The sequence below is a fragment of the Asparagus officinalis genome, chromosome 1 (assembly GCF_001876935.1).
Source record: "Asparagus officinalis chromosome 1, Aspof.V1, whole genome shotgun sequence".
NCBI lineage: Eukaryota > Viridiplantae > Streptophyta > Magnoliopsida > Asparagales > Asparagaceae > Asparagus > Asparagus officinalis.
Window position 1 is genome coordinate 56218204 of NC_033794.1, and position 72089 is coordinate 56290292.

Below are 72089 nucleotides of genomic sequence, written 5' to 3' on the forward strand. Positions count from 1 at the left end.
CTCATGCACCTAAGAGACAATATGATTTTTTTCGTTGAAAGTAGCATGTTAGATCACGTCATAGATGATGACGAACCTTTGAGTTATCAGCAAGCCTCTCAGAGTAAGGACTCTGTTGCTTGGCATAATGCAATGAAATCTGAAATAGACTCTATGTACACCAACAAAGTATGGATCTTAGACAATGCTCCTAAAGGGGTGATACACATAGGTTACAAATAGTTGTTTAAGAAAAAGTTGGGTGTAGATGGGAATTTAGAGACTTTTAAAGCTAGATTGGTAGCTAAAGGTTTTCGTCAAAGACCTAGTTTGGACTATGATGAAACCTTTTCTCCAGTGACTATGCTAAAGTCTATTCGGATCCTACTTGCTATAGCTGCTCACTATGACTATGAGATCTGACAAATGGACGTCAAAACTATATTTCTAAATGATGATTTAGAAGAGTACATATATATGTCTCAACCAGAGGGATTTGTAGTCAGTGGAAGCAGTGGAAAAGCTTGTAGGTTGCTTAAAGTCATTTATGGACTGAAGCAAGCATCACGGAGATGGAACATCTGTTTTGATGATGCTATCAAAGAGTTTAGTTTTATCAAAAATCTAGATGAACTATATGTATATAAAAAGATAATTAGGAGTATGGTATTGTTTCTTATTTTGTATGTAGACGATATACTCTTAATCAGTAATGACATACCTTCATTACAAACGGTTAAAATTTGGCTATCAAAAAGATTTTCCATGAAAGATTTGGGTGAAGCATCTTGTATATTGGGTATTCAGATCTATAGAGATAGATCTAAAAGGATATTAGGATTATTCTAATCTAGATATATTGGCAAAGTGCTAAAGCAGTTTAGCATGAAAAATTCCAAGAAAGGTTTCGTACCTGCATCTCCTCGAATCTCCCTCTCTAAAAAGATTTCTCCCTAGACTGATGAAGAGAGGAAATGTATGAGTCTAATTCCTTATGCCTCAGCAGTAGGATTGATCATGTATGCCATGTTATGTACTAGACCGGATATCACTTATTCACTCAGTTTGGTAAGTAGATACCAGATCATGTATGCCATGTTATGTACTAGACCGGATATCACTTATTCACTCAGTTTGGTAAGTAGATACCAATCTAATCATGGAGAAGAGCACTGGAAAGCGGTCAAAAATATACTTAAGTACATAAAAAGGACTAAAGAGTTATGTTTTATATACGGTAAAAGTGACCTCCATATGGAGGCTTTTTCCAACTCTAGCTTTCAGAGCGATATCGATGATAGTAAATCTGTTTCAGGATATATTTTTACCCTCAATAGAAGGGCGGTCAGTTGGAAAAGTTCCAAGCAGGATACAGTAGCAGACTCTACTATGGAAGCCGAATACATTGTGGAAAATGATGTAGCCAAAGAACCTGTCTGGATGAGGAAGTTCCTTTCAGAGCTGGAAGTTATTCCCACCATTAAAGATCTAGTACCTTTATACTATAATAGTAATGCTGCAATAGCTCAGACAAAGGAACCTTAGTCTCACCATAAGTCCAGACACATTCTGAGGAAGTATCACTTGATCAGGGAGATAGTTGATCACCAAGAGATCAAGATTGAAAGGGTAGACACAAAAGATAATATAGCAGATCCATTCACAAAGGCAATTGCTCGTACACAATTTGAAAAACTTATTGAGCTATTGTGTATTAGATACTATAATGATTGGACTTAGTGCAGATAGGAGTTTGTTAGATATAGGTGCCCTGCAGGCGATAATTGTATATTGTAACATGACCTATATGAATATAACATCCTTGTTCAAAATGATAGTATGCTATTTTCGTCAGATTTATCTGGTATTTTAATACAGATAAAGTCCTTAGAATGATACTAAACTATCAGACATTCCGGATATGATCTTAATGAAGTGATCTGATTTGTTGCTAACGTATATTCTAAAATGTTCCTAGTCGATGAAGTGTAGAAATAAGACATTATCACTTTGGAAAGACTAGTGTATACTCTATTTCTTCTTTGGTAGGATGATGATCCATCTCTTGGATCATTGATGTGAGACATCAAGATATAGTATACAGGTAACTCATTAGTGAATGAGTTGACTGAACGACTTACTGAGGATGTCTAGTAAGTAATTATACTTAACTGTCAAATAGAAATTCTAAAGTGATATAGTACAAAGTAGTCTCTTGACCTGAGGCATGAGTGCGATATTTGATATGTCAGTATAGGTGTACTTAGACTTTTATCTAACCACAATTCTGATTAAGTTGTGCATAACAGTTCTTGTTGGGTGCATCCCGAGGTATAAGTAGATGTTGAGATGCCAAGATTAGATTCGTCTCTCCCAGTATAGGGGGTTGATGTCATAAAATTGTTTGATACAACTATAGCCTGAAAATCCTTGGCTAAGGTAAATAAGATAAATTGAGTGTCAGTTTGATCTTAAAGTTTATGAGTTTAATATCAACAAACACTAATCAAGCTATTAGGGTTTGGCAGTTTACCATACTCTAGGCTCGATAGTTTGACATTGTTTGACGAAGAGACCAGAATATACAATATTATCACTGAGTGGTCCTGATAAAATTATATAAGCATCTTGCAAACATTTATCATAACTTATACCCGGGTAGTCTTCATGTATAGATAGCATATCTGTTGTACTTGTGGATATGATCTACTACAGAGTCTTAAGTTGGGTCATAGAGTCACACCAAGCGCGTACTTGAATCCTATGAAATACAATGTATAGAGTTAAATGTTTATGATTGATACGCACATATAATTTTCACCGGATACCCATAAAGGGTTATATGTATCGGTAAAATCAGAATGCTATATGCTTAAGAAATAAATTCTAATAATTTCCCATAAAGTTAACTTTTAGTCAACTGGTTGACTTTTTTATCAACAGTTGACTTTTGGTCAACTCATTGATTTTTTTGGTCATGTGATGACTTATTAGTTAATGATTGGAAAAATTACGTAATACCATATTTATGAAACACCGTATGGATGTGGTATTTTCATTTATAAAATACATACTTCATTATACCTTAATTAATGAGTCATGAGATGAGTCATTAAGGTGGTATGGTTTGGGCACATGGTTTTTGCACATAGTTTTGATTATTCACGACTCTTTGTATGACTCATGAGATGAGTCATTGCATGACTCGTGAAAGAAATCATTGCATTTAGATAACTCATGGCATGACTCGTGAGATGAGTCATGACATATCTCACTCTATATATAGGAGCTCTCTCTCTTATGAAAATGTTAATGAAAAATTGGCTAAGTGGTTTTTTCCATAAGAGAATAAAAGAAAGCTCTACATCTTACCAAACTCTAGCAACTTTGAGTAAGAGGAAGTAGTAGGATTTTAAAGTACCCCGGGGTGGATATCTTGCCTTGTGTCTCAAGAAGACTCCTATTTTATCAAGCTCACTTGAATACTTGGAGATCCACTACAAAGAGGTTTACAACAACAAAGAGAGTGAGCTAGGGGTTGTTCGATCTACCATCGAATCATGCTATGAAAGTAAGCCTTCAAAGCTCTTGGTTGTTCTCGTTTTTATAGGGATCATGTGAGATTTAATTAGTATGGTCCTAGATTGTATTTCATACTCTCTACATGCTTAGTATTATTATACATATAGTATTCCATTGCATATTTTGCATGTATTTAGCATGAATTTCCAACACGATGATTGAGGCAAACTTCTGGTCAAAGAATGCATGGGTCCAGTGAATGAACCTCGAACAACTCACCAGACTAGGGGTCGTATACGACCTTCCAACAAGACCATTCATGTAACTACCCACATGGGGGTGCGTGTAGAAAACCAAGAGCCTGTTAAGGATGCACCCTCACGAGGGCGTGGTCCCAAACACGCAACTCCTATGAATGCCAACAAGGCATTACCCATTCAGAAGAAAACATGTCTGTCGAACGACAATGTTACACCTGGAGACTCAAACCAACAGCCGACAGGTTGCTCCGACCATAACGTTAATGAGTTTTACTATCGGGTTGGGAGTACGAAGAAATCTCAAAAGAGAAGTATCCCAGAATCAGACTCTCACTGTCCTTGTGAAAGTTTTATCAGGACAGTATTATCAGAGTGTAGTTGCCCCAATACCGCTCCACAGAGGGTCTCGGTATTTGAAAGACTCTCCACCGAAACGTCAAAGCACAATCCAAGGTGTTTCCACAAGAGAAGACCGGCTGTTCAAGAAGATGAACTCCCGGAAGTCACCATCAACGTGGCCGATAAAGAGAAGTAAACGCGAAGTTTCAGTCTCAATCCTTTTCAAGAGGTGTCCCAGCGTATAACTCGGCTACGATCTGGAACTATCAGACCAAGGGATTATCAACGGATGAATAGAGGGTTATCCTTGGAGGATGAAATGTCTGACGCCAACTTCACGATCGCTTTCAACAATACAGTGTCCAGCACAGGACAAACTCGTGAGGTGTTCATGATCAACGCTGAACAAATGACCAAAATTCTCGAAGATGCTCTGGCCAAGCAGAAAGAGAATTTCAAATTCAAAATAGATATGACTGTACAATGGATAAGGGAATTGCATGATCAACGGATTCAAGCTTTATCAAATCAGATTGGTGAATCTAGTCATTGCAACGCTACTAATCAGGTAGATAGTGATTCAGACATGGATGAGAATCTCAACGTTAATACCCATCCTGTTGACTAAAATGCTGGGGGTGGTCCCATCGAGGATGACAACGCTGGGGTAGTCCAGTTATTACTCCTCGAAATTGCTCAAAGGAAAATGCTGGCGGGGATAAGAAAATGAAAGACCTAGAGAGCAAGGTCAATGCACTAATGTCCACTCAAGAGGTAAAGAAGACTGGTATTCCATGTCCTTACCCAAGGGAGTGGGAGTCAATCCTATATCTGATGAAGTTCAATCTAATTAACTTCACGTCGTTCGACAAAAAGGGCTCATCCACTCAACACCTAATTTACTTCAAGTCCCACCTAGGTGTGATCTCCAGCAACGAACCTTTAATGGTCCGATCATTCGTTGGTACCCTTCACAGAGCGGCCTTCGATTGGTACTATTGTCTTAAGTCAGGAAGTATCAATAGCTAGAATGACATGAAAAATTTGTTCCTCAACAACTTCTTCGACGATGATACCAAAGTGTCGATTGGAGCCCTTTTGGATGAGAAGCAAAAGGATGGGGAGTCAGGTGATAGCTTAGTTAAATGTTTTCGCAACAAGGCAATGAATTGTAGGGATCCTGTCATAGAGGAATTCATCTTGCAGACATACCACAACAATCTCTCTATTGATGTGCTAGAAACCTTGGGGGTCGTGTCATCCACAACATGGAAAGAATTAAAATTATGTGGGGAATAGGCCGAACGATTTCTTTAAAAAAAACTTGAAAGAGGCCAACCAACGACTAACCCCCCAAACTCGAATTTTTCTTCTCGTAATAAGGGAAAGGTACCTACAGCGGCTATTGACGCTAATCAGACATCACAACAGCAACCTCAGAAGCAGCGAAGGACTCCGGATCCGAGACGCTAAAAAAAGTACTCCTTCAAGGATGAAGAGGTTCCAGCTATCTTTAAATACCTCCTTGAAAATAACAAAATCAATCTATCATCTATTACGAATAAGGAGCAAGCTGATAACACTTCGGATCCAAAGTACTATGCGTACCATAAGAGGATTCTTCATCCCAGCAAGGCTTACTTCACTCTCAAGAATAGCATTCAAGCCTTGGTTGACGCAGTCATCATAACGCTGAAATGAGCCGAATAAGAACCCTCCTCCGATGAGTATAAGACGTTAAACTGCTTCTCCCATACCTCTAACTGGTATATGAGGCTAAACTATTCCCTAACTTTGACAGGAAGTTTCTAGAAAGTATTACACATAATATTCTTAAGGATAACCCGACGACCTCCAATAGGTATACGAGGTTAAACTGCTTCCTTTATTTTCAATAACGGAAAGTCCCTGAAGAATATTACTCTTAATATTCTTAAGAATAACCCGACAGTGTGGCCAAGTACAATTGGATTCAGGTTCGCCAAAGAGTTGGGAGTGGAATACCTCAATGCATTCCCATGGGAAGTTCCTGAAGAATGCTATACATGGTAGTCTTAAGGATAACCCAAAACTGATTATTCAAGATGAAAACCAATTATTAGAATAATTCATTCTTAATCATGATTAAGAACCTCCCACTGTGGCTACTTAATCATTTCCAAGATGATTAAAACCCTCCCACTGTGACTTTCCGAGCACTCTTTTGTTGAGATGAGATTTAATGACCTCATTCGGTCAATCTTTTCTCATGAAACTCCCGTGATGTAAATGTTGAGTGTTTGATGATTCACTGTCCTCCATCACAAAGTCCCTCACTGATTAAATTAACTGACAGTGGATCCACCAAAATTCTTTCACCGGAGTCTATTCAAACTCTCACTGTGTTTGTGCACTTAACACTCCTAATGTGGAAATCTCAACATGGTATTTATGGTGATTTTCAAACCCATTCGTGTTAAGTCCTAGCCACTTGACACCAAAAACCCCACCGAGTGATTAGTACAAGTCAACATTCCCAGTGTTAGTTGTATCTTCACTCCCACTATTTTTTGGTCAAACCTTCCTATAGTTAGGACCAAAGCCAAAATCCCCTATCGATTCCATTCATTGTAAGCATCAAAAAAATGTTCATAGATATCCAAATACAACTCAAGACTGAGAAGAGAACAATGTGCATGCATGTGACAAAATACACTGACAGGCGACACGTATAAGCGCGGCAGCCCATGGTGACGCGCGTAAGGCGCGGCAGCCCATGGTGACACGCATAAGGCGCGGGAGTTTATGGTGACGCGCCAAAGGCGCGGCAGCAAAGTGTGACGCGTAAATGGTAAAGTAGCCTCTTATGTAAATTATTGATAGTTTTTAACATCTCTTGAAGGTCCACGTGGCGGCATATCAGAAAGAGAACATGTGCTGACGTGGACAAGCAGTTAAACCACGAAAAAAGTGATTAAAAGTCGTGGGAGGGCGGTTTCAAACATGATGGAACATAGCTGGAACTATCTCTTTGGCCGCACCAGTCCACACTGACGCGCCAATAGCCGCGGCAGCATAGACTGACGCACCTAAAGAACCTATACTCAATTAGTTATTTTGCCTCAATTTCCACTATTGTGCACCTCTATCCCTATAAATACTTCCCTAGACACGAAGCAAAGGACAGAGAGCATATTGGAGCAAAGAAGATTAAGCTTTTTGTTGAATTAGAGAGAGTCTTTATTCCTCAAAACTGGTTCTAGTGATTCCTAGAGATCTAAGCTCTGACTTGATCTTTGGAAGAGTGAACATCTTACATCGATAAGATATTCGCTTTAAATCCTTACTTCAATAAACGAAGAAAGAATCTCTAAATCCCTTCACAATCTCTGATTTGGTGGTCCACGAGCCAAAGCACTCCCGGCACAGGCAAAGTCCCACAAAACAGGAGTCGATAAACGATTTCTGTGTTATTTTCCAAAAAAAGTTCTCATTTGCTTATTTTTTTATTGTAATTCACTGTAAACGATTTAAGTTTTAATGGAATCGATAATGAAAATAACTTTCGACGAAAAGAAACTGGCAACAACAGTGGGAGCCAACGGTCTCGCTGCTGAGGCCGTAGTGTCGTAGCCGATCAAGATTGTGATCAATGAAGAGATCGAATACGAGTTCGATCAAGCGAAATTCGAGGAGTATCTGTCATACTCATCCTCAAAATCTTCTTCACCTCGTAAGTGCAAGAAGATTTCGTCTTCTAGAAAGGTTACCCAGTCTTTTACTTCGGTGAAAGACACATGTGAAGACTCTTGCCCAGTTGTTGCTAAGGACTCTAATTACAACATATCTGCTCCAAATGACCCTTCACCAATTCAGGGGTCTTTAAACCAAAATTTTCCGGCACAGACGAAGAGGGCTCGTCAGAGACAACGTCAACGCCGTGCTCGTCAATTGGACAAGGCCTTACAACAAACCGACGGAGTCCATTACTATACGGACTTAGAGTCGAGGAAGTATAAAGTGAACTAGTTGCCCCAACGGCAGAACACTCACATCTCTGCACAACTTACGACAGAGGAATGGACCCTCGTCAAAAGAGCACGTTCAACCCTCAAAGAACGTATACAAAAGCGTTGTATAAACGCCGCTCGTAATCGTGCCCTTCGTCAACAAAAGTAAGAAGGGAAGAAAGAAATGGTGTCTAAAAAATCATCAAAAAACTGTAAGGTTTGGATTCCCAAAACCAAAAATGATTGGAAATTGAATCAGGGAGATTCCTCATTCAACCGCGGTAATCCATATTACCGCGGCAAAACATTCAACCATGGCAAACCAAGGCGAGAACTCAATTAAGCACAACTCTTAGTCACAAACCCATAACCCCAAATTATACTATGAATGTAAATACAATAAGCTCAATAGGTTGTGTGTGATCAAAGAGATAAAACAATATAAACTCAATATGAAACCTAGCTTATTAAATTAAGAACAAACTTATAAAATGCTAGAATTGAGTTTAAGAAAACTTCTCTATAGATGAAAAGAGAGAGGGAGAAGAATGAATGCTCAAACACCAAGGATGATCTCCACTTGCTCTTGTGAAATTTGCTCCACAAATCAAACTCTTGTAAATGCTTAAAAGCTTTTTAAACAAACACTAAACCAACTTAAACCCTTGTTTAAAACTCTTTAAACTTGTTTAAAATATTTCTTGAGTTACCTTAGAGGTATGAGGGCATGGGGTATATATAGGCTCATGAAACAACCCCAAAAAAAAATATCAAATAAATTCTAAAAAATGTAAAACTTTGGGGAATGATTGTAGACATGATAATAAACATGCTACAATGACTGGTTATCAAAAAAGGATTTCCCAAATGAAAAATATCAGTATTTTACAAAATAGTCCAAAACATGAAAATGTAAACACATGAGTTTGATGTTTTGACCTAAACCAACTTTTGAAACTTTACAAGATGATTTTATAGCCTTGAAGAAAGATGTAAACTATTGTTATGAAGTCTATAAACAATGAATGTAGTATTTTATCAAAATACACATATAATGCACTAAAACATGATTTCATTGAACTAACTAAAATTGATATTGATGAAATCATATATATGCATATAACTATGAAACAAAAATATGTTTTCTAATTATATTCAATTGTTTCATAGTAAAACTAGAAAACCAAACCGTGTATGTGTGTATATGATTGAGCTTAAAGTACTAACACACATAATATAAAACCTATACTATGTTACCCAAGCTAGATCTTGATCTTCAATGAGCTCGACTTGGTAATCTCGCGGATGAAGCTAGAACTTGGATCTTGAACTTTGAATAGCAAGGCTTCACCGACATTCCGCCAACCTCCTTTGGATATGATCGTTGAAGCTCTATTCCATCCATCCTCCAACTACGTTGTTTGTCTACAAAACATAGGAACTAGACAAACAACATTAGTTGTAAATTGTTTGTTAAACATCATCAAAACAAGAAGGCCAACAATCTCCCCCTTTTTGATGATGACAAACAATTTACAAAAAGAAATATATGCATGAAGGAAAATAATATATAATTTATAATTCACATGCATATAAACAAGAAAGACTATACTCACAATATTTCTCCCCCTTTGACAACATCAAAAAGGGGACAAAGGAATTAAGAGAGCGAAAGCTCCCCCTATCAATAAGCATAGGTGAGTATAACATATAGAAAGATATAGGGATTGCTCCCCCTATCAAAATGCCATATAGAATATATGAAATGAGGATCAAGGCAAACATATGTGAGCAATCATAGATGGAAAATATGCTAAACACAACTCACATACAAAAAGACAATGAGAACACACATATAAAATGTCAATATGAAAAAGAAGTGCCTCATATCAAAGAACATAAAAATATGTATAAAAGTAGATTTATGAAATCAAAAGAAAGAACATGAGAATCACGCAAAAAGTTTTCAAATAAAAACAAATCAACCAAATGAAATCATAAATCAAAGTTTATAACCAAAAACAATGTTTGATTAATAAATAAAATTTCTTTATAGGACTTGATCAAAACACATATAAAATGCATTATAAGGCACGAATAGATGATCCATGAGCGCAAACATATAAATATCATCATATAAGTGAAATATAATGAATTCAAAGCAAAAATTCAAAACAAAATCTTTGACAAAAGAATTTTAAGAGATTTAGGGACATGACCCCTATCATTCAAGCTCAAAGCCCTAGGGTTATGAACCCATTTGGGCGCATTTAGTGCACGGGTCCGGTCATAGCAATAATTATGCAAATGACCCATTCGATTGCAATAAGTGCAATGAAGAGGATGCATTTGGTTATGTTGACCATGTGGATGTGCACGAGGAACATTTGCAAATAAAGATGGTCTTTTAAGATTATTTTGCAAATGAGAAACATTTTGAAATAATGTTGGTCTACTTGAAATATTTTGCGATTTAGAAACTTTTCGCAAATCAAAACAAAACTTGGCTAAGTGACCAATTCTACCACAAAAATCATAATGATACACATTAGTATGCTTATGATGAACAATGGGTGCATGTGTGTGTACATGTGATGAAGAAGAAGCCTTATGAGATGCACAAGAAGAATTAATATTCTTATGTTTTTGTGCATCATAGCAAAACTTAGCTAAATGGCCTTTACGACCGCAAATAGAACATTTATAAGCTTTGCTATACAAGTGTGCAAAGTGTACGGGTTTAGAAGTTGTAGTACTAGACTTTGCACCCAAGTCCATAAGTTTCTTATTATCTACAATGCATGTTTTAAGGGTTGAATCTAAAGATGATATGTGATCCTTAACATGATTCAACTCATCATTATGCATACAAGTATTGTTATTAGAAGTAGAACATATATTGTTATTTATAAAAGAAGCGGTATCATTTTGTATGTTCTCTACTTCTAACATGGCATTATTTTTAACATGAGATAAGCTAGTGATGGATGAGGTTAATTTTTTATTTTTCAAATTTAACATATCATTGTTTTCTTTAAGCATTATATTTTCATTTTCAATGATGTCAAATTTGGACACTAGCTTCTCATGATCGGATTTCAATTCTACATGCTTGCTTTTAAGATCAATAAAATTATTTTGTAATTTTGTATAGGCATGCAATAATTTCTCATATGCACAAGCGAGTTCATTGATGGATATATCACTTTCGGATTCCGAATCGCTTACCACACTAGGGCTATCGCCTAGTGGCCGTGTGCATGATGATGCTCCACACTCACTTGAAGAACAATCCTCCAAACTACGTCGGATTTCCTCCAAGTTGCCTTGATGTGCTTCTATGAATTTCCATAAATTGTAAGCACTATCAAAATGAACAAATTTGTTAGAAAATGATGAGTCAAAAGCATTAAGCAAAAATTCTAACAAACGCTTGTTCATTGAAAACATTTTCTCATCATGATGGCTCCACTTGGATTTCTCCAATGTGGGCACAATATAAGCACAATTAATAACTTCTCATAAGTCGATATTTCTAGATTCAACAAATAGTTTAAATCTAGAAGCCCATTGTGCATAGGGAAAATTAATGAATTTAGGAGCAACATTTGATTCATAACCTAAACGAAATACATTTATATTCATGATATATATATGAAAATATGCAAGCAAAACAAAAGTAATCATAACTAGATTAGCACAAATAAGATAACTTGGATCTTTAACTCAAGGTGGTTAGACCTTAAATCAAAGAGCACCAAGCTCTGATACCAATTGTTAGACCCTAGAGGTGGTGATTAGGGTCTTATGCTAATCTAATCCGATTAAATGCCAATTAAAACTTATTAACAAATATATATGCAAGGATATATGAGCTAACACAAGATGATATATCCTATCAAAGAGATATACAATATGATATATGTATAGGATATGTAAACTAACACAAGGGGTAAACAATCTAAACAAGATAGTGGATGATATAGATAATGAGCTAATGACAATGGCGATATAAGATATGAACATAAATATGAATGAACGCCAAAGCACACTCAAACAAGCAATATGATCACGGAGTTCGGACCTTCCGTCCTACGTCTCCGCTCCCCACTCCCGGGGAGAAATCCACTAACACAATCCGGTTTGGAAGCCGGAACTTCTTCTACAGACTCGGTTTACAAGTTCACCGAAAACTCTCACACAACAAACACTATGCAATCACACTCTACACCCACTAAGTGTTGGACCTAGCCGTGTCTCCCTCAAGTACTCGGTTACAACCTCTCTCTAGGCACGTCAACCGACACTACTCCTCTTGGGACGATCCCCGACTCTTACCACACACTCCTCACTCGGTGTACAAATGTATTACAAAGTGATTCTCACAATAAGCACAAATATAACAAATGATTGTTCTCAAAACAAGGTGAGAACTCAATTAAGCACAACTCTTAGTCACAAACCCACAACCCCAAATTATACTATGAATGTAAATACAATAAGCTCAATAGGTTGTGTGTGATCAAAGAGATAAAACAATATAAACTCAATATGAAATCTAGCTTATTAAATTAAGAACAAACTTATAAAATGCTAGAATTGAGTTTAAGAAAACTTCTCTATAGATGACAAGAGAGAGGGAGAAGAATGAATGCTCAAACACTAAGGATGATCTCCACTTGCTCTTGTGAAATTTGCTCCACAAATCAAACTCTTGTAAATGCTTAAAAGCTTTTTAAACAAACACTAAACCCTTAAACAAAACTTGTAAACCTCTTAAAAACTTTTCTCTTGTTAGAGAGGAAGAGGTAAATGCAATGAGGTATTTATAACAACCCAAAACATCAGCCAAAACCCCTAACAAAAGATAAAAACAGCCCCAAGCAACGGTAAGAAACTAGCCGTTGGAAGCTGAAAAAGCTCTCGTCGGTCGATCGGAAAATTCATCGGTCGATCGGAAAATTCATCGGTCGACCGGAAATTTTATTGGTCGTCCGGACTGGTTGACCGACAGACTCTCTGTTGCCCAGTGAGCGTATGAACTCAGGTTCGGTCGACCGGTGCGGTCAACCGAAATCTGATACACTCAAAACATGTTTTGCTGATTTTAAAACCCTGTTTAAAAATATCAAATAAATTCCAAAAAATGTAAAACTTTGGGGAATGATTGTAGACATGATAAGAAACATGCTACAATGACTGGTTATCAAAAAAGGACTTCCCAAATAAAAAATATCATCATTTTACAAAATAGTCCAAAACATAAAAATGTAAACACATGAGTTTGATGTTTTGACCTAAACCAACTTTTGAAACTTTACAAGATGATTTTATAGACTTGAAGAAAGATGTAAACTATTGTTATGAAGTCTATAAACAATAAAAATGTAGTATTTTATCAAAATACACATATAATGCACTAAAACATGATTTTATTGAACTAACTAAAATTGATATTGATGAAATCATATATATGCATATAAGTATGAAACAAAAATATATTTTCTAATTATATTCAATTGTTTCATAGTAAAACTAGAAAACCAAAAACCAAACCGTGTATGTGTGTATATGATTGAGCTTAAAGTACTAACACACATAATATAAAACTTATACTATGTTACCCAAGCTAGATCTTGATCTTCAATGAGCTCGACTTGGTAATCTCGCGGATGGATCTTGAACTTGGATCTTGAACTTTGAATAGCAAGGCTTCACCGATATTCCGCCAACCTCCTTTGGATATGATCGTTAAAGCTCTATTCCATCCATCCTCCAACTACGTTGTTTGTCTATAATAAATAAGAAAATACAAATACTAGACAAACAACATTAGTGGTAAATTGTTTGTTAAACATCATCAAAACAAGAAGGCCAACAATCTCCCCCTTTTTGATGATGACAAACAATTTACAAAAAGAAGTATATGCATGAAGTAAATGAATAATATATAATTTATAATTCATATGCATATAAACAAGAAAGACTATACTCACAATATTTCTCCCCCTTTGACAACATCAAAAAGGGGACAAAGGAATTAAGAGAGCGAAAGCTCCCCCTATCAATAAGCATAGGTGAGTATAACATATAGAAAGATATAGGGATTGCTCCCCCTATCAAAAAGCCATATAGAATATATGCAATAAAGATCAAGGCAAATATGTGTGAGCAATCATAGATGGAAAATATGCTAAACACAACTCACATACAAAAAGACAATGAGAACACACATATAAAATGTCAATATGAAAAAGAAGTGTCTCATATCAAAGAACATAAAAATATGTATAAAATTAGATTTATGAAATCAAAAGAAAGAACATCAGAATCACGCAAAAAGTTTTCAAATAAAAACAAATCAACCAAATGAAATCATAAATCAAAGTTTATAACCAAAAACAATGTTTGATTAATAAATAAAATTTCTTTATAGGACTTGATCAAAACACATATAAAATGCATTATAAGGCACGAATAGATGATCCATGAGCGCAAACATATAAATATCATCATATAAGTGAAATATAATGAATTCAAAGCAAAAATTCAAAACAAAATCTTTGACAAAAGAATTTTAAGAGAGGCAACAATATATCAAGCTCTTAAGCTTGTTCCAACCCATATAATCATTCTAGCATCCGGTAAACAATATTTGGGAATAAACACCCAATAACTCCGAAGGGTTATATAAACATAGTCCTCTCACCAAGATCGAAACAAATAATCATGAAAACAGAAGATTTGATCGATTTAAGAAGTGTTTTCATAAAAAGTTTCAAAGCATAATTTTCAAAACCAAGAAAAAGAAAGATAAAAACATTAAAATTCTTGGTTTAAAATTCAAAATTGTTTTGGTACCCAAGAACTCTTGGTACCAAACGATTTAGGGACATGACCCCTATCATTCAAGCTCAAAGCCCTAGGGTTATGAACCCATTTGGGCGCATTTAGTGCACGGGTCCGGTCATAGCAATAATTATGCAAATGACCCATTCGATTGCAATAAGTGCAATGAAGAGGATGCATTTGGTTATGTTGACCATGTGGATGTGCACGAGGAACATTTGCAAATAAAGATGGTCTTTTAAGATTATTTTGCAAATGAGAAACATTTTGAAATAATGTTGGTCTACTTGAAATATTTTGCGATTTAGAAACTTTTCGCAAATCAAAACAAAACTTGGCTAAGTGACCAACTCTACCACAAAAATCACAATGATACACATTAGCATGCTTATGATGAACAATGGGTGCATGTGTGTGTACATGTGATGAAGAAGAAGCCTTATGAGATGCACAAGAAGAATTAATATTCTTATGTTTTTGTGCATCATAGCAAAACTTAGCTAAATGGCCTTTTCGACCACAAATGGAGCACTTATAAGTTTTACTATACAAGTGTGCAAAGTGTACGGGTTTAGAAGTTGTAGTACTAGACTTTGCACCCAAGTCCATAAGTTTCTTATTATCTACAATGCATGTTTTAAGGGTTGAATCTAAAGATGATATTCGGTTTTTCACAAGATTCAATTCATCATTATGCATACAAGCATTGGAAATAGAAGTAGATGAAACATGATCATTTCTAAAAGAATTAAACTCATTTCTAATAGTTTCTACTTTTATCATGGCATCATTATTAGCATGAGTTAAGCTAGCAATAGATGAAGACATGTTATTATTTTCCAAACTTAATAACTCATTGTTTTCTTTCAAAATAGCATTCTCTTTAACAACAATATCAAGTTTGGAAGCTAGCGACTCATGATCGGATTTTAAACTAATATGCTTGCTTTTAAGATCAATAAAATTATTTTGTAATTGTGTATAGGCATGAGATAATCTTTCATATGCACAAGCGAGTTCATCAATATATTAATCATTATCGGAATCAGAATCGATTACTACACAAGAGTTATCCTCTTGTGGCCGTGTGCTTGATGCTCCACATGAACTTGAAGAAGAATCCTCCAAAGCTAGTCGGATTGCCTCCAAATCCCCTTGATGTGCTTCAATAAATTTCCAAAGTTTGTAAGGACTATCAAAATGAACAAATTTGTTAGAAAATGATGAGTCAAAAGTATTGAGCAAAAATTCTAACAAAAGCTTATTCATTGAAAACATTTTCTCATCATGATGGCTCCACTTGGATTTCTCCAATGTGGGCACAATATAAGCACAATTAATAACTTCTCATAAGTCGATATTTCTAGATTCAACAAATAGTTTAAATCTAGAAGCCCATTGTGCATAGGGAAAATTAATGAATTTAGGAGCAACATTTGATTCATAGCCTAAACGAAATACATTTATATTCATGATATATATATGAAAATATGTAAGCAAGACAAAAGTAATCATAACTAGATTAGCACAAATAAGATAACTTGGATCTTTAACTCAAGGTGGGGCAATATAATCAACAAGCAATATACAAAGGCGATATAAGATATGAACATAAAAGTAAGTGCGCCAATGCAATCACAAACAAGCAATATGATTACGGAGTTCGGTCCCCACGACCTACGTCTCCGCTCCTCACCTCGAGGAGATCTCCACTATCACAACCGGGTTTTCTACGTTCACCCGAACAACGTTTACACCTCACAATACAATCACTATGTAATCACACCTCACACACTAAGTGTTGGTCCTAGCCCGTGTCCTCCTCCTCAAGTGCTCGGTTACAACCTCTCCCTAGGCACGTCAACCGACGCCACTCCTCTTGGATTCGACCCCGTCTCTCACCACACACTTCTCTCGGTGTACAAGTGTATTACAAGTGAATCCTCACAATAAGCACAATATAAATCAAATGAATTGTTCTCTAAACAATGTGAGAACTCAATTAAGCTCACTCTCAATGTCACAAACCCACAATCCTAAATTATACTATGAATGTAAATACAATAAGCTCAATAGGTTGTGTGTGAACAAAGAGATAAAACAATATGAACTCAATATGAAATCTAGCTTATGAAATTAAGAACAAACTTATAAAATGCTAGAATTGAGTTTAAGGAAACTTCTCTATAGATGACAAGAGAGAGGGAGAAGAATGAATGCTCAAACACCAAGGATGATCTCCACTTGCTCTTGTGAAATTTGCTCCACAAATCAAACTCTTGTAAATGCTTAAAAGCTTTTTAAACAAACACTAAACCCTTAAACAAAACTTGTAAACCTCTTAAAAACTTTTCTCTTGTTAGAGAGGAAGAGGTAAATGCAATGAGGTATTTATAAAAACCCAAGACATCAGCCAAAACCCCTAACAAAAGACAAAAACAGCCCCAAGCAATGGTAAGAAAACTAGCCGTTGAAAGCTGAAAAAGCTCTCGTCGGTCGACCGGAAAATTCATCGGTCGACCGGAAATTTTATCGATCGACCGGACCGGTCGACCGGACCGGTCGACCGGACCAGTCGACCGACAGACTCTCTGTCGCCCAGGGAGCGTATGAACTCAGGTTCGGTCGACCGGTGCGGTCGACCGAAATCTGATACACTCAAAACATGTTTTCTTCCCAAATGAAAAATATCATCATTTTGCAAAATAGTCCAATAGACATGATAATAAACACATGAGTTTGATGATTTTGGCTAAACCAACTTTTGAAACTTTACAAGATGATTTTATAGACTTGAAGAAAGATGTAAACTATTGTTATGAAGTCTATAAACAATGAATGTAGTATTTTATCAAAATACACATATAATGCACTAAAACATGATTTCATTGAACTAACTAGAATTGATATTGATGAAATCATATATATGCATATAAGTATGAAACAAAAATATGTTTTCTAATTATATTCAATTGTTTCATAGTAAAACTAGAAAACCAAAAACCAAACCTTGTATGTGTGTATATGATTGAGCTTAAAGTACTAACACACATAATATAAAACCTATACTATGTTACCTAAGCTAGATCTTGATCTTCAATGAGCTCGACCTGGTAATCTCGCGGATGAAGCTTGAACTTGGATCTTGAACTTTGAATAGCAAGGCTTCACCGATATTCCGCCAACCTCCTTTGGATATGATCGTTGAAGCTCTATTCCATCCATCCTCCAACTACGTTGTTTGTCTATAATAAATAAGAAAACACAAATACTAGACAAACAACATTAGTGGTAAATTGTTTGTTAAACATCATCAAAACAAGAAGGCCAACAATAGAAGGGTCCACCATCCCACTAAGGCGTGTTATGTCTTAAAAGACAAAATACAAACCTTAATCGATGTTGGTATCGTGACGCCGAAACCAAAAGAGAAGAAAGTAGGTGCAAATGCAGTATCTATTAGCTTCGGTTCAGTCCCTTTATCCTAGTTTCAAGCTGAGCCAGTATCAAAGGTCAAAATGCAAACCATCAACGATGACCCTTATGGACAGCGCCAAAAATGGCTTGTGTCACACATGACCCCCAACGGCAAAATCCTTTGGGTTCATCTGGATTTGCTTGAAGATGAACAATGGACGACATCCACGTCAAAGAAGAAATTTAAAGGCAAGGGAAAAGAGAAGTCCTGTTATGGAGCCTCGGCAATTCCTGAGAAGAATGATGAAGAAATTCCAGCTTTACCATTTTCTGAGGAAGAGAAAGAATCGTTGGCTATAAGGGGTAGGAACGAATACCATTATAAGTATCCTGAAACCTCTAACCTAAACGCTAAAACCCTTGCAGAACTGGGGATAGTTGCAACTCCTACTGTGGCTGCTGGAAAACCTCAACAACCAGCTAAATAGAAAGAAAAAGAACCCCAATATAAAGAGGTTCAAATTCCGAAGCAGTTTCATTTCAATCGACCGATCGGACGAGATAAACCAGAAAGCTTGAATACTCCATACCGCTTTGATGTCATGACTCAGTTGGCTAATATCCTGACGAGGATCACGTTGTATGAGTTATTACGCCTCTCGAAAGATACCAGAGAAGCTTTACAAGAAGCCTTGGCTGATTCTGAGGTATTCCTTACTCAGATTAAGCCAACTCCCGAAGAGCCAGAGTCATCAGTTCAACATTGCAATTTGGCAGCCACGAAATTCCCTTGCATCGCTTTCACCAAAGAAGATATGCAAGTCAAGAATTCGAAACATGATAGGCCTCTATATTTCACCAGATATATTGGCTCGAGCGTTGTCAACCAGATTCAAGTTGATCCGGGGTCCGCTGTCAGCATTATCCCGCTACGGTTGATGTACCACCTCGGGATTCCCGCCAACAAGCTAGCCTCTACAGGAACTGTTATCTATGGGTTCAATACTAGTGGGTCAAGGCTGTTGGGAAAAATCCGGGTGAAGTGTCAACTCGGAGGCTTGAAGTCGGAAGTCACTTGCTATGTGATCAATGCGGAGACTTCCTATAACTTACTATTAAGTTGCCCATGGATCCACAGTAATCTTATAGTTCCCTCCACCCTCCATCAGTGTCTGAAATATGTTGACACTAACAAAGAGGTCAAGACGGTGGTCACGGATAAGCAACCATTTAAGGGGTTAGAAAATTATTTTACTGACTCCCTTCTTTATGGTACTGAATCTGATACTGAACCATCGGCCCATGGTACGGACAGCGGAGAAGAAGCTGATACCGAAGTTGGGCTTGATTATAGTAAAGGTCTAGCAACTTGCCAATGAAATAATAAATGATGATTTAGAGTACTCACGTTGTCTCGATAAGGTAATGTAGGAATTGTATGATGACCTTAGTCTACACATGCCACTTCGTTCGTCTTGTACGACAACGAAACACATCCAAAATTCATTCGAAACGACTGTAATCCTACCTGCAAAGACAGGGGGTAAAAAAAATAATCTTTAGAAAAGGGAAACCATCCCCAACCCTTGATCTCTTCTTGGACACCAACTCAGATGATGAAGGACATGGACAACATTTCTCTAGGTATAGTTCACAAGCAAACGATTACATGAAGAAGCAAGGATATAACCTAGCACTCGGTGAAGGTCTCCATTTTGGTCAAGGAGCCAGGGTTCCACCCCGTCCTACCTATGTACCGAAAGGGATACCTGATAATTATTACAGCTATAGAAGGGGTTTAGGTTACGTCTCATCATCTGATGATGAATATTATAGGCAAATTATTAATCAGCTAACAAATAAAAGTGAGTATTCATCCGATACTTCAACCTGGGATTCTGACACGAGCATTGGAGAAACGTTCAAAAGATTAATGTCGAACATGACCGTAGTCGATCCATCTACTACAGAAGAAGGAGAAACGTTCAAAAGATTAATGTCGAACATGACCGTAGTCGATCCATCTACTACAGAAGAAGATGATCAATTATCCACTTGGGAAGATCATGTCGAACATGACCGTAGTCGATCCATCTACTACAGAAGAAGATGATCAATTATCCACTTGGGAAGATCACTGGGTACATTACATGAATGTTCAATACATCGATCGATTTGAAGAGAGAGAACCTCCTACTGAGGATAGAGTAGTCCAAGTTAATATGGGTGACGAAATTAATCCAAACCTATATTTATTAGTGGTGACCTTCCACCGGATGAGAAAGAGGAACTAATCACCCTCATTAGAGAGTATATCGACGTTTTCGCTTGGAATTATGAAGATATGCCGGGACTTGACCCAAATGTAGCAATGCACAACCTTAACATTAAACCGGATGTTAAACGTGTCAAGCAACAACAAAGACAGTTTCGTTCGCAAATTATGGAGGCAATAGAAACTGAAGTCAAGAAACTGATTGATTCGAGCTTTGTTAGAGAAGAACAACATCCTGAATGGTTGGCCAATATCGTTCCAGTCCTTAAAAAGAACGGAAAGATCAGAATCTGTATTGACTTTAGGGATCTAAATACAGCCTGTCCTAAAGATGACTTTCCTCTACCAATTACAGATGTCATTATTTACAACACATGCGGGTTCGAGAGAATGTCATTTATGGATGGATTTTCTGGATATAACTAGATCAAGATGCACCCGAACGATGAAAAGCATACAACATTCAGAACACCCCTTGGTGTCTTTTGTTATACTGTTATGCCTTTCGGTTTAAAGAACGCCGGTGCTACGTACCAACGAGCAATGACGAAGATCTTTCAAGAGCACCTTCAGAAGACCATTGAATGCTACGTTGATGACCTGGTCATTAAGAGCCATGATAAAAATGACCACATTAACGATTTGAAGACGATGTTCGATCTTATGAGGACTCATTAGTTAAAGACGAACCCGACTAAGTCCTTCCTTGGAATGTCCAGCGGTAAATTTCTTGGGTTCGTCGTCACCACAAAAGATATTCATATCGATCCTGATAAGGTGAAGGTGATACATGAACTACAACCCCCGAAAAATCTTAAAGAACGCAAAGGGCTGCAAGGTCAATTGACATATATCCATCGGTTTATATCAAACATATCCGGGAAATGTCAATCGTTCTCCAAACTCATGAAGAAAGGCGTGTCGTTCATTTGGGATGAAGCATGTCAAAAGGCGTTTGAAGATATTAAAACATATCTAGCAAATCCACCTATCCTCGTTGCACCAAAATTGGGCAGACCATTTTTGATTTACGTCAAAGCGACGAGCCATTCGTTAAGTGCATTACTCGCACAAGACGACAATAACGGTCACGAACAAGCTGTGTATTATCTGAGTCGTACATTGGTAGAAGCTGAATCTCGTTATCCGATGATCGAGAAAGAATGCCTCGCCCTAGTATTTGCAATCCATAAAATATGATATTATTTAGTTGGACAGATAATTTATGTTATTTCCAACATAAACCCAATCCGAGTATTCATGACCCAACCGGCCTCCATGAATTAGTGTTTAGCCAGATGGGCTCTACTCTTATCGCAATATGATTTGTATTTCAAGCAACAAAAATTAGTTAAGGGACAAGCTATTTGCGATCTTTTGGCGAAAAACCCTACAAAAGATATAACCGAGTTGTACGACGATCTGCCGGATGAAACTCACGAAGTTAATACCACCTCACATCAACAAGTGTGGCAATTATACTTCAATGGGGATTCCCGAGCAACAACGTGGCGAGCGCACCCGGATGTTCTAAAATCTCCTTAGGAGTGGGGGTCGTTTTAGTTTCCCCGAAAAAACATGTCTTACCTAGAGCATACTCATTGACTGAACCATGCTCTAATAACATGGCCGAGTACAATGCATTAACAATTGGACTTAATTTTACCAAAGAGCTGGGGGTCGAATACCTTGAAGCTTTTGATGATTCTCAATTGGTAGTTAATCAGATACGAGGAGAGTATGAAGTCAGAAATCAGGATCTGATTCCATACCACCAGGTAGCCATCGATATGGCAAGCTCGTTTGAAGAATTTTTTATTGAGTACGTTCCACGTCTGCAAAATGCATATGCAGACGCATTGGGGGCATTGTCGGTATCTCTGGCTCAGCCTCTCGAAACAGAATAATTAATTACAATGAGAACTCACCAGCTTGTTATGCCAATTTACACTTCAAATATCAAAGAAGCATACTCAGCAAGAGTTGAACCTGAAGTTCGAGATTGGCGTTTTCCTATCATCGATTATGTCCTACATGGTATCTTACCTGAAGATGTAAAAGAAAGGGATTCGATTCGACGTAGAGCACCAAGATTTTACTATAACACCACGACACAAATGTTGTATCGGTGTTCATATGATGGCTTATTACTTTGCTGTCTATCTAATAGAGAAGCGGAAGAAGCACTCAAAGAAGCGCACGACGATATATGTGGTGCACATCAGCCCGGTCCCAAACTCTGTGATCGACTTAGAAGAATAGGATATTATTGGCCTACTATGGTAAAAGACGTGATAGATTACGCCCGACGGTGTCAAGTGTGTCAACTACATGCAAATTATATGCACCAGCCTCCGGAGCATCTACACCCGTCAGCAACGTCATAACCATTTGAAACTTAGGGAATGGATATTGTGGGACCTATTTTCCCGCCTTCAGTTAAGGGTGACCATTTTATTTTAGCAATCACCGATTACTTCTCGAAATAGGCAGAAGCAATTCCAATTAAGGAAGTAAAGACGAGTTATGTTATCAAATTTATTAAACACCACATCATATATCGGTATGGTGTCCCAAGGCGAATAGTACAAGACAATGGTCCTCAATTCGTTAGCAACGCATTCCTCAAATTCTATGGTAAATTCGGGATTAAGGATGTTTCATCGACTGCTTATAATCCCACAGCTAATGGATTAGCCAAAGCTTTTAACAAGACTATTATTAAGATTTTGGCAAAACTCGTGAAAGTCAATAAATGAGATTGGGACAATAAACTCGGTGAAGCTTTGTGGGCTTATCGTACAACTGTTCGCACTCCAATGGGAGCAACCTCATACTCCTTAACATATGGATGCGAAGCTGTCCTGCCTTTAGAAATACAAATTCCCTCTCTCCGCATTGCTCTTGCAACGAGAATGACGACGAAAGAAAATCACCAAAAACGTCTCGAGGAATTGGAGATGTTAGACGAAAAACGCTTTGAAGCTCAACAACAAATCGAGTTTTATCAGGCTAGAATTTCTCAGGCTTTTGATAAAAAGGTCCGATGACGAAGTTTTAAAGAAGGATATCTGGTTCTTGCCGTTCGAAGACCCATGATTCTCAATTCCAAGAAAAAAGGAAAATTCCAACCCAAGTGGGAAGGACCGTTTGTAATAGAAACAGTCTATTCAAATGGTATGTATCGCCTGGTCACCAAGGATGGCAATAAGTTAATGATGCCAATAAATGGAAAGTTCCTAAAAAAGTACTACACGTAGTAGGTTCAGGATAACCTATGTAAAATGGGAAGTTCCTGAAGAAGTACTATCCGTATGTTCAGGATAACCTATATAAAACGGGAATTTTTCCTAGAGAATCCTATATAGGATATCTTTAAGACAACCTGAGATCAGTTGATTGTCCTAAATAAAAATTGATCATTTAAATAATCCATTCTTAACTATCATAAAATGATTAAGATTCTTTTACTGCTTTTGTTGAGATGAGATTCAATGATAGGATACAGTTGATCTTTCCTCATAAAACCCCCGTAATGCGATCATGGAAGGGGAAACTCGATGATTTGTAGCCCCGCACCACAAAACCCCTCACCGATCGAATTGATCGACAGTGGATCCACCAAAATCCATCATGGATTAAAATCCTTCAAACTCTCATTGTATCTATTTTCTAACATTCCTAATGCTGAAATTATGATACAATGTCAAAAATTCAGGTTATCGGTCCATATCAATCGCCGAATCATTTCGTATCAAACTCTTGTGTTTGACATCAAAAATTCTCACTGAGTAATTTGTACAAGTCAACAAATCCATTGTTATTTGTACCCCACTCTCATTCCTTACCTGGTCAAACTTTCCTATAGTTAGGACCAAAACCAAAATCCCCTCTCGATTCCTCCAATGAACGAGAGGTCCACAAATCGAACGATCAAACCTTCCTACAGTTAGGATCGTCTCAAAACTCCTACTTGGTCAAACCTTACTACAGTTAGGACCACAACCAAAATCTCCTTTCGATTCATTTCACGAACGAGAGGACTACTTTCGAATTGAATAATCAAACCTTATGACAGTTAGGATTATTCAAACCAGTCCAGATTCTTTAAGTGGAGATCCCACTTTAAGTTTTCTTTACACCAGGAGATAGAATACAAAATTCTTCCTCTCCGATTTTTGGATTTATCTCTACCAACAAACAAGAGACCAGGAGATAGAATATAAAATTCTTCCTCTCCGATTTTGGGTTCATCTCTACCAACAAACAAGAGACCAGGAGATAGAATATAAAATTCTTCCTCTCCGATTTTGGGTTTATCTCTACTAACAAACAAGATATTGAGAGATAGACTATTCAATTCCTTCTCTCTAATCCTGGGATCATTTTCCTGCCTAGGAAATGTAACCTACTTACATTTTAAAATCCATGTCGTTCACGCATGGGGGATGTTATCTCTATCCCTTATTAGAAATAAGCCTACATCTAACACATGTAGCCTACATATTCAATATTGTAGTTCAAAGTCTAAGAGAGTTTAATCCCTTATTAGAGATAAGCCTACATCTAACACATGTAGCCTACATATTCAATATTGTAGTTCAAAGTCTAAGAGAGTTTAATTCTTTTAGCCCAACGTTATATGTGAAACGGATTTAGATAATTCACATACTAGCCCGATTCAAACGGTAGTCGGTAAAGGCATATCAAATCCGTTGATGGTTGAGGATTTACCAAAAATCCTATAAGTATTATGGTTATTTATTCTAAATAAGAATGAGTAATCATAATAAAATCTCAATGAGCAAAAGAGTTTACTATATTGACCAAAAGCGTTCAAACAAAGCTACAAAAAATATATGTTCTCAAACTACAAAAGCTTATAATGACGAATTTGATCTTCAAGTTTTGAGAGCTCTATCGCATAAGCCTTTTCAAGTTCAGCTATCAAGCTAGCTTTGAAATTTCCTTCGTCAATACTTTGAAGCTTGATGACCTCTTTCTCCTTTTCAGCAAGTATTTGGTCCTGAAGATTCAGCTGTTGGGATAGATTAGACTCGGTTCGAATCAATGCCTCCAAATCGGAATTCAAAGCTTCCTGAGCATCTTCGGCCTTCATAAGTTGTTCCTTCAAGCAGTCTATCTCATCTTGACCTTGTTTTCGTCAAAAATTCTTCGTCCGAACTCGGATTTGAGTGATTCCAAGTGCGTTGGAAGCTTGACGAAGAGTTCGATCCCGTTCATCGTCGCTCTTTAACACTGAACTGTTCGTGGAGACCTATAGGCAATTTTCGATGCCTACAATAAAAGGAGAAAAGATAGCTGCAAATCTGTACATGCTCAAGGGAGAGACTATGTAGGAAGTTGATTCATGTGTGGCATCAACCAGTCATGGAGAAGAACAAAGCATGATGTGGCATCGCAAATTAGGTCACATGTCAGAACGAGGCTTGAAGGTTCTCTCCGATCAGAAGCTGCTTCCTGGACTTAATTCAGTTGCTCTTCTATTCTGCGAGCATTGTGTTACAAGTAAGCAGCATCGACTGAAGTTCAACACATCGAGTTCTAGAAGCAAGGCTATTCTGGAACTGGTTCATTCTGATGTATGGCAAGCACCAGTTACATCCTTGGGATGAGCAAAGTACTTTATGTCCTTTATTGATGATTACTCCAGGAGATGTTGGGTTTATCCTATCAAGAAGAAGGCAGATGTGTTCTCAGTCTTTAAAGCCTGTAAAGCGCGGGTCGAGCTTGAATCTGAGAAGAAGATCAAGTGTTTGAGATCAGATAATGGAGGAGAATACACAGATAGTGAATTCCTAGCATTCTGCAAGTAAGAAGGTATCAAAAGATAATTCAGTATTGCTTATGCTCCTCAACAAAATAGAGTAGTGGAGCGGATGAACAGAACTCTATTGGAAAGAACAAGAGCGAGTCGGCAACTGCAAATCTGGATAAAGTCTTTTGGGCGGAAGTAGTAAAAACCACCTGTTATGTGGTGATTCGATCTTCATCAACTGCAATACAATTGAAGACGCCGATGGAGATGTGGACTGACAAGCCAGCTGATTATTCCAACCCAGTTGAGGATGGAGCCTATCATGATGCAGGTTTCGAGGAGAGGGGGTGTGCTCCTGTACCAAGCTTCTCAAAACCCGATGCTGGCTTATTAGCTGACATGCAGGCTGAACAGACCACTATGGGAACCGAGAGACTATTCTTTGGGAGTGATTCATTCATAGGTATATATCTGATCCCCTTCATCTTGCCTGATCTTTTGTCTGACTAACGAAGGATTAATATTACAGCGCCAACCATTGGGATTAGCCCAACATCGATTCCTGGTATATCTATCTTACCTCGGAGTGACGGACTCTCCGGTACGCATACGATTTAGGGATATCGTACTTCTCTAAGTTTATCTGACTTTTGACTAATATATGAGTGATGGAGATGTGGACTGACAAGCCAGCTGATTATTCCAACCTCCATATATTTGGAAGTCCAGTGTACGTACTGTACAATGCCCAAGAAATTATAAAGTTGGATTCAAAATCCAAAAAATGCATATTCTTAGGGTATGCTGATGGAGTAAAGGGATATCGCCTGTGGGATCCTACTGCCCGCAAGGTGATCATCATGAGAGATATTATCTTTGTAGAGAACCAACTACAAAGTGATGAAAAAGAAAGCAGTTCAAGGAAGGACATGGAGACTATAGTTGTCCAGGTAGAAGATAATCTGAATTCTTGTGAAGCAACACCAGAGCATGATGTACAAGAACCAGTCGAGTCCGAGGCTCCAGAAGCACTAAGGTTAACTCGTGAGAGAATACCACCAACTTGACACTCGGAGTATATTACGGAGAGTAATGTTGCATACTGTCTTCTAACAGAAGATGGAGAGCCATCAACTTTTCATGAAGCTATAAATGGCACAGATGCATCTTTGTGGATGGCAGCAATGCAGGATGAAGCTATAAATGGCACAGATGCATCTTTGTGGATGGCAGCAATGCAGGAAGAAATTGAAGCTCTCCATTAGAACAAGACTTGGAAACTTGTGTCACTGCCACAAGGAAGAAAGACCATTGGAAACAAATTGGTCTACAAGATCAAGCGAAATGGCGATGATCAAGTGGAGCGATATCGTGCTAGATTGGTGGTAAAAGGATATGCTCAAAAAAGAAGGTATTGATTTTAATATAATATTTTCTCCTGTAGTTCAACTTACAACAGTCCGAATAGTCCTGGCTATGAGCACTATATTTGACTTACATCTAGAGTAGCTAGATGTAAAAACAACATTTCTTCATGGAGATCTTGAAGAAGAAATTTACATGCTCCAACCAGAAGGTTTTGAAGAAAAAAAAAGAACATGGTTTGCAAATTGAACAAATCTCTATATGGTCTAAAGCAGACGCCGAGGTGTTGGTATAAGAGATTTGATTCATTCATCATGAGCCTTGGATACAACAGACTTAATTCAAACCCTTGTGCATATTTTAAGAGGTTTTGTGAAAATAACTTTGTTATCTTATTGTTGTATGTTGACGACATATTGGTTGCAGGCCCCAACAAAGATCGTATCAAAGAATTAAAGGCTCAGTTGGCTAGGGAATTTGAAATGAAGGATTTAGGATCCGCAAACAAGATTCTAGGGATGATAATTTAAAGAGACAGAGTTAATAGGAAGATTTGGCTTTCTCAGAAGAATTATTTGAAGAAAATCTTGCGACGTTTTAACATGCAAGATTGTAAGTTAATTTTTATCCCACTTCCTATTAATTTCAAGTTATCCTCCAGTATGAGTCCTAGCAGTAAAGAAGAGAGGATGGAGATGTCTCGAGTACCGTATGCATCAGCAGTGGGAAGCTTAATGTTCGCGATGATTTCTTAATGTTTGCTATGATTTGTACAAGCCCAGACATTACACAAGCAGTGGGAGTGGCTAGTCGATACATGGCGAATCCTGATAAAGAGTATTGGAATGTTGTAAAGAGGGCTCTAAGATACATTCAGGGAACCTCAAATGTTGCATTATGTTATGTGGGATCTGATTTTATTGTCAGTGGATATGTTGATTCTGATTATGCACGTGATCGTGATAATAGAAAATCCACCACAGACTATGTGTTTGCACTTGCTGGCGGAGCTGTAAGCTGGGTTTCAAAACTACAGTCAGTTGTGGCTACTTCAACAACAGAAACAAAATATGTAGTAGCTACACAAGCTAGTAAAGAAGCGATGTGGTTGAAGATGGTGTTGGAGAAACTCGGCCATGAACAAAAGAAGATATCTCTATTTTGTGACAGTCAGAGTGCTTTGCATTTGGTAAGAAATCCAGTCTTTCATTCAAAGACCAAACACATTCGAGTTCAGTACCACTTCGTTCGTGAGAAAGTGGAAGAATGAACAGTGGATATGCAGAAAATTCACACCAAAAATAACCTAGCAGATTTTTTGACAAAAGCAGTCAGTACTGACAAATTTATTTGGTGTCGATCCTCTTGTGGTCTGTCAGATACGTAAAACAACATGAAGATGGCAAGATAGAAAGATGTGAAGATATGATTGATACTCAATCAAATCTTCAAGTGGAAGATTGTCAGGCATACGTGCCTAATGCAGCCAAACCTCCAAATCAACTCAGCCATTTTGTTTGACAAAGGAAAATAAAACAAAAATGACGGGCCCCACAGCATAGTAAAATATTAATATTTTATTGTGCATAGTATTTTTCCAAATCCTATAAATAGGCTCCAAATCCTGAGGTTTGTCCCAACATCCACTTCTTTGCTTTATTGGCTTACTTCCTTTGGAGGTAACCTTAATGTGTTTTTGTGGAATTTGTACTTTTTTCAATTTCTTCCCTTGATTCTCATTGTCTTTAATAAAGAGAGGTTGAACAATACATTTTCAAATAGAGGATTTGGAAGAATGTTATGTTTTGTCGTGTATGCTTCTGTTCCCTCTCTATAGAAAGCAAGAGGAGAAAAAGGAGATCCAGAGTTATTAAGGTTCCAATTCTTACTGCAGGTAAAGTGCTAAACTTTTTTCCTCAAACTCTTGTTATAATTTCGAATTTATCGTGCACTACTGATCTTCCTCTTGTTGTTTTTGTAGGAAATCAAATATTTACATAGCAGAAGGCAAAGCTTTGCTACATGTATGAGGCTGGCTTTGAATAAATTTATGTTCATTACAAAAATATGATTTACTGAGAAAAACAACTGTAAAGAGCTGTTAGGAGCTATCTGACGCTACTTTACTAACCTCCTCGTCGCAGAAATCATAAATGTAATCGGGCAGTAAAAGGAGCCACTTATCATTTATCCAGCTTTTAATGTAGATTTATTATTTTTTGAGTTGAAACCTTTTATCATTTAATGTATGTTAAAATAAAAATTTTGACCATGTTGTTCTTGGTATAGAGTGCTCGATATACGGAAAAAGAAACTAAAAAGCTAACTGGATGGCTAATAAAAATGTGCCATGATCGGTATAACTATCATTCGGAGATGCATACTTATCTATCAATTCCATCTAATGTCGAAAAGGTGAGCTGGCGATGATGGCATCTAAAAGCATCAACTGCTGCTGGGACTAAATGCTCATTTTTCAGTGTAGTAAAGGTTTGCTTTTATTTTTTTATATTTTTTCCCGGTTTGCAAGTTTAGCAACTTTTGAAAATGGAGTTAGGTTCGTCCCCTATTCTGAGAAAAAGTCAATTTGTGTAAAACTGGGCCAATATTGACTCAGTTTCGTGAGGCTAAATTTAATCTTTAAACTAGTTTTCTTTTGGTCCCAAACAAAACTGGTTTGCTTTAAAAGCGGGCTAGACTTTGTTTGGCAAACAACAAAAAACAAGGTCAGACTTTAATATTGTTTCTCTCCATATTGGGGTGGTGACGATGGCTTAACTTCGGCCTGGTTTTGAAGGCTAAAAATGAGCTAAAAAGGCTGAACTAGAGTTGGCCCAGGTTTTTCAAAACACAAAATAGATCAAAATGGGGCTAGGTTTAAACTTGGCCCAGTTTTAGTGGGTTGCCAAACAGCCCCCTTAGGATGGTTGCCACAAACACCCTACTCCATCAAAAGGTTCAGAAGAATCGAGAACATATGCAAACAGAAACATATAAAACAGACACTAGACTTTTGCTGTATTCCCAAATAATAGATCGAGAAGAACAAAATATTAAACGTACGCTACACTCATGCTGCGTTCTCAGATAATATATCGAGAAGAACAAAATTACTGCTTACTCTAGAGCCCTTGTAGAAGTAACAATTCTAATTAAACAAGAATCAGCAAGTATTAATCACAAATTGTTAGATACCAAGAGAAACTCTTCTGTTATCTTCCCCTATGTTCTCCTAACACTAGCAAGACCTTAAGAAAGATCAGGAGATAGATTCAGTTGAACAATTATTTGTCCAAACTTAACATTCCAGTATCAGACAGGCTGAATGTATTAGTAGTCCATGCCAACACAACTGGATATACACATGGGAACATTTCTCATGTTATTAACTTGTAGCATATATGGACACAGTGAATGAATAACCAGAGATTTTACATTGTTTATAGCTCCACTTCGAAAGACATGATTCCTCAACTCTTTAAAACAGACGCCTAGAACAACTGACATACAAATTACAAATATCTTCGGCACATAAGGTTCTTAGTTGCGGTATAACAACATAAGACCGGGTATGCTCCGCATCTTATTTTCTTTTTGTACACATCTCTTCAGAGTTTTGATTCATAACGAGGCAGATTTTACAACTGAAGTTAAAATTTAGTCAGAGTAAAACGAAGGCTGGTCTTTCTCCATAGTGTTGGCTGGAATGTTAATGATGTGGTGCCTAAATCATCAACATACCTAGATCATAGCCGATGGCTTGGATATGTCGATAATGGCTAGCCAACACTGTGGAGTGGCGAACCAGCTCGCGTTTACTCATTTAGTAGACAATTATACACAAAGTGAAGCGAGAATACGTCTAGGAGGTTCAAATGATCTTCTTGAATGAAGAACAGCCAAATTGTCCAACAGAAGAATATCACCCTGCTTCCAAGGTATGGCAACTGATTTTTCTTCGAGGATTTTCAAGCAATCTTCTATAACATCTGGAGGCAAAGGTGTTCCATCTCCAAAAGTTACAGCCTTCACGGGATCATTTCTAGCATCTTTCCAGCCAGTGTAAGCAGCCACCATGCTATTAAACCATATTTTCCTCCCCCTACTTTCGTCGTATTTAATGGCTGGTATCGGGCCCATTATTGTTTTAACCCCATCTTCTGTCCATTCCAACTTCATACCCAATTTTGCAGCCCTGGTGGATTTTGAAATATAAGGATGTATTAGGTTTTGCACAAAAGTACCATAAATTATTCTTACTAGAGAAAACTACAGTATTAATGACATTGTTAAAATGTCTAAGATACCCCTTATAGTTAAGGTGAGAAATACTATTGCTGACGGCTGTCGACAATTATAGTTTAGTGAAAAAGATTATGGTATCTTCTCGAATAAAAATAGTTCATGGTATTTTGTGTGAAACCCTTAACTGCTCATGGTAGTTTTGTGAAATCTACTCATAGTAAAAATAAAGAACAGATATCAAAGCAATCAGTGCTTATGTAGCTAAAATTACAGATATTCTAACCTAATGCTATGAACATCTTAAGAACGAAATCATTGAAAGCAGCATGAGTCCATGACAATCTATGAAGATAAACAGACGCAAATACACAGCCATACATCTTTGACCAGTAGCATACGTGAGCTTTGACGTAATGTAATCTGTCTGCCAAAGTTCTTGTTAACATCATATGATTATACTTAAATGATGACTTGTGTAATATCAACACATTAGATAGGAGGCCCAAGACAAAAAAAAATTAGGGTAGGTTTAATGTTGTCTAGGCTCAACATTGTGTTAAAAATGGCCCTCTTGTGAATTATTAGCATACTAAATATAAAAATAGTTCCCTACTCCGAATCTTCGTTTGTTGTTCAAACTCTTCCTAATTAATAACTTCAGATTTTAGACCATTATTGTCTCAAGCATGTCAGTGCACCATTAGTCTACATACCGACAACCCGGGAATAGTATCATTCATTTATACATGTTCCCTACCAACAGAAAGCCCTACAGATGTTTTAGCTATACAATTAATAATAAACAGCTAGTATGTCTTCTTTCTTCTTTGTAAACCTATGCACTGTCAGAAATAGAAATAGATGAGTATGTAGGCTGCATGTTCAGCAAAAGTTAATGCAATTCCTTTATGTTGATTCAAAACAAAAATGGAAATTTTGTCTGATTAATTCGTTGTAATTGGAATTCCAATGCAAGTACTAGTTCCATGCAGTTGATGTCGAATGTAGTTGCGGTTGTAGTTACTTGGTTCAGTTTTAGTTAAAATCGTAGTTGCATGTGTATTTTGAGCTATCAAGTTACTTGGATTTCAATTGTGTATTGTTGATAAGTATATTGCAACTTAAGCCTCATTTGTAGTCCAAACAGATTGAAATCACAACTTACAGTTAGACCTTTGTAAGTTGTCGACTGCAATCAGAGGTCTTTTCGCAACTGAATTGAAACTATATTTATCAGTTGCAATGAAACAAAAAGTTGTAACAGGCCCAAAATGACCCAGTCTCATGCATTTGTAGTTGTAACCCCTAGAGTTGTAGCAAACCAAACAATCTCTAAATATAACAGGCATAGACCAAAATTCTACTTTGTTTAACATCATAATTAGAAGACAAGATTATCGAACCTTTCCTCTGCTGTACTCTTATCTTTTGTTAAAAATGTCGATTGCCAGCCACGGCCAATAGGAGAAGAAGGGTCATCTCCTTCCCCCAATATTCTCGTATAGATCAAGCCAAGCTTTTCAAGCTTCTCCACAAATTCTAGGTGTTTTTCCTTCATCCTCTCATAAACATAATGGCTTAGAACTATAGGAGTTTCCCCTCCACTTCTTGGTTCCTCCTCGCAAAAGAAAAACAGTTTTGATGGGTACTTGGGAACCTGCAACAAACGCTCAACAATCAAATAACTGTAACATCCAGTTCTGTTATAGAGTAGCATAGAGTAATAATTGCAGGAAAAAACGAGGCACAATGAAGCAGAAGAACACAATTAAGAAAGGTATTTATACGTCTTTTTCAGCAAGAAGTTACTGCATTTTCAAGAGACATGAACAGAATACAGGTATAATTATTGAAGTTTTCCTGAGATCAATTTTCATGATATCAAGCCTATGTTTTAGGATTTCATTGTGACCCTAATACTAACCATTTCAATTTATTTTTTGAGAAAACCATTTCAAATTTCTTCACCCATACTAAAAACAAAGCATCCAGTAAAAAATACAAAAGAAAAGCTCAAAAATGCATATTAAAAAAAGGTTCAATTACTTGTGTTAATTACAATTACACAAGGAATTTTTTTCTGCTTTTTTTTTGGGGGGGGGGGGGGCCAAAAACCAAAATATAAAAACTTATTAATAACGTTTTTTTTTCGTTCCTACTGAAAATAAAGTATCAGAATTTTGAGACACAGGAATAAAATAATTCTCATTGGTATAGTTATTACAGATTTCTAAAATAACTTTTATCATATTAAACCTAGGTATTTAGCTTTCAGTGTGCTCCTATATGCTAACCATATTAGTTTTCTAATTGAAAGAACGCCAATTAGCTTTCTAATTCAAAGCTCTTGATCAATATATAATAAGGAAAGAATGTTCTAAATGTCAAATTCTTCAGCTAAGCTAAAAACAAAGTTCATAGATAAGTAGAAAAAAATCATATTGCAAAGAGAAAGAAAACACTTTTTTTTTAAATACTGAAACAACGATAATCAGCTTCCAACACAGAATCCTCTATCAGTATGCAATAACAAAATCTTTATTTTCTAAAAACAGAATTATCCACAATGGGTATAAATATTGAAGTCTTCCACATCACTATTTTTAGTTATATCAATTAAGCTTTTACCGTGACCCATGATGCTAACCATTTCAATTTCTTCAACGAAAACTAAGAAACAAATACACCGGAATAAAAGTGTCTGATAAAATCTTGAAAGGAAAGAAAAAAGCATACTTTTAACTGAAATGACACTAATTACCTGCAAAAAACAAAATCCTCAATCAAAATACAACAGTGAAAGTATAATAAATATGTCAACTTTTCAGCTAAGGGCCTATTTGGTTGATTTTCCAGAAAGGGGGGAAATTGAATTCCAAGAAAAAAGCCCTAAAATCTCGGAAATGGGTTTTCCCATTTCGTACACTTTTGTCAGTTCTAGGGATGAAGTTTCCTTTCTGTTGTCAACCAATTAACATAATTGAAAATGTATATCTCTTGGGCTGATGTGGAATTTCTTGGAGGATTCAAATCCTCTCCACTAACACAAAAAAAAAGGAGAGATCACTATGTTATTAGAATTGTTGATTACCTAATTGATTATTATGATTTATCTTTAAGTGCAAATTAGGTATGAGTGCAATCTATGGAGCACGGACACGACGACACGGATACGACACGGACATGGCAAAACCCAAAAAATAGGACACGGCGACACGGCTAGATTTTTTTAATATTATTAAATTCCTATTACATTTTCATATTTTTTGTTATGTAAAGTGGAGATTATAAATAAGAAACTAACAGAAAGTGTATGTTGTAGGTGTGAATTAAGACGTCAGGATGGCAATGATCTCTTGGAGAATTAAAGATAATAATATTAAAAAATACAAGAAAGAGAAGACTAACATATAGAAAAATAGATCAATTTTTATGTTATATTATTATGTAACCTTGGCTTGTATAATTAATGATAAATGTGAGTTATGTAACTGATTTGAAGATAATACCAAATTTTAATTTTTATTACTTTCATCTTGAGCATATAAAAATACAAGAGAATAAAGTTCAAGTTGCAACTAGTTCCATGACTACAAAATACTAAGTTACTAACATTACAAAAATATAAAAATTACAACCAAAAGCGTATCTTAAAATAAAGTTTTCAAGTTGAAACATCAAAAAGATTGTTCTATGGCTTCAACTCCTTCATCCTCTTCAAACACAACGGCCTCCATCGTGGGCTCGTCAAGAGAAAGAGCAGCAACATCTAAAATGTCGGCACCTTGAAATGAGTCGAAGGTATCTCCACCAACATCCCACATTCTTGATTCCCCACATACTCCAATTCCGTTCACAACAAGAGGAGGAACAAGGTTGGCCTAGAAGTTTTACGGCCAATGCTTGCAAATTTTGAGTATTTGGACCATAAAGAAGTCACCATGACTTCGGATCCATATGTCCTCTATCAGAAAGAGAATCCGGATCACTAAAAGCCTCCAAAGCCTCCACAAACTTAGCATATTCCAAGTTCACCACCCGTCATTCATCGGGGTTAAGATAGTATCTTCTTAAGCACTTTGCTCTTTCCGTAGAGATCTCAAGACCTTGATTTGGAGCTTACCGATTGACGTTCTCATTGAGCCATGTGGAATGATAGTACCTATATTCGTTAATAACATAAATTAGCTCACAATGTATTGATTAATAGAAATATTCGCACTAAAGAGTGACATGTAAAATATTACCATGGAACTAAAGAGTATGCCAAGCACTGAAGCGAGGTGTTGCTCTTGCTCCATCAATCCTCTAAGATCTTGTGAACCACCTCATAAAAAGGAGATTCCTCGTTATCCCTTTTACCCTTATGCCTATAAATAGCTTGTTTCATCTTCTCAATCATTGTATCCCACATATCATACACCAAATGAAGACATGGTGTATCGGTGTCACTGACATTTATCATTTCACAGATTGGGCCAGTGAAGTTAAGAATAAAATCTATATTGTCCCACCACAAATCATCAAGGACTTTCTCTTTCACAAATTGAGCTTTCCCCACATCATATTCTCTATACAAGCTCCATCGATCACTAAGGACCATGTCTTGGAGGTCTCTCTTGACGACCTTAAACCTCTTCAACATAATAATCCACGAGGCAAATCATGTGTTGGCAATCGATAGAAGCTTCATCTTGGAATAATCATTGAACATGGCAAGCCACATAGAGTGGTTCATGATAAAATTCTTCATAAGCAATGCATCATCGAAGATCTCTGTAATCCATTATAATTGTGCATAAGCCACGACATTTACTTCCGTGTTCTTAACCGCACAAATATTCTTGATAGCAAGATTGAGTGTATGGACTACACTAAGAGTCCAAAATATGTGAGGCTAGGTGTCCTCCACAAAGCCCTCCCGCGGCCTTGCATGCCGAAACATTATCGATTATGATTTGGATGATATTTTGTGGTCACACCTCTGTGATGTACTTTTCTAGCTTCGCTTGGATAAAATATTTATTTAACTTCTCCCTCGGTATTCACGACATTCAAGAACATTGGCTTACCCTCACACACCGCCATAAAATGATGATGGGCCTCCTTTGTGCATCCGCCCACCTAACACTACAAATGGAGACCTTTTTCTGTTGCCATGTGCCCCTGATAGGCTCCATCAATCTCTCTACGTGAGTTTTCTCACGTTATAAGATAGTGGTCCTCATGTAATTGTAACCAGGAGGCATGTAGCCAAAAATTGGATTGCTTGCGGCATATGTAAAAGCCTTGGCATAATATGAATTCCTTGTCAAGTTTAAGAACAATCCCTCGATGAAGAAAATCCTACCAATCAATGCATCTAATTCCTCCCTTTCTCCCATGTTGAATGCTTGTTCCACGGTATTAGGCCCCCTCCTCTTAGATTCACTTTCACGAATCAGCATGCTTGCACTTGTACTTACATCGGTCAAACTTGCAATCAAAGATGTAAGCAAAACTGGCGTCTTAGGCCTAGAAGCCCTCAATCGTGCCTCCGCTTGATCCAACGTCCTTTGAAACTCCCTTAGGTTTTTGGGTGTTGACTTGGAACACATCTTAATTCTAGTCCTGCTTATCCTCGAGAGATGATTTTTAACTCTTGAGTGTGAACCGGTAAACTCCTCTCTGTAATAATTACATCTCCATCTCTAATTTCTTTTTGTCATTCCCCCCTTTTCTCTAATTTGGCAACATATTTTCAAAGCGAACATGTGTCATCTTGTATTCCACTACCACTAGAACTCCCTTCTTGTTCCATTTTTTTAAAGTACAATAGCAATAATAGTAAATTAAAAAATTAACAACAGCAAAACAGTAACTAAAATCCTAATTAATAGTAAATCAAAAAATGGAACCTTAATTAATTAACAGTAAATTAATAGAACCCTAATTAATTAATAATAAATTAACATAAAACAGTAAATTAAAATGTAAAAACAGTAAATTCTTTATATAGAGAAAAAGAGACGGATTCAGAGAGAGACGAGTGAGAATCAGAGAGAGAGAGGGCAAGAGATCGGGAGAGAGAGACGAAGAATCAGAGAGAGAGAGAGATCGGGAGAGAGGGACGAAGAATCAGAGAGAGATCGGGAGAGAGAGACTGAAGAATCAGAGAGATAGAGAGAGATCGAGAGATCGAGGGAGAGAGAAACGAAGATGTTTGCGTCAGGAACAAGTTTTGTTGTAGAATTCATTATAATTGTTTGTCGATTACAATGAATACAGAAGAGCAAGTTTCGTGCTTTGTAAAACTACTCTTTATAACAAAAAAAAATCAAATTACAATACTCCTTAGAAACACACGCAGGAACATTTATCGTTCGTTGCTTGCGTAGGATCTTTGCCTGTGTCGGGGGTGTATTAGCCCGTGGACCGCTGAATCACAGATTCAGATTGAACCGTGAAGGCTATTTGAGAATTCTTGCTTCGTTTAGAAGAAAAGGAAGTGAATTTCTTATCGATGTAAGATAAACATTCTTCTTAAGATCAAGTCAAAGCTTAGATCTTAAGGAATCACAAGAACTCTAAAAAAGACTTGCACGTGATGAAAACTCTCTTTCTTGCTTGGAATTCACCAAATTGCTCAAGTCTCTCTGCTTAATTTGTTCCAAAATGCTCAGTCCTCGTTAGTAATGATCCTAGAGGGGTATTTATAGCCCTTAGGAACAATAACTGAATTCAGAAGTCAAAAAAAAGTCGCGTCGGGGGACTCCTATTTCCGAGACAGTTTATCGAAAGGAAGTTCCGGTTCTGAAAATGGACTTCTCATTCATGGAAGAAATCGGGAGGGGATTTTGGTTTTGATCCTAACTGTAGAAAGGTTTGACCAAGTGGGAGTTGAAACAATTCTACCTTTTATAAGCTTTATTGTTCAAATTGGGTTGAGGCCTCTTCGTTTATCGAAAGGAGATCTCGATTTAGAAAGTTGACCTCTCGTTCATAAAAAGAATCGAGAGGGAATTTTGGCTTTGGTCCTAACTATAGGAAGGTTTAACCAAGAAACAGTGGTAATAAAGATACAAATAACAATAGGGATGTTGAGTTGTACATATCACTCAGTGAGGGTTTTCGATGTCAAGTAATAAATATCTAACATGAAGGGGTTCACTGATTGCTACAGATCAGCATATTGAACTTTTGAATGTTGTATCATTACTTCAACAGTGGGAGTGTTAAAGACTAGATACAATGAGAGTTTGAATGATTTTAATCCATGAAGGATTTTGATGGACCTAGCGTCAATTAATTTGATCGGTGAGGGATTTTATGGTGAAGAATTGTGAATCATCGAGCACTCCACAATTGCATCATGGGGGTTTCGTGAGGAAAGATCGACTATATGCAATTGTTGAATTTCATCTCAACGAAAAATGCTTGGAAAATCACAGTGGGAGATTCTTAATCATTTTGGAAATAATTAGATAACCATAGTGGGAGATTCTTAATCATTTTGAATGAATTACTGAGATGATTAGTTTCTATCTGAAATAATTGACTGATCTCGGGTTATCCTTAAAAATACCCTGTATGGTATTCTCTAGGAACTTCCCATCTAAATAGGTTATCCTGGACGTACTAAGGGTAGTACTTCTTCAGAAACTTCTCATTTATTGGCATAATTAGTTTGTGATCATCTTGGGTGATTAGGCGATATGCACCGTTTGAATAGACTATCTCTATTACAAACGATCCTTCCCATTTGGGTTGGAATTTTCCTTTTTTCTTAGAATTGAGAATTATGAGTCGCCGAACAGCAAGAACTAGGTCTCCTTCTTTGAAGCTTCGTTGTTGGACTCTTTTATTAAAAACACGGGAAATTCTGGCCTGATAAAACTCGATTTGTTGCTAAGCTTCCAAGCATTTTTCATCTAACATTTCTAACTCTTCGAGATGTTTTTGATGTTGTTCTTCTGTCGTTATTCCTAATGCAAGAGCGATGCGGAGAGAAAGAATTTAGATTTTCAACGGGAGGACAGATTCACATCCATAAACTAAGGAATATGGAGTTGCTCCGGTTGGCGTGCGGACGGTAGTGCGATAAGCCCACAGAGCTTCACCCAGCTTATCATCCCAATCTCGTTTATTGACTTTCACGAGTTTTGATAAAATCTTAGTAATTATCTTATTGGAAGTTTCAGCTAATCCATTAGCTGTGGGATTATAGGTCGTTGATGAAACGTCCTGTATTCCGAATTTACCATAAAATTTGATGAACGCATTGCTGATGAATCGGGACACCATATCGGTATATAATATAGTGTTTAATGAATTTGACAACACCGCTCGTCTTTACCTCTTTAAGCGGAATAGTTTCGGCCCACATTGAGAAGTAATCGGTGATTGTCAGAATAAAGCGGTCATCTTTGACTGAATGCGGGAAAATAAGACCCACAATGTTCATTCCCCATGTTTCGAATGGTCATGATGTCGCTGATGAGTGCAAATGCTCCGGAGGCTGGTGCATATAATTTGCATGTATTTGACATACGTGACATCGTCGGACGTAGTCAATCGCGTCCTTGATCATAATTAGTCAATAATATCTCATTCTTCTAAGTCGATCACAGAGTTTAGGACCAGGTTGGTGCGCACACATACTCCATCATGCGCTTCTTTAAGTGCTTCTTCTGCTTCTCTATTATATAGACAGTGAAGTAATAGACCATCATATGAACGACGATACAATATTTGTGTCGTGGCATTATAGTAAAATCTTAGCTCCTTTCGCCGGACTGAATCTTTCTTTTACATCTTCAGGTAAAATACCGTAATCGATGATAAGAAAACGTCAATCTTGAGCTTCGAGTTCGATTCTCGTTGAATGTGCCTCTTTGACGATCGAATCGTGAATTGGCACGATAAGCTGGTGAGTTCTCACTGTGACTAATTGTTCTGTCTCGGGAGGTTGTGCCAAAGATACAGCTAAAGCCGTCAATGCATCTGCATATGCGTTTTGAAGACGTGGAATATACTCGATGGAAAATTCTTCAAACGAGTTCGCCATTTCAATGGCCGTCTGGTATATAAAATCAGATCTTAATTTCTGACCTCGTACTTTCCTCGTATCTGATTGACTATCAGTTGAGAATCACAAAAAACTTTAAGGTATTCGACCCCCAGCTCTTTGGCGAAATTAAGTCCAATTATTAGTGCGTTGTATTCAGCAATATTATTAGAGGACGGTTCAGTAAGTGAATAGGCTCAAGGCAATATGTGTTTCTCCAGAGAAACTAGTATGACTCTGACACCTGAAGATATTTTCGAACATCTGGGAGTGCTTGCTACATTGGTTGCTCTGGACACTCCGTCGAAGTGCAATTACCACACTTGTTGATGTGAAGTGGTGTTGACTTCGTGAGTTTCATCCGGTAAATCTTTGTACAATTCAGCTGTATCTTTTGTAGGATTAACCACCAAAAGATCACAAATTACATGACCTTTAACCGACTTTTGCTGTTTAAAATGTAGATCATACTAGGATAAAAGTAGAGTCCACCTAGCTAAATGCCAATTCATAGAGACCGGTTGGGTCATGAACACTCAAATTGGGTTCACGACGGAAACGACATAAATCGTTTGTCTAACTAGATAATGCTGCATCTTCTGAATTGCGAACAGTAAAGCGATGCATTCCTTCTCAATCATCGAATATCGAGATTCGGCGCCTACTAACGTACGGCTTAGATAATACACCGCTTGCTCGTGACCGTTATCGTCGTCTTGTGCAAGCAATGCACTTAACGAATGGCTCGTCGCTTTGACATAAATCTAAAACGATTTACCCGATGTCGGTGCAACACGAATAGACGGATTCGCTAGATATGTTTTGATATCCTCGAATATTTTTTGACAGGTTTCATCCCAAATGAATGACACACCTTTCTTTGTGAGCTTGGAGAATGGTTGATATTTTCTAGAAAGGTTTGATATGAACCGACGAATATAAGCCAATCGTCCCTACAATCCTCTGAGTTCCTAAAGATTTCTCAGGGTTGCAATTCATGTATTGCTTTCACTTTGTCGGGATCGATGTGGTGGTGACGACGAATCCAAAGAATTTACCGCTAAACATTCTGAGAAGGATTTAATAAGGTTTATCTTCAATTGATGACTCCTCATAAGATCGAACGTCGTTTTCAAATCGTTAATGTGATCGCTCTTGTCACGGCTCTTAACAACCAAATCGTCAACATAGCATTCGACGGTCTTTCGAATGTGTCCTTGAAAGATCTTCGTCATTGCTCGTTGGTATGTAGCGTTAGCGTTTTTCAAGCCAAAAGGTATGACTGTGTAACAGAAAACGCCTAGGGCTATCCTGAACGCAGTATGTTTTTCATCATCCGGGTGCATCTTAATTTGATTGTATTCTGAAAATCCATCCATAAATAATATTCTCTCGAATTCGCATGTGTTATCAATGATGACATTTGTAATCGGTAGAGAGAAGTCGTCTTTAGGACAAGCGGTATTCAGATCTCTGAAGTAAATACAGATTCTGATTTTCTCTTTTTTTAGGATCGAGATAATATTTACCAACCAATCAGGATGTTGTTCTTCCCTGATGAAGCCTGAATCAATCAATTTCTTGACTTCGGTTTCTATCGCTTCCATAATTTATAGATGAAACCGTCTCTGCTGTTGTTTGATAGGTTTAACATCGGGTTTGATGTTAAGGCTATGCATTGTCATATTTGGATCAAGTCCCGGCATATCTTCGTAGTTCCAAGCGAAAACGTCGATATATTCTTTAATGAGGACGATCAATTCTTTTTTCTCATCTGACGGAAGATAGTCGCTAATAAATATGTGCTTCGGATTGACTTCGTCACTCATATTGACCCGGACTACTTTATCTTCAGTAGGAGGTTCCCTCTGTTCGAATCGGTCACCATATTGGATTTTCATATAATGTATCCAGGGATCTTCCTAAGTGGGTAATTGATCATCTTCTTTTATCGTAAAAGGATCGATGGTAGCCATATTTGATATTAAGCCTTTGAATATTTCTCCAAGGCTAATAATGTCAGAATCCCAACCTGAGGAATCAGATGAACACTCATTTTTATTTGTCAATTGGTCGATGACTTGCCAGCAACATTCGTCATCAGATGACGAGACATAACTTAAAACTCTTTTATGTCTGTAATAATTATCAGGTTTTCCTTTTGGTACGTAGACAGGACAGGGCTGAACCCGGTTCCTTTGATCAAAACGAAGATCTTCACCGAGCGTGAGGTTGGACCCTTGTTTTTTCATGTAGTCACTTGCTTGTGAACTATATCTAAAGAAATACCATCCATGCCCTTCATCATCAGTATTGGTTTCTAAGAAGAGATCAGAGGACAGTGATGACTCCTCTTTACCAAAGATTATTTTTTTCCACCCTCTGCCTTTGTAGGTAGGACTAGGGTTGTTTCGAAGAAGTCCTGGATGCACTTCTTCATCGTGCAAGACGACCAAAGCGGCATGTGCATGTCGGGATTGTCATACAGTTTATGCATTACATCATCGAGACAATGCGATTACTCTAAATCATCATTTATTATTTCATCAGCAAGTTGCCAGTTATAACTTTTATCCGATGATTCATCACCGTCAAGATCGATTACAAGAGGTTTGATATCATTTAATACAAGACCTTCATCATAATCGAGCCCGACTTCGGTATCAGCTTCTTCTCCGCTGTCCGTACCATGGGCAGATGGTTCAGTATTAGATTCGACACCATAAAGAATGGAGTCAATAAAATAATTTTCTAACCCCTTAAATGATTGCTTATCCGCGACCACCGTCTTGACCTCTAATATCAACATATTTCAGACACTGATGGAGGGTGGAAGGAACTATAACATTGCCGTAGATCCAAGGACGACCCAACAGTAAGTTATAAGAAGTCTCTGCATCAATCACATAACAAGTGACCTTCGATCTTAAATCTCCGAGTTGACATTTCACCCGGATCTTTCCTAATAGCCTAGACCTACTGGTGTTAAATCCATAGATAACGGTTCCTTGGAGGCTAATTTGTTGGCGGGAATTCTAAGGTGGTAGATCAACCGAAGTGGCATGATACTAACAGTGGAACCCGGATCGACTTGGATCCGGTTAACGACGCTTGAGCTAATATATCTGGTGAAATACAAATACCTATCATGCTTCGAGTTCTTCACTTGCATATCCTCTTTGGTAAAAGCAATGCAAGAAAATTTCGTGGTCAATAAATTATAGTATTGAACTGATGACTCCGGTTCTTTAGGGGCTAGTTTAATTTGAGTGAGAAACACATCAGAATCAGCCAAAGCTTCTTATAAAGCTTCCATGGTATCTTTTGAAAGGCGCAGCAACTCGTATAGAGTGATCCTCGTTGGGATACTGGCTAACTGAGCCATGACATCGAAACGGTACGGAGCGTTCGAACTTTCTGGTTTATCTCTTCCAATCGGTCGATTGAAACGAGACTGCTTTGGATTTTGAACTTCTTTGTGCTGGGGTCCTTTCTCTTTTTGCTTAGCCAACTGTTGAGGTTTTTCAGCCGGTATAGGGGGAGTTACAATCACTGCTAAGGTTTTGGAAGGTATGGTCTTTACCACCCTCTGCTCAGCTAGTTGTTCGGACGCACTTGGATAATTGAAGCGGTATTCATTTCCACTTCTGATAGCAAATGCTTCATGTTCTTCCTCAGTAGACGGTAAAGTTTGAATTTCTTCATCATTTTCTTCAGGAATTACTGAGGTTCTGTAACAGGACTTCTTTTTTCTTTGTCTTCCAACTTCTTCTTGGATGAGGATATCGTTCATTGTTCATCTTCAAGCAAATCGGGATGAACCCAGAGGGTCTCGCCATTTGGGGTTGTATGTGACACAAGTCCCTTTTGACATTGTCTGTGAGGGTCATCGTTGACAATTTGTATTTTAACCTTTGACACGGGTTCAGGTTGAAACTATGACAAAGGAACTGAATCGAAGCTAATGGATACTGCATTCGCGTCTACTTTCTTCTCTTTCGGCTTCGCGGTCATAATACCAACGTCGATCAAAGTTGTATTTTGTTTTTTAAGACATAACACATCTTGGTAGGATGATGGACCCTTCTGTGATACGCACAATATTTTGGGTCAGTTGTCTTCTTAGCTTCTTTCTGATTCGTGACTGGCGGAAGTTTGATCTTGTTGTTATCCAAAAGGTACTTATATAACCGGTACTAAAAGAATATTCTTTCGGAAATCTAGGTTCCAAAGTCTTGGGCTGCCTTGGAAACTGTTGTGATTGGTGTGGCAGCTGAAAAAGTGACTGTTGTGATTGTTATTAAGTTATTGTGATGTTTGGTGAGCATCAACAGCCATCGCAGACTCCTTTCCTCTATCTCAAGGGTTAAAATTTTGCTTTTGAGGATTAGCTGGCGGTTGACCTCTCAAGCTTCTTCCTCTTAAGAAAGTATTCAACTTGTTCGCTCCGCATTTTTAATTCTTTTCAAGTATTAGAAGATACAACCCCATGACTTCTAGGACATCCAAAGAAAGATTGTTGTGGCATGTCTGAAGGATGAACTCTTCGGTGACCGGATCTTGATAATTTACCGCTTTGTTTTGGAACCGTTTGACGAAGGCATCAACTAATTCCCCATCTTTCTGTTCCTCATCCAACAAATACCAATCGATACCTCGGTGTCATCGTCAAAGAAATTGATAAGGAATAAACTTTTCATATCATCCCAACTGTTGATACTTTCAGGCTTAAGACGTCAGTACCAATCGAAGGCGACCCCACAAAGGGTCCTAACGAATGACCGGACCATCAAAATCTTATTTCCGAAGATTACACTCAAATGAGACTTGAAATAAATCAAATGTTGAGTGGGTGAACCATTGCCATTAAAAGGAGTGAAGTTAATCAACTGAATTTCGAGGGGTAAGGAATTGAATCACACTCCCTTGGATACGGGCACGGAATACCCGTTTTCTTTACTTCTTGAGCCCCCATCAAAACATTAACTTTGTTTTCAAGCTCCTTCATTTTCTTATCCTCATTTGTATTCTTCTTCGGGTGAGTTTGAGAAAGTTGGATAGGCAACTTAACTGGACCACCCTCAGAATTATCTTTATTAGGAGGAGGATCAGCAAATATAGTTTCATCCACCTCTTGATCACTATCAACCTCAGTTATTTGAACATGTATGGTATTACGCCGGCTAGACTCAGCCTTTTGACTTAATTCTGATTGTTGTAGATGTTGTTAAACTTGTAAATCACTCATCTGTTGTATCGTCAACTCCATCTTTGTTTTTATTTCAGCTCTGATCTCTTCTTGTTGCTTAGCCAAAGCTTCTTGTAACATCTGGGCTAACTGATCAGGTGTAATTGTAAATGATTCACTGGCTTGTCCTACACTAGACATCGTATCATCGGAAGCAAGTACAGAGTTAGTATCTGAAAGTTCATCTTCTGAAGATATTCCTTCATGCATCCTCTTATAATCTCTACGACGGTTGTCTCTTAACTGTAATTGTGACATCTTTTGAGAAAGACCTCGACCAACCCTTCCTCCTAGAGAGAAATCAGGATCGAAATTGGTGGCACATTGTCTTCTTCTGTCTGTCATATTGATAGTGATTTCAGAGAATTCATCCTCTTGAACAGTAGGCTTTTTACGGAAACGTCTCGACTTGGGCTTTGACGTTTCGGTGGAAAGTCTCTGGAATACAAACACTCTTGACGGAACGGTTTTAGAACTACATCCAGACAACACTGCTTTAATAAGCCTCTCACATACACAATGAGGACTTGTTTCTCGAACAGTCCTCTTTCGTGATTTGTTTCCACGCTTAGTTTGATAGTATAGCTCATCAGCATGGTGACCAGAGCAACATATCTTCTGTTTTTGTATTTGAACATTATTGACATACTCAGGACGACTTGTTGTCGCCTCTGAGCGATCTAAGGTTATATGTTTAGATCCACACCCTTGCGAGTATGGAGTCTTTATAGGCCCCAAACGAGAGGAAATCTGAGTTTTCTCCTCCTGTGATTGTTTTGTCCTGATAGGTGGATATTTACGACCCTAGCGTAAGAATTTACTCGGAGTTCATTCACTGGACCCAAGCGTTCTTTGACTGGAGCTTTGCCTCGATCATCAGGTAAAAGACAGAGGCGATCCGCTATTGTGATCTTGAATTTTGACAGGTCAGGAGTGAACCATGGCTTTACTGGTGACGTAGCAGATGTGGTTGCAGTAGACGAACCAAGAATAGATGTCGATAGAGTCGAAGGAGAAGCACTGGAAGATTCCCTTTGACCGAGACACTTATGTGTGTCTCGGATACAGCTCCTTTGTCCGAGACAGTTACAAGTGTCTCGGACACAACCCCTTTGGTTGAGACACTTATGTGTGTCTCAGGTGAAGTTCTCTTAGCCGAGACACTTACAAGTGTTTCGGTTGGAGGATGCATCCCGCCGATCTGATTTTTACACAAGTTCAGATTTGGGAATCCAAACTTGATTGGTTCTTGGTGATTCTTTAGACACCATTTTCTTCTTTCCTTCTCGTCTTTGTTGCAAAAGAGCATGAGCACGAGCAGCGTTTGTACGACGCCTTTGTATGCGTTCTTTGAGGGTCGAACGAGCCTTATTGACAAGAGTTTATTCCTCCGTCGTAAGTTTAGCAGAGATGCGAGTGGTTTGTCGTTGGGGTGACTGGACCACTTGATGTTTTCTCGACTCTAAGTCTGTGTAGTAGCGGACCCCGTCGGTTTGTTCCAATGCCTTAGCCATTTGACGAGCGCGGCGCTGACGTTGTCTCTGACGAGCCCTTTTTGTCAGTGCCGGTGGGCTTTGATTCAATGACTTCTTAACTAGAGAAGAGTCATCGCGAACAGAGGTGTTACGAGTAGAATCCTCAGCAACAATTGGGCGAGTCTTCACCTGTGGCATTCGACGTGGTCGAAAACTTGAAAACCTTCTTAGAAGATGAAATCTTCCAGTATTTGCGAGGCGAGGAAGACTTTGAGGATGTGAACGACAGATATTCCTCAAACTTCGCTTGGTTGAGTTCGTACTCGATCGTGGATTCAACCGGTATCTTGATCGACTGCGACACGACGGTCTCGACAGCGAGACTGTTAGCTCCCACTGTGATCGCCAGCGTGTTTGCATCAAGAACAAGTTTTGTTGTAGAATTCATTATAATTTTTTATCGATTATAATGAATACAGAAGGGAAAGTTTTGTGCTTTGTAAAACTACTCTTTACAATAAAAAATCAAATTACAATACTCCTTAGAAACACACGCAGGAACGTTTATAGTTCGCTGCTTGCGTGGGATCTTTACCTGTGCCAAAGATACGTTAGCCCGTGAACCATCGAATCATAGATTTAGATTGAACCGTGAAGGCTATTTGGGAATTCTTGCTTCGTTTAGAAGTAAAAAAGAAAGTGAATTTCTTATCGATGTAAAATAAACACTCTTCTTAAGATCAAATCAAAGCTTAGATCTTAAGGAATCACAAGAACTCTAAAAAAGGCTTGCACGTGATGAAGACTCTCTTTCTTGCTTGGAATTCACCAATTTGCTCAAATCTCTCCGCTTAATCTGCTCCAAAATGCTCAGTCCTCGTTAGTAATGGTCCTAGGGGGTATTTATAGCCCTTAGGAATAATAACTAAAGTTAGAAGTCGAAAAGAAATCGCGTCGGGAGGCTCCCACTTTCGAGACAGATGTAATTGTCTCGAAAGCGTGGTTGGCTTTCCATTTCCGAGATAATTGCAACTGTCTCGGAAACATGCTTCCTTTTAGTCCTTTTATAACTGCTTTAAACACGTATTAATGTTATTATTTTGACAGTTATTAACGTAAATTTCGCTTGTAACGTCTTCCCCACGTTCACACACGATCTCTAACAATTATGGAGCCACGTGGCATGCGCGAATCTTGAGAAAACTATCATCTGTATCACCTTAGCTTCCGAGACAATTGTAAGTGTCTCGGAATCTATAGTCTTCCTTATAGCTTCCGAGACAGTTACAACCGTCTCGGAAACTGTGGATTCCCTTCATGCTTCCGAGACAGTTGTATGTGTCTCGGAAGCTATAAGCTTCCTCATAGTTTTCGAGACAGTTATAACTGTCTCAGAAACTATGAGTTTCTCTTATGCTTCTGAGACATTTTTTACGTCTCAAACCTTGCGTGATGCACTTCTTGTGCATTCTTTAATTGATCTTTAGCTTTGGATGATCCTATGCAACTCAGATGATAACGTTTATCGCTTTCTCTCTATCTTGAGCTACGTATGATAATCTATAGGCAATTTTTGACGCCTACAAAAGAATCAGAGAGAGAGATCGGGAGAGAGAGACGAAAAATCAGTGAGAGAGATCAGGAGAGAGACTGAAGAATCAGAGAAAGAGAGGTCGAGGGAGAGAGTCGAAGAATGAGAGAGAGACACTAACCTAGCCGACGAGAGATCGAGGGAGAGATGACGAGCGAGGACGAGGACGAGCCGAGATTGGATTGTCGACGAGGACGACGACAAGGACAAGCTGAGATCAGAGAGAGAGATCAGGATTGTGGTGGCGTTTTCTTTTTTTTTCGCGAATCCCAGCCGATCGGGTGAGTGAAGAAGTTAGGGTTTGGGTTTGGGTTTCGGGTTTTTATTTTTTTCGCCTTCTCAGCCATGTCAGGAACGAGCTAGCCGTGTCGGGAGCGAGTTGACACGCGTGTCGGTGTGTTGACGCGTGTCGGCGGCGTTGACCACATGTCCGACGCGTGTCCGCGTCCGGCACGCGTCGGACACGGACTCGGGGCTTATTTCCGCGTGTCCGTGCTTCTTAGAGTGCAATAAGTGGGGTATGGCGAGTGCTAAATTTAGAATAAATCGTAGTCACCCACCCGAAAAAGGCTTAAATATAAAAGTAGTGATCCCTCCGTTACTTTTCCACTGCTTTTCTTTTCTAGTGGAGAGGATCCAAATTCTTTCTCAGAAACCCTTTTTTGGAGTTTCCCAATAAACAAAAGAACAAAATAACTACAAACAGAGGAAATACATGAGAAAACATCCTGCAAAAGCAGACAATTTTTCTAGTGAAACAACACATCTCTCCACCAATTATAAAAATAATAATAGGTGCGAACTATAGTAGTAATCATTCATTTTCTATTGCATCCACTTGTCTGGGTATATGAAATTATTATTAACACTAAAGAGCATGTATATCGAATTTATCAAGAATGATGAAGTGCCGTATAATCACTGCAAGCGTTGATTCCATACCTGAGCCATCTCGTGGTGAAATGGGATCTTCTGGTCGGGCGGTGATTCGTTAGCAGTAAAAACCCGACCCACAACGTTCGACCTAGGAGCCGCACCGCCCACGTAAGGCAACTCCTCGAACCCGAACCCGAAAGCCTCGACGGTCCGGTCGAAGTCGGACGCGGTTCGGACAGGGAACCCTCTGAATAGAACCGCCCCGGTCCGATGGAGGAGGTTCTCGAACCGGGCTTTGTGGGCTTTGATGGAGTCTGTGAATTGGTGGAGGTTGAGGCTTGATGATGGGTTTGGGGTGATGACTGAAGGGAAAAGGATGTCGGTGATGAATTTTTGGTGGGGGATCTGGGTTTCCATGAATGGGTCGAGCTCGCCCGCCATTGGAATTTATTACTTAATTGGTTTCTTATCTGGTTTCTTGTGGATTTTATCCTCCTTTTTTTTTTGCTCTTTCGTCTTTGAGCTTAGCGCGGTGGATTTGGAATCTCTCCCCGATTGTATACGAGTGTAACTAATGGCCTGTTTGAATGTAGGAGAGAGAGGGGGAAGGGAAGGGAAATTTTATTTGGCCTGTTTGGATTTGCAGGGGGTGAAGGGAAGTTAAGGGAAACTGAGTGAAGTGAATAGAAGGGAAGGGAAGGGAGTTCCCTTCCCCTTGGTTACACCCCAATTTGGGGGGTAACAATTTTTATACTAGTAGGGGGTGAATGGAGGTGAATGAAGGTGAATTAACTTCACCTTCTAAGTGTTCCCAAACAAGGTGAATGGAAGTGAATGGTTCCCCTAACTTCCCTTCACCCTCATTCACCTCAATCCAAACAAGCCATTAATCTTGTTTGGGAGTTTCATTTAGGAGGGTAGAGGAGGGGGAATAGAGGGGAAATTTGGCTTAAATTTTTACACCCCAAATTGGGGTGTAATTGAGGGGAATGAAAGGAAGGGGAATTTTCCCCCTTCTTTCCCCTTCCTTCTCTTTCCTACGTAAACTCCCAAACACACCATAAGGCTATAGCAATCTAGGGGGGTTTTTTTTCTTGAGATGTTGATAGGTATTTTGATATTAGTCCTCCAAATCTGCATATTTTGGTAATAGAGCCCAAAATTATTTTAATATGCTGAGGATACCATATCTGCATATTTTGGTAATAGAGCCCAAAATTAGTTTAAAACTCTTTTAAATCATGATGAGGATACCACTATTCATTGTTGGGGAATTAACTTATGACCCCTTCCTCTCTCTCTCTCACTCCCTATCACCTCCATCTCCTTCGCTACAAGTATTTTCCATCGCCGCTTCCTCCATCTCCACATTTGTCATCTCCTCCACCTCCATAACCTCCTCCCACAAGTACTCTCATCTCCTCCACCATCACCACTACCTTCACAGGAGCAATAGAGTAGAGAGGGGGCAGCGACGGTGGTCGAGGGAAGAGAGGAGGTCAGAGGGGAGGAGGAGGTATATATAACAGTCCATTCAAGAAAAAAGTTCGAGAAAACAAAATATTCTCCACTCATTTTAAAAGCAACTAACTAGAGTAACTGATACCAACATATTAAGATAATTTGGGAGACTAATATCAAAATATGAATATTGAAGGACTAACATCAAAGTATCTATGATTTACTAATATCTAAAAAACCCAAGAATTTAAGATATGGATCTTGTTTTGGTTGTTATCTGGTTCTTATGATTTTTTTTTTTTTCTCTTTTGCTCTCTTGTTATAGATGAGTATGGAGGATTTAATCATTTTTAAAATTTGAAATATCTCTCTAAGTATATAATTTATATTAAAAAAAGTATATATGAGTTAATTAGGCCATAGTAATCCAATCAGAGACAGATATTGCAGATTTATCGGATTTTTAATGGGGTCTAACCATACAAGTCAATATATTATTCATAATTTTTACCCACATGTCGAAATCATTACCGAAGTTACTTTTAGGTAGTTCATGTTTGTTACATTACATCCAATAAATGGTAAACAGTTTCTCTTTGCAAATTTTTAATTTTGGTTTTATAATCTTGTATATTAATGATATTACTAGGTTTTATACACGTACAGTGCACGTGGTTAAATACCATGATTATGTATTTTTGGCTTGTTTCCTAACTAAAATTTGTTGTTCACTTCCGCTTTAATAGTTTTTGCTCACTTTTATCTCTAAACTTTAACATCGTGATTATTTATTTTCTTTGATGTTTATTTAAATAGGCTACGCCCAACATAAATTTTCATGTTGATAATTGAATTGATAGACAACAAATATTATATGAAGCTAATTTGAATTTTCATATTACTTAGACTAACATGAAACTAAGCTTTACTTGAGAAAGTACAGTGTTGCAAAAAGTAAAAAATATTAAAATAGTATTATACAAGTGTGACGCCACAGGGTTCACACAAGGCTACAGTCCAAGGTGAAACCCGGATTGTCAAACCTACTAAGCACCAAACACCATGCTATGACATATTTCACCATCACAGTCACTATCTCTCTAGTAAAAACAACAAATAGGTGAAAGTACCGACATGCAAATAATAAAAAGATGAATATTTAAAAACCAATAAGGCAAGATGATTGATTAAAAATATGCTAAAAGATACAAAAAAGAATAGGAAGTTTGTTCCTAATCATTAATAAACTTCATAAAAAATTATAAACAAAGATTAATGCTAACTCTAGTATACTTTTATATGATACAAGCATCCACATAAGCATCTAAAAATATTGGGAAAAGTTCATGAAACTCCCTTCTAAAGATTCATAATTGCACTCAAAATAATTAAAACCATTATTTAAAATATTCAGAAAACATTTCTTTAATTTCTTCTGTTTTATTTTTTTATTGAGCTGAGATCAATATTTTTTCATCTTTATATTTTTCCTAGGCAATGCTAGAGTAGTGTCTTTATCATCTATATCGATTGTGACATCATGCTGGAGCAGTATTTTTTGCGTTGTTATCTTTCTTAGGCTCATTAATCTTTTATTTTCTCATTTAACTTCACAAAAAAGTTGAATGTATTTCTAATGTTGGACACGAATTTCTTGAAAACAGCCTTTGGTTTTTTCCTATTTCAATAAGAATAAATGTTAATTTCATATATATGAAATCCTTTGTAGTCCTAATTTATTACTTAAATAATATTAGGAGCTAGTTCTTTTTTTCTCTAAAATAAAATTTTCTGATGTGCATCCAATAAGAATTTCTGCTACGTCAATAATGTTACATTTGCTCTATCCTTGTCTTCCACAAAGATTTGAACTAAATACTTTTATTTTTCATTCCTAGTTTGCCTTAGATTATAATATTAATAATTAATTTCTTTAGTACTTAAAGAACAAAGTATGAACTTTATGAATACTTATTAATTTTTCTTATCTTCCATGGAGAATTCTTCTTTGATTAGGATAATGTTGTTAAATTATTCTTCAATAGAACTCAGTGGGTGCTTTTTTAATAGATATGCCTTATATTAATATCAATTCAAGTGATTCATTGACGTTTTCCTAATTATAGATTTATTTCCATCACTTTCCCCTTTGTAATGAAAATAGCTTGATTCTTTTGAATGATATCTCTGAACATTCTAATAGTTTTTCCATACATAATTCTTTGTATTCTTTTACCCTATAAATATTATATGCCTTATATTAATATCAATTCAAGTGATTTATTGATGTTTTCCTAATTATAGATTTATTTCCATCACTTTCCCGTTTGTAATGAAAATAGCTTGATTCTTTTGAATGATATCTCTGAACATTCTAATAGTTTTTCTATACATAACTCTTTGTATTCTTTTACCCTATAAATATTACTAACATCAAATGTTAATATCTCTAAATCATAATCAATTAATGCTAAGCTATTATATTATAGTTTTTTCTCATTTTTATGGATTTAAACTTCTATCAATTAACTTTACTTATGTATTTTTACTGCTTTAATATATTTGTAAAATTATATACATTTACTTTGATTTATATAGTGATGATATTGTTTAACATACCATATATTTTTAAAAATTTTATTCCTTAACAGGATGTTTTTAATCAATTCTTATTGTCTTTATTTATCAACATCAACTTAGACTATTTTACATGCTGAAAGGGGAATAGTAAACACTAAATTAGAAATTAAATATACATATATATATTAATGAAGGAATACCAAAAAAATTACACTTTTCTTTGCTAAGTTTTAAAACTTTAGACATTTTTTGTGGTTTTTAAACTTTGAGGGTGTGATTTGTAATTTAAAAAACATTGAGAGTGTTTTTTAAAAAAATACTTTTAAGTTTGGTAGTTGTGACTTCTAAGTTTTATGTGTTGGTGATAATTTTTAAATGTTAAGATATTTCTTGCAACTCTAAAATTTTGAGGGTGTTTTTTATAATTGTTAAAACTTTGGGTTATTTTTAAAAAATTCATATTTTAGTGGTCTTTCAATAGTTTCTAGATTTAATGTGTACCGGTTATAAATTTTGAAATATTAAAGTTTATTGTAATTTTTAAATTTTGAAGGAGTTTTTTCGTGTAATTTTTATAACTTTGAGCCTAATTTTAGCAAATTTTAAATTTTCAAGTTCCTGAGGGTAATCTCTTGAATTTATCTATATTGTTTGTAAGTTTTAAAATTTTAGAATTTTAGGGTGGCTATTTGTAATTTGAACTTTTGAGGGTGTTTATATAATTTTAGAGATGTTAAGGTGTTAATTGTAAATTTTAACGTCAAGATATATTTTTATACTTTTAGACTTTTTAGGGTATTTTATAAAATTTTAAAACTTTTTAGGTTTTTTTATAATACTTCCAAAATTGATCCATGATTTCATGTAGAGAGTCTTTACATAAGATTTTTTTTTCTTTAACTTCGTATAACTTCTTTGCATTAACAAACTACTACAGTAAAGCTATTTTATATATTTTATTAATATTATTTTTAAAATTATTGAATTATAGATAGTTCACGTGAGATTAGGATGAGATATAGTTATGATTAGGATATATTAATATTTAAATAAATATTCAAAATAGTGAATGGTAATATTGACTATGAAAAGTTTTTCTCAAACTCATGCTTTTAAAGGAGTATATATGATATGACTAGTTAGAATACACGTGTATTACACTTGGTCAAATACTTTGATTATTTATGTTGGGTTTATGTTTTTTCTAGGGTTAATTTCACAAAACCACCTGAGCTTTGGGGGGTGTTGCACATTACGCCCCTAAACTTTATTTATCTCACATAAACCCCCTGAATTATGGGATGTCTCCTAACCCCAACCCCCGCCTAAAATCTTTACCTTATCTCACCTAACCCCTCTGTCTGTAATTTGTAAATAACAAAAATATCTTTGAGTAAAATTTTTTAAGCTTTATTAATTGTCATTTAAGGCAACATACACTCGCCACTAAATTACTCTAAAAAAATTGTAGTTATTTGCAAATTTCATGTAAGGGTGTTCTGTGAGAAAATTTTAAAGTTTAGAGGGATTGTGTGAGACACCCTAAAGATCAAGAGGGTTATGTAAGACAAACAAAACTCATGGGGGTTATGTGCAACACCTCCAAATGTTCACAAGGGTTTTTGTAAAATTAACCCTTTTTCTATAATCATCTATATATTCTATCCATAAAATTAGAAAATATATGAGTAAAATTTCATTAAATCCTTAAAATATTTGGGCACTTGACATTAAACCTTAGATATATTTGAAACTCACTAAATCTTCAATAAATGTTGGCCGAAAACCCTTCAAAATTTTAACAAATAACCCCAAATAAGTTTTAAATTTTTTCATTTAACCACCAATAACTGTTTGTAGGAAACCCCCAATAAAAATTTTTTATGATGTTCATATTTTTCTAAATGAATTCTTTTGTAATTTTTAGATCTTTTAGAAAATTGTGTGTAATTCTCGCATTATAAAAGAAGTATGAATATTTATAGTTGTTGAAGTTTTTAGGTGGTCATTTGCAATTTTAAAATTTTAAGGGCTTGTATGAAATTTTTATATTTCAGCAGGCTTGTTTGCAATTTCACATTTTCTAAGTTTTTTTGTAATATTTAGATTTTTTATGTACATTTTTAGAATTTTCATATTTTTTAAGCTTTGATTGAAAATTTTAGATTATAAAGGAATTTGTTGTTCTTTATTTTGAATTTTCAAGGTAGTAGTTTTTTATTTTTGAATTTTTTGGGGTTATTTCTATTTGAATTTTTTTTATTTGTAATTTTTAAGTTTCAAGGTTTTTTTGTAATTATTGATTTTCAAGGGGAATTTTGTTATTTTTAAATTTTTAGAATGTTGTTTGTAATTTTCGAACATGTTTTCATTGAATTTATTAGGACAAATTTCTTTAAATTATGGATAGTTATGATTTAATTAGCATTAAAAATTTTGATTATTAGAACTTTTTAATTATATATAGTTTTAGTTTTGATGAGAATTCTTAAATAAATATATAACTAGATTAGATTTCTTTTTCTTTTTTTTTCTTTCTTTTTTTTTTTTGAGATGGGAGGTCTTGTAATTTGGTCAAATCTCAATAATTGCTCATTAGTCTCAAATGTTAGTACCTTGTTTTGATGATGATTTACAAAAACTCCCTAACATCATTTGTCTAGTGTTTGTTTTGCTCATTAGATATTCTAGACAAACATCAATGTTGGTGGTTGGTTGGATTGAGCCTACACGATCATATCAAATGGAGGTTGGCGGAATTAGAATGAAGTAATTCACAATTCAAGTCAAAGATTTAAGATCAAGCTTCATTAGCAAAGCAAAGCAGACCAAGACAAGCTTATTGAAGATCAAGATTGCTTGGGTATAGTTTTTATAGTTTAGGGTTTATACTTTGTGTGTAGATACTTCAAGCTCAATCATATACACACATACACATTTGAAGTTTTCAAGTTTATATAAATATAAAATAAATATACGTGTTTATATACTTACATATTTCATATTAATTGTTTTGTTTTTGGTCTAGCTATACAAATATGAAACAATAGATATATTCATATACATACTCATATGTTTCATATTTATCATTTTATTTTTTGTAAAATGCATATATTATGCAAAACAGAATTTTTGAGAAAATATTGTGTTTGTGGATTATAAACTTGACAATATTATTTTGTACCTTTTTATAAGTCTATAAATTCATACAAAAGTTTTCAAACTTTAGTTTAAGTCAAAAAATCAAAAATCAAGTGTTTATACAAACATGTATTTGAGTGTTTTTACAAAATAATGAGATTTTACAATGGAAAGTATAAATTGAAAATTTCTTTTTGTAACATGTTAATTTTTATATTTATAAATATTTCCCAAAGTTTTATATTTTTTGGAATTTATTTGCTATTTTTTAGGCACTTCAAAACTCGGATTTCATACATGAACAGCGCATGTGCATGTTTATAAGTCGACTTATATATTGTAGTAAGTCGACTTATGAACTGTGCTGGAATATGCGTTTTGAATCTGCTAAGTCGACTTAAAAATCATGCAAGTCGACTTATGATGAGTCAACTTATTATCCCTGTCAAGTCGACTTTATGATCTGTTGTGCAGTTTAATGTTTTCGTCTGCTGAGTCGACTTATATCAGACAAGTCAACTTATACCATGTCTTAAGTCGATTTATAAACTAGTTGTTGCACAGTCAGTTATTTTCTAGATTTTGTTTATTTTATTGTTTTAATAGGGTTTTGGTGTTTTCTTGGGTTGTTTTCTTCTACCATATATATACCTCTTTGCTATAATATTTCCTACTACCAAGAGAGTTTTTTAACAAGTTTAAAGAATGTTTAAAGTTTGTTTTACAAGTGTTTATGTGAAGAGAGTTTCACAAGAGGAGGAGATCATATCTTTGGTGTTTGGGCTTCAATCTCAATATCTCTCACTCTTGATTCTTAGAGAAGTTTCTCTAAACTTATCTTCTAGCATATTTATATTTTAATTCTTATATATATATTTGTGCTAGTTTGATTTAAGTTTAGTTTTATTGTTATTTATTGTTTCACACAACCATTAAGTTTGAGTATTTTCATACATTGTATAATTTGGGTTGTAGGTATGATTGAGTGAGCTTACACTTAGTTCTCATCTTGTATTAGAGAACAAACCATTTGTAATTGAGCATTCATTGTGAGATTATTTTGTAATACACTTGTACACCAAGAGGAGTGTGTGGTGAGAGACGGGGTCGATTCTAAGAGGAGTGACGTTGGTAGTAAAGCCTAGGGAGAGATTGTAAATCCGAGCACTTGAGGAAGGCAACAGGGTCTAGGCCAACACTTAGAGGGTGTAGAGTGTGATTGTAAGAGTGTGAGTTGTGAAATTTTTTGGTGAGCTAGAAAACCAAGATTATAAGGTGTAAACGTTTTGGGTGATCGTTAAAAACCCGTTGTGATAGTGAATTCTCCCCGGGGGTAGGGAGCGGAGACGTAGGTCAGAAAGACCGAACTTCGTGATCATATTTGTGTGTTTGTGTTGATTATTTACACACTATCACATTTGTATTTTAGTTTATGTTTATATCGCCCTTTGTTTTATATTGCTTATACTTGCTCATAATTAGTTGTATATCATACTTGTAAGAATAAATTGTTAATAAGTTTTAAATTGGCATTAATATCGGATTAGATTAGCACATACCATAGTCACCCCCCCCCCTTTCCCCTCTAGGGTAATTTCATTCCTAGGGGTCTGGTAATTTGGTACCTCAATGACCAAAGTACTCTTTAGTTGTTGATGTCAGATGTGGTCAAATCTCAATAATTGATCATTAGTCTCAAATTTCTAGGGGTCTTGTAATTTGGTCCCTCAATTACCAAAGTACTCTTTAATTGTTGATGTCAGATGCTTAACAGCAGGATTTAAGGCTGATTTCTCCCTCGATCTCAGTTGATGGCTGATACCCTAATAGGAAGAGAGTCTTGCACATACACAACATATTAGAGGATCATAGTTGGGTTCTCCGGTGATTCCTCTAATGATCAAGTTAGTTATGGTCTAAAGGGGATAAATGAATTAATATAGTTCTCTCTAAGTGTAAAAAAAGTATGTACCCTTAGTCAGTAGGTGATATGTCTCGTTATACCAAGCTAACGAAGGTATTTATGTAATCTTGGCTGAGTCCATGCAGTTGGCTTAGTCAGCTGATACATTTACATGTATCAGCATTGGAGGGTTCGAGTCACCCTTGTGATTAATGCGACAGTGACAAGGGGAGTAAGGTGCTGACAAGGTCCGATGAGTCTAAGGCTTTCAACATGGGTGTAATGATGACTCTGACCATGCATTTAATGCGACAAGGACTGACAATAAGTGCAAGGAACATCTCCTTTTGTCTCAGTCTTTGAGGGGGGGGGCAAGAAATGACGCATTTCATCTTGGCCCTCGAGAGAGACGAAAAGTGATGCCTTTCATCTTGACCTTCGAGGGAAATGAGAAGTCAGTGTGTCTAGGTTGAGTTGGTGTGTAGTCTACTTGCGACATGTGTCAACTAGTTGAATATGATTAACACTTCATTATTCCTAAGGAACAACATTGGTCCCTTTTGCTTGAACTTAGGTGGCCGAATCAGAGTGAAACTGAACTATCGCCTGTCAGGTTTGAGGCGCGTTTATGAGGGGTCATTAATGGGTCGCTGATGATGCTTTTGAGTGAGCTCAAGTGGCTCACCAGGATGCTCAAGGGCTCAGAGATCGATTGATGGAGGAGGTGATCGCTCGTGAGAAACTGACAAAGGAGTTGGAACGACACCTTGAGTCCCGTATAGAGAGGAAGGAGATGCAACGTCGCCTTAATGATTTGGATTTGGACGATTATTGCTATCAAATCGTCAAGGGGTATTGTCAGGGTACCCTTGGGAAGGTAGAGGTGGCGCTGGCATGTAAGGCCGGGTTCGACTTCACGAGGGCGAAGCTTCCGGCCAATCTCAAGCTTCATCTTGAGCGATTCCACTATCCTACTCAAGTGGCTAAGTACCTTAGTGCTCTTCGGGAGATCAAATGAAGAGGGGATCAGGCTCGAAGTGGAGAATGGGGATGAGGACGATGAAGAGGTGGCCGAAGGGATGGGCAAAGATTCGTCTCGTGATAGTCGGGTGAGCCAGCCTGAAGAGGGAGAGGACCAATCAGTCATGTCCGAGTCTGGACCATCTTCTCCACTAACTTCTGCCACTGTTGCTCCTCCAGTCTTGAGTTCTGCTATGACTCCCAGTATCTCTCCGGCCCCAAGTTTAGCTCAAGCTTCAGACTCGGTCCCTCATCTAAGTCTAATTCCTCAATAACTTTGGTGTATCTCCTTTCTTCTTCTCTTTTTTTTGTAAATACTTTTGCATTGTAAGTGTTTTGAATATATGAATGGAAAAATGTTCACTTTTGTCAATTTCAACTGTGTACCTTTATGATTACATTCTTATACGTTTAAGTGTCTAAAATCTGCTTTGACCTAGTATAAGTTCAGCTTCAAATTTTAGGGGCATTTCAAGTGGACGATAATGCTTGGGGTATGTCCTGAGAAACTCTTGGATCGAGATGACTCAGCTTCATGCACTAGTTTTATTCTGAAAAAATACTAAGGTCTTACATATCATAGTTGACCAAGCTAAGGATAACTCGACCTTGTGCCTTGGGCTTACTTGAAACCACACCAAGGTCTTGGGTATATGCCTTGGGTTTATTCATGAAGATGATACCAAGGTCTTTGAGTCAAATGCGATTGAGTAGATAACATGCCTTGGATTTATCCCCAAAGGGTACCAAGGTATTACACTGGAGCAAACCGAGTTAGAGAAGTGTCTTGGTTTTATTCTGAAAGGATACTAAGGTCTTACATGTCTGAGTCAACCAAGTTAGGGACAACTCGACCTCATGCCTAGGACTTACTCGAAATGACACCAAGGTCTAGATTACATGCCTTGCATTTATTCACGAAGATGATACCAAAGTCTTTGAGTCGAAGATGATCTAGTTGATGACATGCCTCGGTTTTATCTCGAAAGGGTACTAAGGTCTTATGTTGGAGCCGACCAAGTTGGAAACATGCCTTGGTTTTATTCCAAAAGGATACCAATGTCTTACATGTCGGAGTCGATCAAGGTGGGGATGATTTGACCTCATGCCTTGGGCTTACTCGAAATGACACCAAAGTCTTGGGTACGTGCCTTGGATTTATTCATGAAGATGATACCAAGGTCTTTATAGTACTGCAAAACATAGCATAGTAGGAATTGAAAATATTCATTTATAAATGTTAGTCTTGTAGTGACATTCATTAAGATGACATTAGTAATTTGTTCCTCTCGAGTTTATCGCTTACATTGGTCTCCAAAAGGAGGAGCGGAAAATCATGGAGGAGTGTGAGGGGGGAATCTGACTAAGGAGCTCATTCATGAAAGAAGCGAACTGTTGGTGAAGAGAATTAGAAAGTCTTCGTGCGGATTCATCTAATTAGGTCTGAACGAAAGCCCGTATTAGGCATATCTTCAGTATGAGGAACTGAGCATGGGTTTGGGTGATTTGAATCAACCATCTTGCACAAAAAAGAGGAAGAGGCCCCATGGTGGACGCCAAACTATTGATGTTAGACACTTGACAGTAGGATTTAGGGCTAGTTTTGAAGAGCTTAGGGTCCATTGATCTCCTTTGATGGCTAATCCCCTAATAGAAAGAGAGTCATGTACATATACAACACATTAAAGGACCATAGTTGGGTACTCTGGTGATTCCTCCAGCGATCAAGTTAGTTATGGTCTGAAGAAGAGAAATAAACTGATATAGTTCTCTCCAAGTGTGCAGAAATTGCGTACCTTTGGTTAGTAGATGATATGTCTCTTTATATTGAGCTGACGAGGGTATTTATGTAATCTTGGCCAAGTCCATGCAGTTGGCTTAGTCAGCTAATACCTTTATAGGTGTCGGCATTGGAGGTTTGAGTCACCTTGTGATTAATGCAACGATGATAGGTGGAGTAAGGTGCTGACAAGGTACAATGAGTCTAAGACTTTTAGCAGGGGTGTAATGATAACTCTGACCGAGCATTTAAGGCGATAATGATTAATGATAAGTGCGAGAACACCACCTTTTGTTTCGACCATCGAGGGGTGTGGGATGTGACGCCTTTCGTCTTGACCCTCAAGGGAGACGAGAAGTAACGCCTTTCATCTCAACCTTTGAGGGAGACGAGAAGTCAATGTGTCTGGGTCTAGTTGGTGTGTAGTCTACTTGAAACATGTGTCAGCTAGTTGAATGTGATTAACACTTGCTTATTTCTATAGAACAACGATTATGATTTGTTTCTTACAACTCATATTGTTGAAAAAGGGTTATTTGCACTTTAGTTCTGAAATTTATACTTTTTTAACTCTCATAAGAAAAAAAATTTGTCACTTTGATACCCTAAAGTCACACATGTTTTGATTTTAGGGGCTGTTTGGTTGGTTTCCTAAAAACCAAGAATAGGAAATGGGAGCATGGAAATCTCTCATTTCCTATTTTTAATCATTTCCATCCCTAAAACTTACCCCAACATTCAATAAAATATTATTTTATCATCCAACTCATCTAATAAAATATTATTTTATGTAGGGTGAAAATTTGATTTCCCGAAAAAGGGAGCTTCGTTTGTATTGATAAGAAAGCTTATTACAAACTAACAAATCAAATGTTTACAACAGAAGCAGAGGGAAGGCCCTCTTTGTTTAACGTGGGTTCTTCGGTGGCGATAGGACGCTTCGCTCGGTGCTCGTGCCGAGTCTGCTTCCCTTGGACGATCCGATCGAAGTTGCTGCTGGAGCTTCAGTACGCAGTAGAAGGTCCGATGTAAGTGGGTTCGAGTCTACCCGAGAGCCTCAAGTCGGAGAGTTCCGACGAGTCTCTTCAAATGAGGGGAGCCTTTGGCAAAGGTCCAAGTTCAACCTTTGGGAGATTAGCCAGCCGAATATGCAACAAGAATAGGCACCAGCCAATCCCCCTTCTTCATGCTGCTGAAGATGGGTTTTAGTAGGCAAGGGATGACATGGGCCCTCCCTTGATTCATGGGATTTGACCATGTGAGGGAGACAGGTTGACTACTCCTTTAATTATGGGATGTGACCACACGTTGTTCGGAGACGTCCTGCTGTTCATTCGTACCGTCAATGGTCATTCGAAGAGCTGTGCTCTGCATCACGCTACATAGGAGTGGGAAAGCCCCTCCTCGTATGCGTGACAACGGCTGTCAGATGCTTGCGTGGATCTGACCAACCACCGAGCGTTGGCGGCTCTCGTCCCTTCACCTGGACAACTGAGGTGAGCCGCATTTATGAGGGTGCAGGCTGTTTCGGCGCCTGTCCGCTCATTCGTACTGTGGACGGCCATCTGACGGGCCTGGAGTATTGTGCCCTCTCCCTTGATTTGTGGGATTTGACCACTGATGTAACTGTTCCCATACTCCAAGTGGGCAGTTGACAGTGAGCTGGCGAGTCTGCAGCTTGGGTCTGCAGGCGAGCTTAGGACTGCAGGCAGACTTGGGTCTACAGGCGAGCTTGCAGGCGAGCTGAGTCTGCAGGCGAGTTTGGGACTGCAGGCAGACTTGGGGTCTGCAGGCGGATTTGAGACTGCAGGCGAATTTCGAGCTGCAGGCGAGCAGGCAGACTTGGGTCTGCAGGCGGATTTGGGACTGCAGGCGAATTTGAGCTGCAGGCGAGCTCCTGAGCATGGATTGAAGAATAGGCCGTAACTTTCAAACCGTAAGTCGGAATTGGACGAATTATATATGAAAATCGCCTATCTCGACGAGATGGAGCCATCCGAACCAAGCCGATTCGCTTCCTCCGTTTTGCCAAATTCCTTACGGTTTGGGAGATATCTGCGTTTTCCCCTTTTTCGCTATTTCGGGTGAGGTTTTAGCAGTTTTGTTCTGAACTTCTCTGATAAGGATTTAAAGGCAATTTTTACTGCCTACAAAACCCCCTCCAAAGTTTTCAGACCTGAATCAGGCCGCATGGGGTCTGGAACACTTTGGATATGAAGTCCCGTAAAGTGATCCCTGCTCTTCACTCGCAGCTGATGATCGCCTTCTAGGATTTTGAGCAAACCCTCAGCTATCAACGGACTTGATTTGTCTTTACCAACTGCCGTTTGAGTTGGACTAGCCATGCTCTTGCCCTTAGCATGGTAAGTTGTCGAGGAGTCTCTCTTAGGCTCAATGCTAAAATTTCTCCTCTATCCTTAGCCTTTCGAGGCATTTGGATTAAGAGTGTAGGGAGCAGTTTAGACTCATGCACCAGTTGGAGTATAAGGGGGCAGTTTAGACTCATGCACCAGTCGGAGTATAAGGGAACAGTTTAGCCTCATGCACCGGTTGGAGGATAAGGGGGAAACTTGTCTTCTCTTAGGGCAAAGATGAAGACGAACCCTGATTTGTCTTCTCTTGGGGCAAAGACGAACCCTGAAATAGCAGCACATCGCATAGTAGGCCACTATCAAACAACAACGCCTTTTATGGGAAAGACGGTGCTGGGAGAATCAAATCGTTCAGGGACGTATGAGTATGACGACTGACGAAACTGGGAACCTGGCTCAAGAAGTGGAAGTGTAGGGAATAGTTTAACCTCTTATACCAGTTGGAGGATCAGAAGAAGCAGTTTATACTCGTGTACTTGTCGGAGTGTTAAGGGAGCAGTTTAAACTCATGCACCAGTTGGAGTGTCAGAAGAAGCAGTTTATACTCGTGTACTTGTCGGAGTGTTAAGGGAGCAGTTTAAACTCATGCACCAGTTGGAGTGTCAGAAGAAGCAGTTTATACTCGTGTACTTGTCGGAGTGTTAAGGGAGCAGTTTAAACTCATGCACCAGTTGGAGTGTCAGAAGAAGCAGTTTATACTCGTGTACTTGTCGGAGTGTTAAGGGAGCAGTTTAAACTCATGCACCAGTTGGAGTGTCAGAAGAAGCAGTTTATACTCGTGTACTTGTCGGAGTGTTAAGGGAGCAGTTTAAACTCATGCACCAGTTGGAGTGTCAGAAGAAGCAGTTTATACTCGTGTACTTGTCGGAGTGTTAAGGGAGCAGTTTAAACTCATGCACCAGTTGGAGTGTCGAAGAACTATCAGAGGTGATTGTTAACGTGATAGCTTTGTAGGCCCGTCGTCCTATTGAAGAGGATCGACGGGAGATTGTCAGAGGTGTAGTGTTAACTTGACAAGATTGTCGCGATTAGAGCGACTATGTGGGCCCGCCGTCCTGTTGAAGAGGATCAACGGGGGAAATTTGGAGGATATGAGGGATCGGTCTCCACTACCAAGGCATCTTGGTCATCATCCCCTCGAAATTCATGCGGGTCTTCGTCACCCATATGCTTGAGCATGCTCTCGACTTGTTCTCCTTGGCGGAGTAAGTCTTTCCATGAGCGAGCTTCAACAGCGCCCATATTGGACAGAACGCTGATGGAGAGATTGTTCCGTCACATCTCGATGAGTGTGGCCTCAGAAACTTGATCGCGGGAATGCAGCGATCGGTTTCTGAATCTCTTGACAAAGTTGCTTACAGACTCTGTCTTCCTCTGCTTCACAGTGAGCAGGGTGGCCATAGATACTTCTGTGTCATCGTCGAAGAATCTGGCCATGAAGAGCCTTTCCATGTCCTTCCAGCAGGTGATGGACCCAGGCTCCAATCTGCGAAACCATTCAAAAGCGACCTCCTTGAGGGTACCAATGAACAGTCGAGTCATAATGGGATCGTTTCCCACTATGTGTCCAGTTTGCGCCTGGAAGTAGTAGATGTGCTGGGTAGGAGAACCCTTTCCATTGAACTGCAGGAGGTCCAGCGGCTCGAACTTTGCCGGGTAGGAGACCGCATCCCATTCAATTGGATACGGTCTGACAACCCCCAGCTTGTTCGCATGTTTCTGGAGCTTCAAGGCGTCGAGTTGACTTTGGAGATCGTCAAACCTCTTGTCTCTTGGGTTATGGCCCGAAGATGACGCTCCTCTAGATGACTCGGATGAGGAGTGAGAAGGAGTAGGCACCCGCTCTTTGTGCTTCAAGGATTTATGCGAAGCCCGCGAAGTCCTCTCTCTCTTCCTCTTCTTCTCGCTCAGGAGCTGCTCCAACATCTCCTTTAGGGAGTCGATGGTTGCTTGTTGCTCGTCGAGTCTCCTGGATATCTCATCAGGGACATCGGTCATGTGCACATTTGCGTGCTCGTCCTGAACTGAGCTCGAAGTCTGCGACATTGCCACTGCTGAGCATTCGTCGTCGTCGTTGTCAGAGACGAACGTAAGACCCGTGCGGGCAAACGGGGTGGCCACCCCCACTTGGGCGTGAGCGTGTTGGCGAGGTTCGCCCGTCAGGCGAGATTGGTACAGTGTGCCTGCGCCTGTCTGGCGAGCTGTTGCTTCGCCTTTCTGGCGAACTTGGGCCGTCAGGCGAGCTTGGTGAAGTTCGCTTGTTTGACGAAGCCCTCTTAAACTGCAGAGTTCGCCAGGTGCCCTTGGTTCGCCAAAATCGAGCACCTTGCTCACAGAGTGGGGCTCGCCTAAACTGCTAAGCTCGCCCGATTTGAGCGGTTCGCCAAAAATAGAAACCTGGCTCAAGTGGTTGGGCTCGCCTAAACTGCTAGGCTTGCCCGATTTGAGCGGTTTGCCAAAATCGGGAATCTGGCTCAAAGAGATGGGCTCGCCTAAACTGCTAGGCTCGCCTGATTTGAGCGGTTCGCCAAAAATGGGAACCTGGCACAAAAGGTTGATTCCCCCCAAGCTTGAATAATAATTCAGGCTGTCGTGGGGGATGAGGGATTGCGCCTCGAGACGAGCGAGAGCTTTTCGTCGCCGCTGTTTGGATCTTTTTGAACGAGGAGCGTTCATGTCGACGACGGGGGCGTATTCTGCGTCGACACAAATGGTTGATTCCTCTTGCACAGGGGTCTGCGAGGATCGTTCATCGACCCATTCAGCAGCCCCTAGACCTGCATTCTCGAATCTCGGCTCGGCCTCAACTGGTTCGGGGGGGAAAGAACCCCCTGCCTCGGCTTGGGTAGATCCCTCAGGCTTGGTTGCCTCAGCCTCTTGGGGCTGGGCCACCCGCACGACTCTGCAGCCATCGCGAAAGGTATTGCTGCGAGAAGAGGACGATTGTAAGTACCCTTCGAATTTGATCACAAGGGACTCAACAGTAGTCCCTGCAGCAACTTCGTCAGACTGCGCCACCACCAATTCATCTGAATGAACGGATTCTCCCACTGTGGTCGCCATCTTCTGTAGGGTGAAAATTTGATTCTTCCGAAGAAAGGAGTTTCGTTTGTATTTATAAGAAAGCTTATTACAAACTAACAAATCAAATGTTTACAACAGAAGCAGAGGGAAAGCCCTCTTTGTTTTGTGTGGGGACTTTAGGTGGCGATAGGATGCCTCGCTCGGTGCTCGTGCCGAGTCTGCTTCCCTTGGACGATCCGATCGAAGTTGATGCCGGAGCCGGAGCTTCGGTTCTCAAATGAGGGAGCCTTTGGCAAAGGTCCAGGTTCAACCTTTGGGAGATTAGCCAGCAGAATATGCAACGGCCAATCCCCCTTCTTCATGCTGCTGAAGATGGGTTTTAACAGGCAAGGGATGGCATGGGCTCTCCCTTGATTCATGGGATTTGACCACTAATAGAGGTGAGGGAGATAGCTTGACTGCTCCTTGAATTATGGGATGTGACCACACGTTGTTCGGAGACGTCCTGCTGTTCATTCGTACCGTCAATGGTCATTCGAAGAGCTGTGCTCTGCATCACGCTACATAGGAGTGGGAAAGCCCCTCCTCGTATGCGTGACAACGGCTGTCAGATGCTTGCGTGGATCTGACCAACCACCGAGCGTTGGCGGCTCTCGTCCCTTCACCTGGACAACTGAGGTGAGCCGCATTTATGAGGGTGCAGGCTGTTTCGGCGCCTGTCCGCTCATTCGTACTGTGGACGGCCATCTGACGGGCCTGGAGTATTGTGCCCTCTCCCTTGATTTGTGGGATTTGACCACTGATGTAACTGTTCCCATACTCCAAGTGGGCAGTTGACAGTGAGCTGGCGAGTCTGCAGCTTGGGTCTGCAGGCGAGCTTAGGACTGCAGGCAGACTTGGGTCTGCAGGCGAGCTTGCAGGCGAACTGGGTCTGCAGGTGAGTTTGGGACTGCAGGCGGACTTGGGTCTGCAGGCGAGCTAGCAGGCGAACTGGGTTTGCAGGCGAGCTCAGGTGCGCAGGCAGACTTGGGTCTGCAGGCGGATTTGGGACTGCAGGCGAATTTGAGTTGCAGGCGAGCTCCTGAGCATGGATTGAAGAATAGGCCGTAACTTTCAAACCGTAAGTCGGAATTGGACGAATTATATATGAAAATCGCCTATCTCGACGAGATGGAGCCATCCGAACCAAGCCGATTCGCTTCCTCCGTTTTGCCAAATTCCTTACGGTTTGGGAGATATCTGCGTTTTCCCCTTTTTCGCTATTTCGGGTGAGGTTTTAGCAGTTTTGTTCTGAACTTCTCTGATAAGGATTTAAAGGCAATTTTTATTGCCTACAAAACCCCCTCCAAAGTTTTCAGACCTGAATCAGGCCGCATGGGGTCTGGAACACTTTGGATATGAAGTCCCGTAAAGTGATCCCTGCTCTTCACTCGCAGCTGATGATCGCCTTCTAGGATTTTGAGCAAACCCTCAGCTATCAACGGACTTGATTTGTCTTTACCAACTGCCGTTTGAGTTGGACTAGCCATGCTCTTGCCCTTAGCATGGTAAGTTGTCGAGGAGTCTCTCTTAGGCTCAATGCTAAAATTTCTCCTCTATCCTTAGCCTTTCGAGGCGTTTGGATTTAAGGGAGCAGTTTAACCTCGTATACCAGTCGGAGGGTAGGAGCAGTTTAGACTCATGCACCAGTTGGAGTGTAAGGGGGCAGTTTAGACTCATGCACCAGTTGGAGTCTAGGGGGGAAGCTTATCTTAGGGCAAAGATGAAGACGAACCCTGATTTGTCTTCTCTTGGGGCAAAGACGAACCCTGAAATAGCAGCACATCGCATAGTAGGCCACTATCAAACAACAACGCCTTTTATGGGAAAGACGGTGCTGGGAGAATCAAATCGTTCAGGGACGTATGAGTGTGACGATTGATTGGACAACATCATTTGCGGGAATGATGGTGTCGGCTATCAGAGGTAATCGTTAACATGATAGGGATTGCCGCGATCGGAGCGACTTTGAGGACCTACCATCCTTTTGAAGAGGATTGGTAAGTTGATTTGTCAGAGGTGACCGTTAACATGACAGTGGGGGTCCCGCCATCCTATTGAAGAGGATTGGCGGGGGATTGTGGCTTTGGTCCTAACTATCTGAAGGTTTGACCAAGTGGGAGTTTGATGCAGCCCACCTGAACTGCTAGTCTCGCCTGTTTTGAGCGGTTCGCCATAACCGGGAACCTGGCTCAAGAAGTGGGGCTCGCCTAAACTGTTAAACTTGCCTGATTTGAGCGGTTCGCCGAAACTGGGAACCTGGCTCAAAGAGATGGGCTCGCCTAAACTGTTAAGCTCGCCTGATTTGAGCGGTTCGCCGAAACTGGGAACCTGGCTCAAAGAGATGGGCTCGCCTAAACTGTTAAGCTCGCCTGATTTGAGCGGTTCGCCGAAACTGGGAACCTGGCTCAAAGAGATGGGGCTCGCCTAAGCTGTTAAGCTCGCCTGATTTGAGCGGTTCGCCGAAACTGGGAACCTGGCTCAAAGAGATGGGGCTCGCCTAAGCTGTTAAGCTCGCCTGATTTGAGCGGTTCGCCGAAACTGGGAACCTGGCTCAAAGAGATGAGCTCGCCTCAACTGTTAAGCTCGCCTGATTTGAGCGGTTCGCCGAAACTGGGAACCTGGCTCAAAGAGATGAGCTCGCCTCAACTGTTAAGCTCGCCTGATTTGAGCGGTTCGCCGAAACTGGGAACCTGGCTCAAAGAGATGAGCTCGCCTCAACTGTTAAGCTCGCCTGATTTGAGCGGTTCGCCGAAACTGGGAACCTGGCTCAAAGAGATGAGCTCGCCTCAACTGTTAAGCTCGCCTGATTTGAGCGGTTCGCCGAAACTGGGAACCTGGCTCAAAGAGATGAGCTCGCCTCAACTGTTAAGCTCGCCTGATTTGAGCGGTTCGCCGAAACTGGGAACCTGGCTCAAAGAGATGAGCTCGCCTCAACTGTTAAGCTCGCCTGATTTGAGCGGTTCGCCGAAACTGGGAACCTGGCTCAAAGAGATGAGCTCGCCTCAACTGTTAAGCTCGCCTGATTTGAGCGGTTCGCCGAAACTGGGAACCTGGCTCAAAGAGATGAGCTCGCCTCAACTGTTAAGCTCGCCTGATTTGAGCGGTTCGCCGAAACTGGGAACCTGGCTCAAAGAGATGAGCTCGCCTCAACTGTTAAGCTCGCCTGATTTGAGCGGTTCGCCGAAACTGGGAACCTGGCTCAAAGAGATGAGCTCGCCTCAACTGTTAAGCTCGCCTGATTTGAGCGGTTCGCCGAAACTGGGAACCTGGCTCAAAGAGATGAGTGCTAGGCTCGCCCGATTTGAGCGGTTCGCCGAAACTGGGAACCTGGCTCAAGAAGTGGAGCTCGCCTAAACTGCTAGGCTCGCCTGATTTGAGCGGTTCGCCAAAAATGGGAACCTGGCTCAAGAGGTTGATTCGCCTCAAGCCTGAATAATAATTCAGGCTGTCGTGGGGGATGAGGGATTGCGCCTCGAGACGAGCGAGAGCTTTTCGTCGCCGCTGTTTGGATCTTTTTGAACGAGGAGCATTCATGTCGACGACGGAGGCGTAGTCTGCGTCGACACGAATGGCTGGTTCCTTTTGCACAGGGGTATGCGAGGATCGTTCATCGACCCACTCAGTAGCTCCTAGACCCGTATTCTCGAATCTCAGCTCGGCCTCAACTGGTTTGGGGGGAAAAGAACCCCCTGCCTCGGCTTGGGTAGATCCCTCAGGCTTGGTTGCCTCAGCCTCTTGGGGCTGGGCCACCCGCACGACTCTGCAGCCATCGCGAGATGTATTGCCGCGAGAAGAGGACGATTGTAAGTACCCCTCGAATTTGATCACAAGGGACTCAACCGTAGTCCCTGCAGCAACTTCGTCGGACTGCGCCACCACCAATTCATCTGAATGAACGGATTCTCCCACTGTGGTCGCCATCTTCTGTAGGGTGAAAATTTGATTCTTCCGAAGAAAGGAGTTTCGTTTGTATTTATAAGAAAGCTTATTACAAACTAACAAATCAAATGTTTACAACAGAAGCAGAGGGAAGGCCCTCTTTGTTTTGTGTGGGGACTTTAGGTGGCGATAGGATGCCTCGCTCGGTGCTCGTGCCGAGTCTGCTTCCCTTGGACGATCCGATCGAAGTTGCTGCCGGAGCTTCGGTTCTCAAATGAGGGAGCCTTTGGCAAAGGTCCAGGTTCAACCTTTGGGAGATTAGCCAGCAGAATATGCAACGGCCAATCCCCCTTCTTCATGCTGCTGAAGATGGGTTTTAACAGGCAAGGGATGGCATGGGCCATCCCTTGATTCATGGGATTTGACCACTAATAGAGGTGAGGGAGATAGCTTGACTGCTCCTTGAATTATGGGATGTGACCACACGTTGTTCGGAGACGTCCTGCTGTTCATTCGTACCGTCAATGGTCATTCGAAGAGCTGTGCTCTGCATCACGCTACATAGGCAATCCCCCTTCTTCATGCTGCTGAAGATGGGTTTTAACAGGCAAGGGATGACATGGGCCATCCCT

General features: G+C 38.9%; 1 protein-coding gene across 1 annotated transcript; it reads right to left on the bottom strand.

Moving 5' to 3' along the window:
* On the bottom strand, positions 31190-50840 carry LOC109824518 (clavaminate synthase-like protein At3g21360). Its single transcript, XM_020391139.1, has 3 exons — positions 50322-50840; positions 33423-33676; positions 31190-31969 (listed from the first exon to the last, which is right to left on the bottom strand). Exons 1-3 carry the CDS (start codon positions 50694-50696, stop codon positions 31609-31611), a joined length of 990 nt encoding a protein of 329 aa, XP_020246728.1. The 5' UTR covers positions 50697-50840; the 3' UTR covers positions 31190-31608.

Coding starts and splice junctions, on each gene's coding strand:
- LOC109824518 (XM_020391139.1), bottom strand. CDS start 50,696: ATGGCGGGCGAGCTCGACCCATTCATGGAAACCCAGATCCCCCACCAA. Junction 33,677..50,321: donor TTCACCACGAGATGGCTCAG/GTATGGAATCAA, acceptor CGTTTGTTGCAG/GTTCCCAAGTACCCATCAAA. Junction 31,970..33,422: donor AAGAGTACAGCAGAGGAAAG/GTTCGATAATCT, acceptor AAAATCCACCAG/GGCTGCAAAATTGGGTATGA.